General features: G+C 45.6%; 1 protein-coding gene and 3 long non-coding RNA genes across 7 annotated transcripts; 1 reads left to right on the top strand and 3 right to left on the bottom strand.

The window, feature by feature from the left end:
* Positions 1 to 13755: 13755 nt before the first annotated feature.
* On the top strand, positions 13756 to 26928 carry LOC149351954 (uncharacterized). 4 transcript variants are annotated; one of them, XR_016290662.1, is made up of 5 exons: positions 13756 to 13961; positions 15559 to 15619; positions 15680 to 15845; positions 24191 to 24269; positions 26776 to 26928. It is a non-coding gene; the product is annotated as an uncharacterized LOC149351954 (long non-coding RNA). The 4 variants fall into 4 exon arrangements; XR_016290663.1 differs by having other exon boundaries at positions 24188 to 24269; XR_016290664.1 differs by lacking the exons at positions 24191 to 24269; positions 26776 to 26928 and adding an exon at positions 19666 to 20794 and having other exon boundaries at positions 13757 to 13961.
* Positions 26929 to 35451: 8523 nt separating this feature from the next.
* Positions 35452 to 36780, bottom strand: LOC149351953 (uncharacterized). The gene is made up of 2 exons (XM_089577101.1): positions 36257 to 36780; positions 35452 to 36194 (listed from the first exon to the last, which is right to left on the bottom strand). The coding sequence occupies exons 1-2, from the start codon at positions 36457 to 36459 to the stop codon at positions 35900 to 35902; spliced, it is 498 nt and encodes a 165-aa protein (XP_089433227.1). The 5' UTR covers positions 36460 to 36780; the 3' UTR covers positions 35452 to 35899.
* A 4640-nt stretch (positions 36781 to 41420) lies between these two features.
* Positions 41421 to 56451, bottom strand: LOC149351952 (uncharacterized). Its single transcript, XR_016290660.1, has 4 exons — positions 55549 to 56451; positions 53852 to 53912; positions 53626 to 53791; positions 41421 to 42724 (listed from the first exon to the last, which is right to left on the bottom strand). It is a non-coding gene; the product is annotated as an uncharacterized LOC149351952 (long non-coding RNA).
* Positions 56452 to 58042: 1591 nt separating this feature from the next.
* On the bottom strand, positions 58043 to 64919 carry LOC149351951 (uncharacterized). Its single transcript, XR_016290659.1, has 2 exons — positions 64758 to 64919; positions 58043 to 59027 (listed from the first exon to the last, which is right to left on the bottom strand). It is a non-coding gene; the product is annotated as an uncharacterized LOC149351951 (long non-coding RNA).
* Positions 64920 to 71685: the final 6766 nt, after the last annotated feature.

Raw genomic sequence — 71685 nt, 5'->3', positions numbered from 1 at the left:
GTGATTCCGACTGGCAGGCCGATTAGGCCTAGCGTTAGTTAAACGATCGAAGGTCACGTTTAATTGTGACGCAGGTATAATTTGGTGTTATAATTCACACACGCAGATATGGCTATGTGCACGTATATGACACATCATATCTGTCAGAATACAGGGTCTGTTCTGAAAGTAGTAGGACTGTTTTTTTCCTGGGCGAACGGGCGGTCGAGAGGTGGTCTGCGCGTGCAGCATCGTTGAAGGGGGATATTGGGAATGCTGGGGAAAATCGGCAGTCGGCTCTCGGCCGTTGAAGAGAGGAGGTCGCTTGTACTGTGAACCCCTGTCGAAACGTCTCGTCACGCAGAATCATCGAGCGTTTACTGGATCAGCGATACGCGATCAAATTTTCAGTGAATCTTGGTAAAACGGGCAAAGAGACTCACAACATGATTAAGGAGGCCTACGGTGACGCTTCCATGGGTAGATCAGGTGTTTTTTGAGCGGCACAAGCTGTTCTGAGAAGGTAAGGAAAGAGTGGAGGAAGACGACCGCTCCAGACGCCCTTCGACCAGCAAGACCAACGAAAATGTGTAGCGAGTGAAACATTTACTTAACAATGATCGTAGAATGAGTATCAGAATGATTGCTGATGACTTGAGCATTCCTCAAACCAAAGTTTTTGAGATCGTGACAGAAAACTTATCCATGAGGAAAGCGTGCGCGAAGTTGGTGTCGGGAGTGTTGTCAGAGGAGGAAAAGGCCAACCGGTAGGATTTTCTTCATCATGTGAATGAGGACCCCGATTTTTTGCTGAGCACAACGCGGCAACGCTCCCTCAGCCCCCCTACAGTCTCGACTTGGCCCCGCCAGACTTTTTTCTATTCCCGAGAATAAAATCGACGCTCAAGGGAAAACATCACGGATCGGTAGAGGTGGTTCAACAGGCCGTGACGAGGGAGCTAAACAGCATTCCGGTCCAGGCGTTCCTGGAGGCGTACGAAAACTGTAAAACTCATTGGCAGCAGCGTGTAGATAAGGAACGGTGCTACCTTGAAAAATTGTAATCGTTTGTACTGTTCTCTTGAATAAATTTTGTTTAAAAAAGTGAGTCCTACTACTTTCAGAACAGACCATGTATATCGTCTTTGCTGGGTGTATGCCACTGGAGAGCACGCGCTGAAGTTACGCGCGGCGACGTGTAGACAGCGTTCCATCCTGTGCAGTCAAATTTTAAGGCGAAAGCCTTTAATGTCTCATCGTTGTAAGCAGCAGTTGTCGACAGAAATGTCGCGCTTTTCAGTTGGTCGAAACGGTCGTGACGTCACAGTGCGCGAATTTCAAACGGGGCCAATTGTACTTTGGCTAGTACCCAGGAAACCAATTGAAGGGATCGTATAGTGATGCTCCAAGTAAGTGGGACTGAGCTGAGTTAATTGCTTAATTACTCAATTAGCCTAATTATCTTTTCTAGTCAGGCCATATAAATAAATAAAACCGAGTAAGAAATTGGTCGAGCTCGGGAATCGAACCCCTGTCTTCGGAGTGTGAGACGAGCATGCTATCCACTCCGCCATGCCAGCTCGATGGTTTGGGAAGAACAAAGGTGCGTCTAGTGAATACGGTGTCTTCGCTCACTCCCATCCTCCTCCCTTCCCTTCCGGCGAGGTTTAGGTGTCCACCTAGATATGAGAGACAGATACAGTTCCTTTCCTCACAAACCAATTTACCGACGAGCGAGGCATAGAACCGAATGGGCGATGGCGTTCTATGGACTCCTGGAAGCGTTGCAAGACGCTATCGCGTTCCACTGTTAGAGGCGAAGCTTAACATCTTAACCACACATCAGTGACCGCACTTTAGGTCAAAAAAATGCCCCCCCCCCCCCCTGAATTTTGACGGGTGTCCACCGAGATATGTGAGACAGTTACTGCGTAATTTCCTTTCCTCGAATACAATTTTCATTTTCTTCACTACGGGCCATTTTTGTCTTTCTTCTTCCACTCCCACTTCCTCCCTCCTTCTACGGTATGGTTCAGGTGTCCACCGAGATGACAGAGAATTACTGCGCCCTTTCCTTTCCTCAAAAGCGTTCAAAGGGCAAGGCATCGCTCCGAACGGGTGGTGGTGTTCCGTGGACTGCCTGGCAGCGCTACAACACGCTGTCGCGTTCCACTCCTAAAGGCGAAGCTTAAGCGTCATTAATTAGCAGTTAATTAGTATTCAGGCACAAATCAGTAATTAACCATTGATTAGTGATTTGTCGTCACTTAGCAATTAGTACTCAATTACATGTGACGCCACCAGTGCCACAGAAGCCGTCAAAGTGGTGCGGAAAACGCTTTCGCCTCTACGCACTTTAGACAGTCAAAGTGCCCCCTGAATTTTTTGTACCGAGTGGATGGCAGTAACTCTAGTAATGTCCGTTGTAAAGCTGGGTGCAGGGGGGGGGGGGGGGGGGGGGGGGGGGGCAAGAAGCGTCTGGTGGCGTCGCAGTGAGCTCGAAGTTCCTGCGAGACAGGGCAATGATGGGCTCGCGTGGAGGATTTTTTTTTGCTTGCTGTCGCATACGTGTCACACCCGTTGTTCTCGCGTTGTGCGCGGAATATTTTTGAGCTCATGTGCATTCGCGATGGAGGCCGCGGCCGCGCGACGCGTTCCCGCATGTGGGCTTCTGGTGCCTGTGTTTGTTTTGCATCCGAGTACCGCGTACGGGGTCTTTCGATCTCCGACTTAGTGCTGTAGCCGTAGTGCACATTTTAACTGCTGCATCGATCCATTGGCGCCAGGCCAGTGTGCGTTAGTTGCTACGTTTGCACTTCGCCGTTCGCTTTAGTTGTGCAGCATGGTAACCCCGGCGCGAAGGCCGTCCGCAGAATTTTTTTCGGGATGGGGGGGGGGCACCCGATGGCCGGGGATGTGGGGAGGGGGCGGTAGGTTAGCACCAAAACGGCACTATTTGTGGTCTAAACTACGCACATGCAAAAAAAAAAAGATCAGCAATAGCAAATTCGTGCTGGCTTGGAGAACATACAGTAGTTTTTATTAATGAGCAAAGAATTAAGCTTAATAAGCAAAATGCGAAAAGTCACTGTCACCGAAGCGTGCTAATCAAGCTTTGTAGTTGTTTTCAAGCTTTGTGTTGTTTGTAGTGGTAGTTGTTTGTAGTCCTCTTATAGAAACCTGTTCGTAGCTAACTAGAATATATGCAGCATCCATCCAATTGTGCTAACTTGGCACCCTAAAACTTATTCAGAATAATTTAGTTGACATCAAAACGATCGGACCGCCAGCACATCACCAATGAAATGCCTGTTAAAGGGACACTGAGGAGAGCTCTATTAATATTTCTTTTATAGCAAAATCCGATAGTTCGGCATTTCATGGCTTTGTTGCCACTTGGCCGGCAGCGAAAGATGCATTTATTTCCAAGAAATTTGGATTCGAAGTTGAAATAGTTTTTTCCGCCGCTCTGATTCAAACTTGGGATTCTGCTATGACGACACAGAACTAAGTGACGTGAAACATGACATTCACATGACGTAACGCAGACTCCGTGATTTCTGGCGGCCAGCAGCGCGGCCCAGCAGCAGCCGAAAAGAAAGCTACCGCCGGCCGCACGTTGAAGGCATCTATCGGCTAGTGCGGCCGTCGCTTCGTTTACATTTGCACCGACGTTTTGCCAGCGTTACAATGGTCCCGTTCTCGAAGTCGTCAACGAAGTTCTCGCAAATAGACGCCTTTAGCATACCGTGTACCTTGTTACCGTTAGCGGAATACCGGGAGCCCCGATACCGCTGAGAGCAAGCGCTGATTGGTCCCGGCCACGGTGTACCGTGGTCCCGGCGCTGCAGGAGCGCGCGTAGCTATCAGGTACGTGGCGCCATCTGGCGACGCCAAGGAGATTTGCGCATGCATTTGCTGCGCCTCAGTGATTCGTAGCTTCTCGTGTCCTAGTGTTGCTAGAACTATTGGTTGTAGCAACACTGTTTTGTCCTATGACGCCATGAAGCGTGTACTTGCGAGTTTGGCCTGTGGCGGCGATACCTGTATTTTGGTTCTTGCTCTTTTCTATGTTACAGGAGCTTTGTTGTCAGTATGAATGGCGTTTTTGTAATCAGGAGCTGGTATTCTGTCGATGCAAGTCAACTTCAATTTCTCCTCAGTGTCCCTTTAACTGTTGAACCACTGCGCCAGAATAGTATCAGAACTCAGCGGTCAACGAATGCAGAGAATGACCAATTATATATATATTATATATACCGGGTGTTTTTTTTTAGAAGGTCCAAAATTTTTAAAAACAGGTAAATTGTTTTAGATTTATTTTAGCACTGGAGCTATACTGGAGGCTACGGCGGGCACCAGGCAAGAGGAAAACTGCTTTAATTAGTTCGCTGATTAACTAAATATGTTAATTAACTTTTTTAATTTTTGTTTTAGGGGATATGTTGTATTCGCAGAATTGGAGATCGTCCTCTAAACAGTCCAACCGAGAAAAAACAACTGTAGTTAAAAATTTTTCACCACGTTACGAGGCGCGAAAAATTCACCCTGGTAGGCATCTTCACACCGTAACGCAGCGGCGGGAGCGCCTCTGACGTAGTTCACTCCGCCCTGCGCTTTGCGTCACGCGTCCCGGACTGGCGGCCTGCGCTATCGTTGCTTATCTCGCTTCGCTCCGCGGCCTCACGGAATGCCGCGCTGGAACAAAAACGCATTGACACAAAGTGCAGGGCGGAGCGAGCTACGTCACAGGCGCTCACAGACGCTTGTTACAGTGTGAAGCTGCCTACCAGGGTGACTAATTCTCGCTTCGTTAGGCGCGCAAAAAATTTTTTCATGAAAATCTTTTTTCTTGGCTGGACTGTTTGGAAGACGATCTCCAATTCTGCTAATACAACATATCCCCTAAAATAAAAATTATAAAAGTTAATTAACGTATTCAGTTAATCAGCGAACTAATTAAAGTAGTTTGCCTCTTACCTGGTGTCCGCCGTAGCCCTCAGTATAGCCCCAGGGTTAAAATAAATCTAAAAAAATTTTGGACCTTCTAAAAGAACACTCGGTATATATATATATATATATATATATATATATATATATATATATATATATGACAGCCCACCCACCGGCGGCATGTGGTTGTTTTTTCTTCTGCTTTTCTAATCAATTTTCTTTAAGCGATAACATACTCAGTAATATTCTAAATTGATCAACACCACAAAATAAATAAAAAAAAAATCCCCTGTGCCCCTTGGTTTCTGTGGCTGTTGGCTTCTGTCATATTTATAACGAGCCCCTCATTCCCCTTCCCTTGTTTGCTTAATTGCTTAGCGAGGGCCTCGGTTCTGGCAGCCTTGATGCCATAGGAGGCATAAGAGGGTTCTCACGCAGCTTCCACCCTCTCCGTTCGATGACGTTCTACGTCACACTCTGCGGTAACTCAGGACGTTCTACGTCCGCCGCTTATGAACGTGGGTGGCGCTGATGAACACTCTCAAGGTTAGGTTACTTGTAAACATAAATACCCCCGAAAGCAGAAGATTTGACAGCCGTCGCCGTAGCTCAGAGGTAGAGCACCGGACGCGTAATTCGGAGGTCGTGGGTTCGGATCCCACCGGCGGCATGTGGTTGTTTTTTCTTCTGCTTTTCTAATCAATTTTCTTTAAGCGATAACATACTCAGTAATATTCTAAATTGATCAACACCACAAAATAAATAAAAAAAAAAAATCCCCTGTGCCCCTTGGTTTCTGTGGCTGTTGGCTTCTGTCATATTTATAACGAGCCCCTCATTCCCCTTCCCTTGTTTGCTTAATTGCTTAGCGAGGGCCTCGGTTCTGGCAGCCTTGATGCCATAGGAGGCATAAGAGGGTTCTCACGCAGCTTCCACCCTCTCCGTTCGATGACGTTCTACGTCACACTCTGCGGTAACTCAGGACGTTCTACGTCCGCCGCTTATGAACGTGGGTGGCGCTGATGAACACTCTCAAGGTTAGGTTACTTGTAAACATAAATACCCCCGAAAGCAGAAGATTTGACAGCCGTCGCCGTAGCTCAGAGGTAGAGCACCGGACGCGTAATTCGGAGGTCGTGGGTTCGGATCCCACCGGCGGCATGTGGTTGTTTTTTCTTCTGCTTTTCTAATCAATTTTCTTTAAGCGATAACATACTCAGTAATATTCTAAATTGATCAACACCACAAAATAAATAAAAAAAAAAATCCCCTGTGCCCCTTGGTTTCTGTGGCTGTTGGCTTCTGTCATATTTATAACGAGCCCCTCATTCCCCTTCCCTTGTTTGCTTAATTGCTTAGCGAGGGCCTCGGTTCTGGCAGCCTTGATGCCATAGGAGGCATAAGAGGGTTCTCACGCAGCTTCCACCCTCTCCGTTCGATGACGTTCTACGTCACACTCTGCGGTAACTCAGGACGTTCTACGTCCGCCGCTTATGAACGTGGGTGGCGCTGATGAACACTCTCAAGGTTAGGTTACTTGTAAACATAAATACCCCCGAAAGCAGAAGATTTGACAGCCGTCGCCGTAGCTCAGAGGTAGAGCACCGGACGCGTAATTCGGAGGTCGTGGGTTCGGATCCCACCGGCGGCATGTGGTTGTTTTTTCTTCTGCTTTTCTAATCAATTTTCTTTAAGCGATAACATACTCAGTAATATTCTAAATTGATCAACACCACAAAATAAATAATAAAAAAAAAATCCCCTGTGCCCCTTGGTTTCTGTGGCTGTTGGCTTCTGTCATATTTATAACGAGCCCCTCATTCCCCTTCCCTTGTTTGCTTAATTGCTTAGCGAGGGCCTCGGTTCTGGCAGCCTTGATGCCATAGGAGGCATAAGAGGGTTCTCACGCAGCTTCCACCCTCTCCGTTCGATGACGTTCTACGTCACACTCTGCGGTAACTCAGGACGTTCTACGTCCGCCGCTTATGAACGTGGGTGGCGCTGATGAACACTCTCAAGGTTAGGTTACTTGTAAACATAAATACCCCCGAAAGCAGAAGATTTGACAGCCGTCGCCGTAGCTCAGAGGTAGAGCACCGGACGCGTAATTCGGAGGTCGTGGGTTCGGATCCCACCGGCGGCATGTGGTTGTTTTTTCTTCTGCTTTTCTAATCAATTTTCTTTAAGCGATAACATACTCAGTAATATTCTAAATTGATCAACACCACAAAATAAATAAAAAAAAAAAATCCCCTGTGCCCCTTGGTTTCTGTGGCTGTTGGCTTCTGTCATATTTATAACGAGCCCCTCATTCCCCTTCCCTTGTTTGCTTAATTGCTTAGCGAGGGCCTCGGTTCTGGCAGCCTTGATGCCATAGGAGGCATAAGAGGGTTCTCACGCAGCTTCCACCCTCTCCGTTCGATGACGTTCTACGTCACACTCTGCGGTAACTCAGGACGTTCTACGTCCGCCGCTTATGAACGTGGGTGGCGCTGATGAACACTCTCAAGGTTAGGTTACTTGTAAACATAAATACCCCCGAAAGCAGAAGATTTGACAGCCGTCGCCGTAGCTCAGAGGTAGAGCACCGGACGCGTAATTCGGAGGTCGTGGGTTCGGATCCCACCGGCGGCATGTGGTTGTTTTTTCTTCTGCTTTTCTAATCAATTTTCTTTAAGCGATAACATACTCAGTAATATTCTAAATTGATCAACACCACAAAATAAATAAAAAAAAAATCCCCTGTGCCCCTTGGTTTCTGTGGCTGTTGGCTTCTGTCATATTTATAACGAGCCCCTCATTCCCCTTCCCTTGTTTGCTTAATTGCTTAGCGAGGGCCTCGGTTCTGGCAGCCTTGATGCCATAGGAGGCATAAGAGGGTTCTCACGCAGCTTCCACCCTCTCCGTTCGATGACGTTCTACGTCACACTCTGCGGTAACTCAGGACGTTCTACGTCCGCCGCTTATGAACGTGGGTGGCGCTGATGAACACTCTCAAGGTTAGGTTACTTGTAAACATAAATACCCCCGAAAGCAGAAGATTTGACAGCCGTCGCCGTAGCTCAGAGGTAGAGCACCGGACGCGTAATTCGGAGGTCGTGGGTTCGGATCCCACCGGCGGCATGTGGTTGTTTTTTCTTCTGCTTTTCTAATCAATTTTCTTTAAGCGATAACATACTCAGTAATATTCTAAATTGATCAACACCACAAAATAAATAAAAAAAAAAAGATCCCCTGTGCCCCTTGGTTTCTGTGGCTGTTGGCTTCTGTCATATTTATAACGAGCCCCTCATTCCCCTTCCCTATATATATATATATATATATATATAAACGTAATTCGGTTGACACACGGTAGAAAAACAACAACTTTATTCTAACGTTTCGACCAGGGTCTGGCCTTCGTCAGAGTGATGGGGTACACGCAAAAGACACAGGGGAATGTACGCGGGGAGGGAACATTCTGATTGGCGCATCGCAGCGGCAAACGCCTCGGTATGAATCGCCAGTGAATGATAAATGTAGTCAACGAAGCACAGTCAAAAATTACTAAATCATCGTGGTGGATAACTGCAATCACATTGTGAAAAAAATGTAAATAATGCAAAAATGTTTTGGTCCTAGCTCAAATGCACAAGAAAAGTCGAACAACAACAACAACAAAAATAAAAAATAATAAAAAATAAAATCATCACACCGAGAACACAGGTGAATACTACTTTTGATTAAACAACGCCTCTTGTGAAAGGGTATGGTACTAAGATGTGGTGCTGTTTCAGAGATAAACAATTTACTAGGACAGAAAAAAGCGGCGCTAACAGTAAAAAGAGGACGAAAATGATCAGTGTAGATGAAACACGGCATGATACTATAAAGTGTTGCGGTTATGACGATAGACAAGTCAGCTTTTCAACATTTTCATTGAGACCACAAGAAACAGTATTAAATTTGTGTATAAAAATGATTCACGAACTTCGCGTTCATGATGGGTCTTGAAGCCTGATTCCAGTAAAGTTACTTGAATTTTATCGAAAGGGTGCTTAGTGCTGTTCACATGTTTAGAGATAGGAAGGCTAGGCACTGTCTTGCAATGAGCTTTGTGATTATTAAAACGATATCTGAATGGTGTTTCTGTTTGGCCAATATACTGAATTTTGCAGACTGAGCATTCAAGCATGTAGATTACGTTGCTGGTATCACATGAGTAGCTTCCCCGAATTTTCACTTTAAAGTTCGATGCAGTGCTGGAAGCCGTTACTGATGTCATCATCTGCGCGCAGACTTTGCAACGGGATTTATTACATGGATGACAGCCGATCGACACACTTGTGCTTGTTTTAGAAGAAGTGAGAATGTCACTGAGGTTTTTGCCACGGCGATAGACGACACGGGGAGCTTGTTGAAAAATGTGTTTGAGTCGATCACTTTGCATGAGAATGACATGGTGTTTTTTTCAAAATGCCCGCGACGTTTGGAGCCGATGCTGAGTGGCTTAGTACCAGGTTGATATGCGATTGATGGGATGGTTGGTGTTTTGCTTTGAGGAGTGTCTCACGGTCAAGAGGCCTGCGCGTTCTACAGCGTCGTTTATTAATCGCGCAGGATATTTCCGTTTAGTCAGGGCGTTTCGGAGGTTAGTACAGTTTCTTTCGAAGTCGCGCTCGTCAGAACATATCCGTCTAAAGCGGACAGCTTGTCCATATGGGATGCTAGTCTTCCAGTGTTTAAGGTGGCTGCTTTCGAAATGTAAGTATTGTGGTCTGTCACTGGGTTTCCGGTATAAATCTGTGCTAAGTTTGCCATTCTGTATTGAAACTGTTACATCTAGAAAACTAATTGTGGTTGCCGAGTAAGAATGAGAGAAAGTAATGGCCTCATGCCCGTTATTAAAACTAGAGATGAATGATAAAAGTTCAGCTTCACCATGCTCCCAGATAAGAAAAATGTCGTCAATGAATCTTTTGTAGTAGAAGGGTTTTAATGGGTGCGTAGCAAGAAACTGGTCTTCCAATACACCCATAAATATGTTGGCGTAGTTGGGACCAATCCGTGTGCCCATCGATGTCCCGTTTATCTGGACATAATGTCTATTATCAAATTCGAAGTTGTTAAGTTGAAGTATTAATTTCAAAATTATGGCTAGCGTGGGACCATCAACGTTAGAACCAAAGTCTTGCTTCTCAAAAGCCTGCACAGCTGACCGGATGCCGTCGAAATGGGGAATGTTAGTATAAAGCGACGCAACATCAAGGGTTACAAGAAAAGCACCATGGGGGATGCTGATGTCGGCTATCTCGGCTAGGAAGTGTGTTGTGTCCTTTATGAAGGACTGAAATGTTGCAGGAATTTTGTTGATAAGGGTGTCAACGTAGCTTGACAGTCTTTCAGTCACGGTTCCTATTCCGGAAATGATTGGCCGGCCAGGGTTGTTTGGTTTGTGAATTTTGGGCAATAAGTAAAATCTGCCTGGTACAGGGCTCAGTGGAATTATTGAATTGACTGTACTATTATCCAGTTTGTTACTGAGAATGAGATTGGACAAGGTTTTTTCCAAATCAGCTTTAAACTGAGCAGTTGGATCGCTGTCTAGGAGACGGTAAAATGAACTATCTGCAAGCTGCATTTCGGCTTCAGCGACATAATCGGTTTTGTTCATGACCACAATGGCACCACCCTTGTCAGCCGGCTTGATGACAATGTCAGTTTGAGAAGCTAGTCTTTTTATTGCTGCGGTTTCTTTTCCGGAAAGATTGCGACGGAAATTCTTTTTAGTGTTGTATGCTTCTAGCACATCCTTTTGAACTGCCTTAATGTAGATGTCAAGGCAGTTTTCTCTCTGAGTAGGGGGGGTCCAGTGATTTTGCGACGGCAAATTTTCATCTCGTTTCGGATCTTGTGGTCGGTCATGGAAGTATTCTTTAAGTCTCATATTGCGGGCAAAATTTTCTAAGTCTTTGAAGAGTTGAAACTACGCCATGTTCCAACCCTCAGGATCGCAACACTCTGGGCTCTGGAGCCTCCACTTCTAGAGCAAAAGCTTCCAGGACCAACGCTACGTCTGTTCCAACTCCAGCCGACCATGCATCGACCGAGGACAGTTACAACCTACGAAAGAAACGCCCAAACACCGTAAGAAAACCCGCCGGTTGACTAAGAAATTCGCTTCCTGACGCCAGTTTTTGTCCCATATACTCAGACAAATTCCTACGCATTAGAAAAGTTGTTGAAAAACGTATTCGTTCGCAACTTCATGTTAACACTTTAGAAAGTTATGTAGCATCCTCAACTGCTCCGCGTGGTCTCCGCGTAAATGTCAAACCAGCAACGTCCAAACTGTCCAGCAGCAACGCTGCAAAGTGGGAAAACATTTCAGCAACGGCTGCTTTAGGATTTACGCGTGTTGTTCTGGATCACCACCGATCAACCCTAAATTCACTAACAAATACAGAGAAGCAATTGCTCAACCACTCTAATCTGTCTTCCGAAGAACTAACCGCCCTTGAAGTCTACAAAGACAAAAAGTGGGCCGAGATAAATGCCATCAAGTCAAAAAAGCTTTCGCGCGACAAAATATTTCCCCTCCACGCAGTGCCAGCCTCTGCGGCCACTGCCATCTCTCTTGCAAAACTCAGTTATCAATCTATCAAACTTCACCTTGACTCCTGACGACGAGAGTGCCCTGTCACATGGTCTAAATTTCTGCCCCGCGTCCGGTGGGTTTAATGATTTTCAACTCTTCAAAGACTTAGAAAATTTTGCCCGCAATATGAGACTTAAAGAATACTTCCATGACCGACCACAAGATCCGAAACGAGATGAAAATTTGCCGTCGCAAAATCACTGGACCCCCCCTACTCAGAGAGAAAACTGCCTTGACATCTACATTAAGGCAGTTCAAAAGGATGTGCTAGAAGCATACAACACTAAAAAGAATTTCCGTCGCAATCTTTCCGGAAAAGAAACCGCAGCAATAAAAAGACTAGCTTCTCAAACTGACATTGTCATCAAGCCGGCTGACAAGGGTGGTGCCATTGTGGTCATGCCGATTATGTCGCTGAAGCCGAAAGGCAGCTTGCAGATAGTTCATTTTACCGTCTCCTAGACAGCGATCCAACTGCTCAGTTTAAAGCTGATTTGGAAAAAACCTTGTCCAATCTCATTCTCAGTAACAAACTGGATAATAGTACAGTCAATTCAATAATTCCACTGAGCCCTGTACCAGGCAGATTTTTCTTATTGCCCAAAATTCACAAACCAAACAACCCTGGCCGGCCAATCATTTCCGGAATAGGAACCGTGACTGAAAGACTGTCAAGCTACGTTGACACCCTTATCAACAAAATTCCTGCAACATTTCAGTCCTTCATAAAGGACACAACACACTTCCTAGCCGAGATAGCCGACATCAGCATCCCCCATGGTGCTTTTCTTGTAACCCTTGATGTTGCGTCGCTTTATACTAACATTCCCCATTTCGACGGCATCCGGTCAGCTGTGCAGGCTTTTGAGAAGCAAGACTTTGGTTCTAACGTTGATGGTCCCACGCTAGCCATAATTTTGAAATTAATACTTCAACTTAACAACTTCGAATTTGATAATAGACATTATGTCCAGATAAACGGGACATCGATGGGCACACGGATTGGTCCCAACTACGCCAACATATTTATGGGTGTATTGGAAGACCAGTTTCTTGCTACGCACCCATTAAAACCCTTCTACTACAAAAGATTCATTGACGACATTTTTCTTATCTGGGAGCATGGTGAAGCTGAACTTTTATCATTCATCTCTAGTTTTAATAACGGGCATGAGGCCATTACTTTCTCTCATTCTTACTCGGCAACCACAATTAGTTTTCTAGATGTAACAGTTTCAATACAGAATGGCAAACTTAGCACAGATTTATACCGGAAACCCAGTGACAGACCACAATACTTACATTTCGAAAGCAGCCACCTTAAACACTGGAAGACTAGCATCCCATATGGACAAGCTGTCCGCTTTAGACGGATATGTTCTGACGAGCGCGACTTCGAAAGAAACTGTACTAACCTCCGAAACGCCCTGACTAAACGGAAATATCCTGCGCGATTAATAAACGACGCTGTAGAACGCGCAGGCCTCTTGACCGTGAGGCACTCCTCAAAGCAAAACACCAACCATCCCATCAATCGCATATCAACCTGGTACTAACCCACTCAGCATCGGTTCCAAACGTCGCGGGCATTTTGAAAAAACACCATGTCATTCTCATGCAAAGTGATCGACTCAAACACATTTTTCAACAAGCTCCCCGTGTCGTCTATCGCCGTGGCAAAAACCTCAGTGACATTCTCACTTCTTCTAAAACAAGCACAAGTGTGTCGATCGGCTGTCATCCATGTAATAAATCCCGTTGCAAAGTCTGCGCGCAGATGATGACATCAGTAACGGCTTCCAGCACTGCATCGAACTTTAAAGTGAAAATTCGGGGAAACTACTCATGTGATTTCAAGGAGTGTACGATGGGGGGCTAGTTGGTAATCCATGTACTAAGAACGAAAACCACGCAAAGGACGATACACAGGGAAGAAGTAGAAAAAAAAAAAGCGCTCGTCCTGTCTACACTGTAAGAAATGTGTGTGAAATGACAAGCATTTTTACGGAAATTTTCTGTTGTCATACAGAGAATATCTGTTTTGCGCCCTTAACAGAAACACGTTCACGAAAAAGAAAGTAATTTTCTGTTTTTGGAGCCTCAACACGCCCATTTCACCGAAAGTTGGTGACGTCAGCACCGCCGTTACACAAAAAAGTGATCCGAAAAACCTTTTCTACTTTTCATCAATCACGATACATATTTTAAGCGTCAAAAAGTTTCTACTCGCAATATTAGCGCGCAGAATGAGAAGCAGTACTATTTGCTGCGATTCTGCATTCATCGATTGACGGCATCATGGAGGACGGCATGGACGTGATGAGCGGGGAGCTAGGATAATACCGGCGTGCTGTGTCCGTGATTTTCACCGATCAGACCGTTCGCACACAAGGTGAGTGGTGCACATTTTTACCGGCATGAATGATACGCTTTTTGTCGTCTTTTGGGAGTATTGTTGCGGGCTTGTACTGCTGTTGAACAGGGCAGTGAAGCGTGCCCACCACAGCCGCTTTACCGCCGATGCGTCACTGCTGCTTTACTGTCTCTCACAAAAGGTGCACAGCGCGCGGAAGAGAGAGGAACACAAGCGAGAAACACGGAAGAGTGCGATAGTTTGCGGGAAAATGCACAAATTTTGCTTTGTCTGCAAATATGCACACCTAAATGAACCGAGTGAGTAAGCGCGGGAAATTTTAGGCCAGGGAAGTACGCGATTGGTTAGCGTAGGAGAACGTCAAAGAGCGCGGGATTTTCAAATTCGTTTCTCGTCTAAGAAAGGATCATAAGGGTACGTTGTGTCTTTTTATTTTTATTGACGTTTATTCATGCCGGTACAAGTAATGCAGTAATTGTGTTCATTTTGTAAGATTTAACTGATCTTATCTTTGGGCCGAAATAGCGTTGCACGGGTCAACGCAGGCTCAAAAGTTTCTATACAGGCGTTTCATATGCCGTACTTGCGCTGCCACAGGCAAGTTTTTCAATGGCACTGATGTCATTGCAGCCGACATTCGAGATTTTTTAGCGCCTTCGACACGCGAGCTCAGTCCGTATCCTCCAATGTCAATCGCCATCTCTTCGGCCAGCCCGTGGAAGAGGTCAAGGGAGGAGTAACTTTATGAAAGATGGCCAAATTATACATATTAAAATACAAATTAAAAAGGGGGGAGGGGGATCCTAGGCTGGAGGCGCGAGCCACCGCCCGATACGAAGGGTTAAGCCACTACCATCCATACAACCGTGCTGCGCTTGTCTGCTTGGGCTCTGTGGCTGTTGAATACGATATCTGCTGCTTGCGTTTTTCTGGTGCTTCTTTAGTAAATAGTTCGTGTACTCGCTAAATGGGCGCTTCGAGATAACAGTACACCATTCAGCATTCACTACGCCAGCTCGAACTTTCCGCAGCACTGCGCCGATCACGACGACTGCGCACCTTAGTACCTCGTACTATGCTACTTAAAACATAGTCATTTACAAACAATTTGCTCGGTTGCTTGAGATAAAACGCAAGCTGCGCTCTACTTATGTTAAATAATTCCCCTGTGACCTAGTAGTGTGACATTTGAGGGGGCTGGCAGGTGCAAGGTTATTCACTACCGGTCTGCCGGATCAACTGCACTGCTAGGACAGTCTCTTGGCAACACTGGATGGAGGGCCTCTTTTGCTCTTGAGAGGCATTTACACTGTGTTCTTGGGCTGCATTTGACTAAAATGGTGCAATGTTTATGTATTGTAGATAATCCAGCACTTGTAAATGCCTATGCTGATTTTTAGGGCCTTTATATGTGGTTGACGCTTATTTGTATACACTCCAATGCATTTCACCACGCATTGTTGGGAAAAATAAGAGCCTGAGCAAGTGCAGAAATGACTTATTTATGCTTATACTCTGCTGCATGTTTATTTGTAACTGGTTTAAAGTTGCAGCTTTCACATGGTGCTACTTTAGTAGACAATTCTTATACGCATTTAACTCCCTCTTATGCCAGGGATCTGCCAGTGATGACGACATCGGGGACATGCCATGTTCTCCTTTCATCATTGCAAAAGGTATAACTCTGTGGTACCGCACTCGGGCGAGCATTCCTGATTTAAAACTTGTTTGTGCAGGAGGCAGTTTCCTTACTGCGACGAGCTTCAGCATATGCATCGACACCCTGCCAGTGATGCACGCAGCCAACCCATGCCAGGCTTTCAAGCTCATGTTTTTGGTGCACTTTGCTTTCAATGTTGTGTACCCCAAGGAAACAAGCCTCTGCCTGTAGTTCACACAGCAGTAAGTACCTATCTCGCTTGTTAACTGAGTTGTGATAACCTTTCGTGTTTTTGGTTTGGCCACTTCTCAAATACTCAGTGATGATAAAAGTTATAGGTATATACCACTTTATCATAAGACCTTTTTATGAAAATGCTAACAAAGTGCACAAGCAATTTTTAAAAAAGTAAGAAAATGTTTGCTGAACCCAGGCAACGAATCAGCTATGGAATGAAATTTTGCTGCTGCTGCTGCTTGGTTAATGCAGCTGGTAAAATAGCGCTCTGAAAAAAATCTGTGGAAAGGAAAGACAGATAAAACTATTTTTTGTGGAGTTGATCTTCAACCACTTCTTCACAGATTATGGCTATACTACCTGCATTGCATGGTGCCCAGTCACTAATAAGAAAGGGTTGGAAGGGTTACATGGTACTATATTGCTTCTGAGACTATGTAGCAGTGTATGGCTATTTTGGTGGAAGTCATACATGTTGCTTGCTCATAGGGGTCATAGATACTTGCCCAGAGGAGCACAGCACCTGGGGGGGGGGGGGGGGGGGGGGGGGGGGGGTTACTGAAGAGTGCATATGTGCATGCAATGCCAGTAACCCTTTTGTGGCCATGTAACCATCCATTGTTTATGGATAGATTTGAATGTGTCGCCATGCAGATTTGATAGATTTGACGTCGTAGATGGTACTTCGCAGAAATTGTCAGCATTCTTTCGCTATTAGTAAGTACGGGGACTTGTGTTCATGTAACTGTGCGATGAACTTTGTGATGGTTTGATCGTACTTACACTACGGCTGCTGGAGCTTCTTTGATCTTGAGCTCTGGCAGCTGATGTGGTTCTGGCGTTATTTGGAGGGTATGCTATATTTTGTATTTTGTTTTTGTATTTTGTGGTGCTTAATCGGTGTTCGGATAGGATAATTGATGAGGATTTAAATATTTTTCCAATGTCTGGGGCTTTTCATTGCTGTATTATGTGGAAACACATTTGTCTTGTAATATAAGCCAATTTTTAATACTCTGCACTTTAAAATAAAAATTTGAAATATGAACACACTTAGTGGAGACAACGTATGCTCAGAAGAATAAAGGTTATGTTAACCATTTGTGTTAGAGAAATGGAACAGAAAAAGCAAAGATAGCTTCATAAGTCGCATTGACGCTGGACTTTCTTCAAGAAGAAATCAGCTGCCTCAAATAAGAGCAAATCTATTTTGATTGCAGCGTTTGAAGTTTCAGTATGTAGTTTTTTGCTGTGAATAGATTATGTATATTGTCCATTACCATTGGCCACTGTGTTTTCCCGCCTCTTCAGTATTCAGAGGATTTTGACTTAAATAGTCGGGGAAACCATGGAAAAGTCAGGGAACTGGAAGAAAGTAGCTTGCTTGACACCCTGGTTTAGTGGCGGGTCATGCATGGTGTTTGTACTTATCATGTCAGTCAACATGACTGAAATCATGGTGTAAGTGTACAAGCCTTTGCAACCACAGTGCTTCATTTTTGCAGCCAATGTTTTGTGTACACTAAGTCAATTAGGCTTCCTTGTTCACGTTAGCAGTCATTTTGTGAGTTCTGTCAAAAAAGAATCTTCTTTAGCTCCAGCATTTTTTGGAATTGCATTCACCTGCTAAGTCTTTTGTCTATATAACTCACAATGGAGTTATTAAATAGAGCAGTGAAATTTTTGTATGGTTTGCTATCACTACTGACTGCGAGAGGAGGCTGTGGCTAACGGTACGCCGGATGGACCCGGTGCATTTCCTCCCCTTAGAACTTTGGGTAGACCCGGAGCATTTTTTTTTTTCCAAATACATCGGACAAATCTGACAGTGTTTTTCAAAGTCCGGCCATTTGATTCTTGCCTGGCAGTCTGCTCGATTTACTCTCACAGTGCTCCTTTGAATTCTATCAGGATTAGTCATACCTTGGAGCTCAAGAATGTTTGCTCACTGCCCGGAATGGGCCAATTGGTGTTTGGCGCACATAATCTGAGAGCTCCATGCAATGAACTGCTTGATCACATGACAAACACCATGTTCTCCGGTTGCACCGTTCACCACATGTTGTTTGGTTAGGGTGTGTGAACTGCAAAATTATTCCTGGCTATTTCCATGCAGCATGGTGCACATGTGTGCTTTTCTGTTGTGTGCTGAAGTCCGCTATGTGAACTTGAAGGTTTGTTTACTTGCGACGATCCGCTGTCCCTCAGTCGAAGCTGAGTGCGTGTGCAGGATCAGTGCTCCAAATACACGTGTGGGGTGTGGCATTGGCTGAGAAGGGCCCATTGGCTCATGCTAAGCTCGAACCACTCAATATGGGCAAATTTCCGCCTGAAAGACCAAGCAGCGAGCTAGGCACTTTCCTTGTATTCCCCTCAGAAATGTCAATGTTGGCCCGGAAGTGGTCTGTACATGCTTCCTGCTTTGTGGTTGCTCCTCCACAATGTTCTTGTGTATTGTGGTGGAGTATCTCTTTGAGTCGCCTAGGTCAACGCTGTAAATAAATTCCCCATACTATTGCTTTTACATGGCTGTGAGGCATAATATAAATATTTTAAAGATGAATATTATACCTGGTGATAAAAAAGAGCTAGCATTATGTTTCTTATGTAATACGGATAGGTGCATCTAGGAATATGCGTGCTGTGCAGAGCATAGGCGCTCGACCTAGCAAGCATTCTGCTGCCCTTCAGTGCTGGTGATAACTTGCTTAAATTATGAGCAGAGGTGACAGATTACAAGACCAGTGCGAAAGCACCAAGCTGCTGGTGCACGCCGCGTAGCTTGCTGCTTACATATGTGAACTGGTGCGAGCGATGGTAGTGCTATATGCACGTGCAACCGGGTGTGAAGACATATATCTGAGATTTTTTGGGAGAGCTGGGCTTGTTTTACTTCATCTGAATGACAGCCGGCGATATAAGAATGGGAAAAATTCCCTTTGAAGCTCCTCGAAAGTCACAGTATGTGGCATGCAACTTGCAAATACTTCACAGAGAAGAGTGTTGCACGCAGCAGTAGTGCACTGGCTGGCAGCATCCACTATCATGTTGGATGAGATTTAGCCATGGGCCGGCAGCTACATCCTCCATACGCTCTGTGAGAATGAACAGTCTGTGAGGTGTATCTTTAGACACTGCAGGGAAAGAAAATCGGAAATTAGAAAAGGGGAGAGTTCAGCTAGGCTTGTGTTGGATACATTGTGCTGTGGCAAGGACGAAAGACGAAAAAGATGGAAAAAATTCTTTTTACACTATATGATATATGCAGATGCCTCCAGGTATGCGTCCAATGTCTCATAAACAATGGCCGAGGGCAGATCTCTGAATGACATGCAACTTTTCATTTCCAGCAGTTTGTAGCTGTCATGCCAGTGTCCTTGCATGGAGAGAAGGACCCCATATTTAACTAAGTAATCAGTGATGACAGTTACCAAACAACGCTTTGCCAGTAGCTTCCCTGTCTGTGTGCACAGGTGTATACGGTAGCAGAACAGTCCCTCAAAATACACAGTGATTCACAAGTACCACCTTAAGATGTGTCCCAGCCTCCGTACTTTCTTAATTTTCTCCTTTCAGTAAGTGTAACCCCTGCAACATTGCAACATTGCCAGGTAATTGTGGCAGTATCACGTTGCCTCAGGGACAACCTTACCGCACCTTGTGTGAGCCCTTGCTGAGGCCCATACTTGCAAAGCCTCTCATTATGTCCTTTTGTTTATATTACCTTTTTACGTTGCAATTTTTTTTTCGGTATTTTTCAGAGGGAAGCCTAATTGTAAAACAAAATTGTGCTTAACAGTACATTACCGCAAGCTGTGCCCTTAGATGGCTGCAGCCTGAAGGGATACTGCAAACCAATAGCGGCACCCGGAAGTCGCCACCACAATGCCACCGAAGGTCACGGACCACCGACTTTGCAAGCAGATAGTACGGTTTAAAATATAGAAAAGCAAAGAGGCTTGCGACTGAAAGATGAGTTTAGTTACATGAACTGAAAATGCTGACACCTTCAGCTCCTCTTCTAAAAGTGCATGCATAAGCAAAGCATAGATATTATATGTCTGATTAAAATTTCTTTAATAAATCAACCAGTCCAAGGGACATAAATAGAATGGGCATCAAAGTGACACAAGTAGTATAGTTATTCAAAGAGAAGTGGCAGCAACAAGATCCCAGTAATGAAGGGACCGATAAAGTGCTTATTTGGTAAGAAAAAGTCGCATAGAGTGAGCTCCCGACTTATCCAAGAGAGCCAGTTGTTGCTGTTGCAGTGACCCAGAAGCACTTGCACTTGCGTTACGGGGAAAAAAAAAAATACTTATTAGATGGCGCAGCATGATGCACTTTCACCAAGGTATCTTTGCCACCATGGTACACATTCCTTTTCCAGTACTCATGAAATTGCTAGCCAGAAGGGAGGCATCAGAGGCAAAAAAGCACTCACTTCAGTCATTTCATTTTCTGTGAAATGCTTGATCACATTCTTCACCATCACGTGAAATATTTTATTCTAATTTGTTTTGCTGCAGTAGTGATCTACCACATCTGGCACACACCTAAATGCTCTTTTATGACTTTGTCGTATCAACCAAGAACCTCAGGTATTCGCAGAAAGTTTTCGTTGTTTACAGTGAAAAGCTAGAGCAACACTTTCTGTTGGGCAAAGAGCTGCACAGAAGGCGGCAACATGGATGCTGAACTGCCAACTTTTATATCGGAAGAAACGGGGACAGCTATTTGTACACCTTCCTAGCTGTCAGATACACGACGAAAAAAGCTAGGCAAGGTCCATTTGATATGAAAGCTTGTATCACGGAACACCAAAATAAGACAAAAACATTCCTCAAGCAGATTTTTTTTAGGCGGAAAAGACAGGGAATCGGCCAGCAAGAATTTGCGCAGCTGTATCTATGAAGCAGCAAAAAACCAAAGGTTGCGAAGAATGGCCAACAAGAAACATGCCAAAAACCACGATGAAAACAAGTGAGAAAATAAGACATGCTCTTGAAGGTTAGAAGTGATAGAAGAGATAAAGAGCTCAGAGGGCCGCAAGTAACAGCCAAAAAGCTAAGAAGTTAAGTGATAAAAGTTGACAATGAAGGAAAAGACGAAGTGTAAAACCAGGAGCAAGTGGTGAAGGCAAAAAATAAAAAAATACTACTGAAGGCCCAGGATACACATGATGAGACAAGTGTTGTGTAGCTAAAACCAGGCATTGGATGGCAGGTAGGCTAGTTCTTTTTCTGATAATGAGTAATGCTGCCATCTTGGCATTCACTGTCGGAACTGTAAAATTTTGGAAACAGGACGTTTATCCGAATTTCAAAGAATGGAATTAATAGCGAAGAACAAGAACTCACTGGCTTGTGAAATCATAAGGCAAGATACTGGCAATGAAGGACCAGTGCATAAGGAAACCTTCAGTTTCATTATTTGAAAAAGTACCAGCCTATTTTTCATGCAATACCAGATTTTATATATGCGACACTTGACCAAATATTTAGGGGAATCCCCCAAGGTGGAGTAGATTTGTAATAAGGGAGTAATTACTCATTGGCGTCCACCCGAGCGCAGCCATACGGCCACAAAGGAAAGCTATACAGCTATCACAGACCAGGACGAATTTTTCTTTAACTACGAAGTTTCTGTGAAAGCTGTATAGCTTTCCTTTGTGGCCGTATGGCTGCGCTCGGGTGGACGCCAATGAGTAATTACTCCCTTATTATGCGACACTTGTCTCACCATGTGCACCCTCGGCCTTCAGTCGTATTTTTTATTTTTTGCCTTCACCACTTGCTTCTGGTTTTACATTTGGTCTTTGATCTCATTGTCACTTTTGTGACTTTAATCTTTTGAGCCTTTTGCCCTGTTATTCATTGACCTGTGACGTTTTTATCTCTTTTATTGGTTTTTAGCTTGCAAGACCATGTCTTGTGCACTTGTTTCCACCCTAGTTTCTTCCATGTTCCTTGTTGGCCATTCTTCACTAACTTTGCTTTTCTGCTGTGTCCTAGAAACAGCTGTGCAGATCCTTACTGGCTTATTCCCTCTGTTTTTTCAGACTAAAAAAACCACTTGTCACATTGTTTCGGGGTATCTCCTGATATGGTTTCATCTTTTTTTGCCATGTGTGCTGACAGGAAACTGTACAAAAGTTGATCATTCAGTGCTTCAGTCGATGTGGTCCTCCTTCTGTGTAGTCTGTTGTCATTTTTTTTTTGCCCTGGTTCCTCACAGATTGCAGAAAGCCAGTCTGAACAGCCATGAAATACCATATATGCTTTTTATATTGATCAGGTGCTCTAAGACATTCTTGAAGAGTTTCTTCGCTTGCGCCATGATGAGTTAATGCTCCTTGTCAATGCATTTGCTATGCTTTCTTAGACTTGCCTCTGTGCAAGCTTGATATGGTGCGAAGTGATTTGTCAAATATTCGAGGCTTCTAAGAATCTGTGCCATGTGCCTGCAGTCATTTTATCCAGTTGCCGCTGGTGATTACATGGGATCCCTGTCAAAGAGCTTGCAGCAGAAACAGAATACTCTGTCTTAATATGTTAAATATCCGGCGTCCACTGAAGACTGTTGTTTTTGAGGTGTCTTTGAGAAACCTTGTTTAGGATGTATGGTAATGCTCACCTAGGAGAAATTAGGAGAAATTGACTAAAAGGAAAGGATTCCCACTGGAAAATATTAAATAACAGCCATGTTGAACCTCAGTTCTTAGATGAAAAATGTCCAAGGAATACATGGTTCTAATGTACCCCACCCCCCTCCTTCAAATCCCCCCTCCCCCCCTTCCAGTTGCACCCATGAATCTGCCCCTGCAATAACCACTAAAATGTCTTGAATGGTTGTAATATTCGGTCACGGACGGGACCGGCCAGATTTACTTTGGTGTTATCATAGTCAACATATGTTACGTTGGTGTACATATCCGTGAAGCAGCAGAGAAGTGGTATCCAGATTTTTAAGTTATGCGTTAGTTTCCTAGAACCATGAGTACACTCCACCTGCCCCACTTTTCATGCAATCTCTCTTCTCTGGGTCGCTGTGTTTGACGATACTGGCCTTCCCAGGGCATTTTCGCTTCTTTTGAAACTATTATTTAGCTCATGAAGCTGATGTTTTAGTCTTGCCTGCTCCGCTTTTAATAGCGCCTACAAAAAAGCCAGCATAACAAAATTTTGATAGCGTTAAATTGGGTGACAGCAGAATTGAAACCTTTTTCCAGTTGGATATGTAGAAAATGGTACAAACGTTATATTTATCATCAAGGATTCCTTCTGTTCCTAATAACAGTGCCTTGGCTGCAGACTGGTGTGAAGAAGGTCTGGCGTACTTTTCTGCATACACATGGGCAAAATTTTAGTGGGGCGAAACAGCTATTGTCGACATGAGCTGAACTTACTCAGGTGAAACAGCAGGCCATGCAAAGTTAGCTAGGCTAGATCAGGTTAGTTTTAACCTTACTACGATAATTCATCTTGTTCCTGTACTTTAAAAAGGGCTTTTTCCATCGTCTCTGCTTTTTCTTGAAAACTGTCGCAATGCACCAGCAATTTTAGCACTTCGGCATTCTTTTTCTTTCATAAATTGTCTTGCTTAGAACTGCGCATAAGGCAAGACAGCTTGTTAGGAGAGTTCATTTGCACAGTCCATGGCTACAATGCAAGAGGCAGGACAGGTGATTGGGTAGAAGCAAACGAATTTCAAAATAAAAACAAACCATGCCGACATAATGCCAGGCAGAGGAAATCAAATCTCTGTTTCTAAGTTGCCAGAACCCTGCACAAAATTTTTGTCTACATCTATGCACATAGCAACAATAGTAGCACTACAACCATTCTCTACAAAATCATTCAAATTTTCTGTGCCCATTTTCTCGACATTCAGAATTAAAAACATTTTTTTGTCCAAGACAGGTATTTCTTATGAACGAGTAACTATGGGCTCACAGTCCAAAATCCTGTGAGTCTCAAAGATGATGATTAGCAAAAAGCCCAGTCTACATTTAGGTCTGTAATTAACGCCTAAAATCAAGCAGTGCTACTCTGCAGCACTGGGTGCCTAAAAGAAGTACTAGCTATAATGAAATTCTCACAGAGCAGAGCATGCAAAAGGGAGAGAAATGGTGCACACATTATTTCCTACCACCATTAAAGGCAATACAGCTTGACACAGTCAGATGTGTTCTGATTTAGATAATGCACAGGGCGTGCTGAAGGCAGTTTTAAGTTCAAAGATGGAAAGAATCTGCACAACTGAGACGGGACAAGGGCTAAGCAGTGAACTGACAAAGCTCTCTAAGCACAACTGTCCTCCCCTACCCCTTTCCCTTCTGCCGCAGCAGAGCTTACAGGTGGAAAGAATGTCATTTAGATGGTCCTGCCCGCAACAAACGACGCCTGAAACTATGCCGCGTCTGTAAGGTACATGCACCCTTTGCAACCCTCTACAGTAGCGAGTTATGCACTCATTTTGGCATGCTTCAGGCGTACATGTTGTCTCCCTCATTTTGAAGAGCTCTGGAAATGTCTCTTTTGAAGGTCAGGGACAGAGGGAGGGCGGGTAGAGGATGGGAGGATGTAGCATTACACCCACAGGGCAACTCAGCATCCCCATTTTGGTGATGTCTTGTGCGATTGCACTGGTCACCCTTCCCTAAGGCTGGCATTGCTCCCACTTGTCGGAGACAGGTTCACTGCTAATGGGATGTTTGGGTTTTTTCTCTTTTGTATTTTGATTTGCATTCATTTCAGCGTGAACTGTTAGGCAATGCTTCATGTTGTGACTATAGCTGGATACAACTGAAGAATGCATAATGATTCTGACGACTTCATGGTTAATTCCCATGCACTTGCTAATCCATCACACCAGCTGGCAAAGGGAAAGGATAAACCACAAATTAGCCAAAATAACCACACAATCGTAATGGTTGGTTGGTGCCGTTGACTGGAAGACTTCCTTTTTGCGGTATTTGAGCCTACAGTCTTGAATTGTATACTATGCAAGATAACCCATGCATACAGCATTGCATATTGTTGTGGCATATACCTCGCTATGTGTGCCTCAATAAACTGGCTCCTCAGTCAATTACTTGAGGATTGCTGATGAGAGATACAGCAGTGTTATTGGTGCATTTGACATGAAGCTTTCTTGATGGGTGCGCTGTAAGCCGCACATATTTCTTCCAAAGTGCATCTGTAGGGGGGAATTTATATGTGGAAAGAGTGAGGAGCCCAGGATGCTGTACAGACACGCTCAAACTGACAACTGTTTAACCTGAGTAAGTTCAGTTCATGTCGACAATAGCTGTTCAAACTGAGCATAAGCCAGGATACTGAAAAAGGATGTTAGTACTTGCATTATTGAGGCCTGCATGTGAGCTGTACTAGCGGCGTGTGGGGAAAATGCTACAGCACTGAAAATGTGCGACTTCCAATGCTCAACCAAAAGTTTTATTCGAAGCTATTGCTTAATTTTGTTTTGATTCTCCCTACAGAGAATATTTTGTGTGCATTCTGCATGTTTCTTTAGCTGGGTTATTGCTTGAGGTTGTGGCCAGAAAAGTTTTTTACTCAGGGCAGCAGGCACTTTGCACTATTCTGGGACAGTGGAAGCTGAGTGCAGATGTAAGAGGGTAACGTCACATTCACTTAACTGCTTGCTCTGCAGCACTAGACATCATTTTAGACTTGCGTATCACTAGTTGGGCATTAGTAATACAAACAAGCCTCTGCTCAGTTCTGTTAATTCCAGCTTCACTAAAATGTGCATATCCCTCGTCATGCATCTAAATCTCTGTAAAGACAAAGCACGTCAATATGTGCTGCAAACTTACTTATTACCTGTCAAAAGATTTTTGCTTACGGCTGTACTTTCGGGTGACACAGAATAGGCATGCTGATGATTCGACCTGTGTATACATAGACATTGCTACTCTGGTGTCAGAGAGCACTTTGAAGGAACATTGAATGGAAACTGAAGTTGGCCTTTGTCGAGAGGCTACTGTCTGATTGCAAGGAGACTGAAATGGTGCTTTTACAAGCTACATAAAATGAAGAAACAAAGTACAGGTGTTGTCATCATTGCCTCATTTTCTAAGTAGACAGCAGTCTACTGACACGTCAGCTTTCTGGGTGCAGATAACAAGGCCCTAAGCAGCCCCGCAACTAACTTCAAAATGTGGTCATGGAGTCCTTTTTGGTGTATACGTCAGAATTTGAATTTAGTGACCGGCAAATTTTTAAATTTAGTTTTCTCAGCAATAAATGCATTTTTTCGCTGCCACACTGACATCAACAAATTGGTTTGATTCGATTTATTGGGGGTTAACGTCCCAAAGCGACTTACGATATGAGGGACGCCGTAGTGAAGGGCTCCGGAAATTTCGACCACCTGGGGTTCTTTAATGTGCACTGAATTTGCACAGCACACGAGCCTCTAGAATTTCGCATTCATCGAAATTCGGCTGCCGCAGCCGGTATCAAACCCACGTCTTTCGGGCTTGCAGCCGAGCACCATAACCACTGAGCCACCGCGGCGTGCAACAAATTGAGAAAGTGCAGACAGAATGAATTTTTCCCAAGAACAACAGGTTACATGGAGTTGTTTTTGCATCCCTTTAAAAACTAGTGTTGGAGTTCAGTGAGCAGCTTTCACACAAGTAACAAAACACTATGGTTGTTAAAAACCTTATTAAAGTGAACATTTAGGAAAGGTTTATTTTGGCTTGAAGTCTGGTTTTGTACTGAGTACTAAAGACTACTATATATTCACTAGTGCCCACAATGAAACTGAAATGTGGGCTACAAAGGAATTAAAATTTGGGGTAGGAGGATGGGTGCAGTCTTCTTGCAATGTTTATTATTTTTTTGAAGACAGCATAGATATGCTCACTGTCCGAGGAGTAACAGTGCTCTGTCCTTGTTTCAGAACCATTGCAGCTGTGAATCCTATCTGGGGAACGAAGGCAGAGCACTCGAAGAAGCAACACTGCCCCTCTTCAAAAGTTGCTTCCCTCATCATGCAAGACTTTGACTTTTAACTGTTCTGAAATTTGACAACTTTTTAAATCAATATTTTGTGTACATGTTAAACCTGGAAAGCGCATAAAAACAACGGACAACAGAAAGAGACAGACACACGAGCGCTCGTGTGTCTGTCTCTTTCTGTTGTCCGTTGTTTTTATGCGCTTTCCAGGTTTAACATGTCTAACCAACTCGCCCAAACGCAGCCATTATTTTGTGTACGCTGTGATAAACCAAACAGCCTGTGGCATGCCTTATCATGCAGTTGTCACAAGAGTGGATGTACTATGTATTGAGAATCAATGTTATATGGTTACACTGATAAGTCAAACAGCTTGTGGCATGCTTTATGTCCTGTGGCTTCTATCTCACTTCATTTCGTACTAGTGTCAGGCAAGACACAATTTGTTTAAGATGCCTTATTTATGCTTATACTTGCTGTTACACTTCAGTGGCTGGTTGTATGAATTGTAGCACTACTTTCTATCTTGTCTGTGTTACTTTTTTCATTTTAAAGTTATTGTAGTCTCAAGATAAGACGTACTAACTGGAGTGAAAAAATGTTTTGCAGTTACACTGTGATGAGGCAAACAGCCCGTGGCATGCCTTATGTCCTGTTGCTTTCATCTTGCTGCTTAATGCAGCACTAGTCATGAGCAAAGCATATATTTCCAATACTCTCCTTTTGCGTATGCCTGCCATTAGTTTAGTGACTGGTTGTGTTCATTGTTCAGGTATTATTACTTTGTGTCGTATTCATTGTATTGTATTGCTATTTTAGAGTGAATCGTGCCATTCTGTATGACAGAAAGGCACAGGTTTCGTTTCTACTTTACTTGCCATTACTGCATATTTTGCATGATTTTACTGTATGCCTGTAGTGCAGGCAGGGCAACGTAAGGTTCTTTTTTTCTTCGGCCACCCTCCTACTGTTTAACTTAATTCAGTGGTGCTGAAAGATATTATTTTATAGTAAAATATCAGCCATGATTGCATTGTTTAACACTGCATATTTTCCAATATTCTTGAATACTAACTTGCCTTTGCTTGTGATTGTTTAGAAGCGGTGAAATATTTTATTGTATTGAAATGTGGCAGCAGTCCTAATATTCTGTATCTGTTTTTATGTCAGTCATTAAAAGTTGATGTGATAGAAATAGCGTATGAAATGATAGAACATGGAGCTTTGCAGAATATTTTTGTGACTCATGAAAAAAAAAGCTGTTAAATGACAGAAAATATGGTAAGAGAAAATGGAACATCACAGAAGTTTTCTGTTAGCAGCAAACCGAAAAACCTGTGAAATGACGAAAAGAAGTAAAAACAGAAAATTTCTGTCATCCTCACAGACATTTTCTGTTAATTGCAAACAAAAAACCCTGTGAAATGACAGAAAAAGTAAGAACAGAAAACATACAATAACAAAATTTCTATCCTCTTCACAGAAATTCTCTATTAGTTGAAAACAGAAAAGATGTGCAAAATGACAGAAAAAGTAAAAAACCGAAAACATAGCATAACAGAAAATTTCTGGCAGGCCAGCTGCCAGAAAATTTGTTTTTTTCAATAAATATTTTTTACAGTGTACTTCTTCCCTGTGTATCGTCCTTTGCGTGGTTTTCGTTCTTAGTTCATGTGATACCAGCAACGTAATCTACATGCTTGAATGCTCAGTCTGCAAAACTCAGTATATTGGCCAAACAGAAACACCATTCAGATATCGTTTTAATAATCACAAAGCTCATTGCAAGACAGTGCCTAGCCTTCCTATCTCTAAACATGTGAACAGCACTAAGCACCCTTTCGATAAAATTCAAGTAACTCTACTGGAATCAGGCTTCAAGGCCCATCATGAACGCGAAGTTCGTGAATCATTTTTATACACAAATTTAATACTGTTTCTTGTGGTCTCAATGAAAATGTTGGGAAGCTGACTTGTCTATCGTCATAACCGCAAAACTTTATAGTATCATGCCGTGTTTCATCTACACTGATCATTTTCGTCCTCTTTTTACTGTTAGCGCCGCTTTTTTCTGTCCTAGTAAATTGTTTATCTCTGAAACAGCACCACATCATAGTACCATACCCTTTCACAAGAGGCGTTGTTTAATCAAAAGTAGTATTCACCTGTGTTCTCGGTGTGATGATTTTATTTTTTATTATTTTTTATTTTTGTTGTTGTTGTTGTTCGCCTTTTCTTGTGCATTTGAGCTAGGACCAAAACATTTTTGCATTATTTACATTTTTTTTTTTCACAATGTGATTGCAGTTATCCACCACGATGATTTAGTAATTTTTGACTGTGCTTCGTTGACTACATTTATCATTCACTGGCGATTCATACTGAGGCGTTTGCCGCTGCGATGCGCCAATCAGAATGTTCCCTCCCCGCGTACATTCCCCTGTGTCTTTTGCGTGTACCCCATCACTCTGACGAAGGCCAGACCCTGGTCGAAACGTTAGAATAAAGTTGTTGTTTTTCTACCGTGTGTCAACCGAATTACGTTTATATTCTACCGGATCCATCCGATCTTCACCCCCTTCTTATATATATATATATATATATATATATATATATATATATATATATATATATATATATATATATATATATATATATATATGGCGTTCTACGTCACACCAGCGGTAACTCAGGACGTTCCACGTCCGCCGCTTACGAACGTGGGTGGCGCTGATGAACACTCTCAAGGTTAAGTTATTTGTAAACATAAATACCCCCGAAAGCAGAAGGTTTGACAGCCGTCGCCGTAGCTCAGAGGTAGAGCACCGGACGCGTAATTCGGAGGTCGTGGGTTCGGATCCCACTGGCGGCATGTGGTTGTTTTTTCTTCTGCTTTTCTAATCAATTAGCTTTAAGCGACAACATATTCAGTAATATTCTTACTTGATCAACACCACAAAAAAAACTAATAATTATAAAAAAAAATCCCCTGTGCTCCTTGGTTTCTGTGGCTGTTGGCTTCTCTCATATTTATAACGAGCCCCTCAATCCCCTTCCCTTGTTTGCTTAATTGCTTAGCGAGGGTCTCGGTTCTGGCAGCATTGACGCCATAGGAAGCATAAGAGGGTTCTCACGCAGCTTCCACCCTCGCCGTTCGATGGCGTTCTACGTCACACCAGCGGTAACTCAGGACGTTCCACGTCCGCCGCTTACGAACGTGGGTGGCGCTGATGAACACTCTCAAGGTTAAGTTATTTGTAAACATAAATACCCCCGAAAGCAGAAGGTTTGACAGCCGTCGCCGTAGCTCAGAGGTAGAGCACCGGACGCGTAATTCGGAGGTCGTGGGTTCGGATCCCACCGGCGGCATGTGGTTGTTTTTTCTTCTGCTTTTCTAATCAATTAGCTTTAAGCGACAACATATTCAGTAATATTCTTACTTGATCAACAGCACAAAAAAAACTAATAATTATAAAAAAAATCCCCTGTGCTCCTTGGTTTCTGTGGCTGTTGGCTTCTCTCATATATATATATATATATATATATATATATATATATATATATATATATACAGGGTGTTTTTTTAGAAGGTCCAAAATTTTTAAAGAAAGGTAAATTCCTTTAGATTTATTTTAACCCTGGGGCTATACTGAGGGCTACGGTGGACACCAGGTAAGAGGCAAACTACTTTAATTAGTTCGCTGATTAACTGAATACGTTAATTATCTTTTATAATTTTTATTTTATGGGATATGTTGCATTAGCAGAATTGGAGATCGTCTTCCAAATAGTCCAGCCAAGAAAAAAGATTTTCATGAAAAAAAATTTTTGCGCGCTTAACGAAGCGAGAAAAAGTCACCCTGGTAGGCAGCTTCACACTGTAACACAGCGTCTGTGAGCGCTCGCTCCGCCCTGCACTTTGTGTCAATGCGTTTTTGTTCCAGCGCGGCATTCCGTGAGGCCGCGGAGCGAAGCGAGATAAGCAGCGATAGCGCAGGCCGCCAGTCCGGGACGCGTGACGCAAAGCGCAGGGCGGAGTGAACTACGTCAGAGGCGCTCCCGCCGCTGCGTTACGGTGTGAAGATGCCTACCAGGGTGACTTTTTCGCGCCTCGTAACGTGCGTGAAAAATTTTTAACCAAAATTGTTTTTTCTCGGTTGGACTGTTTAGAGGACGATCTCCAATTCTGCGAATACAACATATCCCCTAAAACAAAAATTAGAAAAGTTAATTGACATATTTAGTTAATCAGCGAACTAATTAAAGCAGTTTCGCTCTTGCCTGGCGCCCGCCGTAGCCTCCAGTATAGCCCCTGTGCTAAAATAAATCTAAAGCAATTTACCTTTCTTAAAAAATTTTGGACCTTCTAAAAAAAAAACACCCGGTATATACCAGGTCTCCCCGCTAAATGTAACCAAGCTTTTAAAAAACATGGGATGTCCTAGCCGTCTGAAACCAAATGAGGGTTGTTTACAGTCGCGTGACCTAGTCTGCAGTATTTTTTTCGTTCTTCAAGGTTGACTAGTTAGTTAAGCTTAATTGACTAACTTTTTAATTATTGACTTGAGGAACAAAGTGTCAATGGAAAAGTTGTAGATCGCTTTGAGAAACAGCTTACTGGGACATTTGCAGCAAAGTAATAATACTTAAAGTAGTTTTTTTACCGGCATTTAACCATAACCCGCACAATAAGAAAAAGCTTCCACATGACAACTGTGCTACTTCAACATCCCAAGACGCGCCTTAAAGAATAAAATCCGTTTTTTCTGAAGTCCTCTCCTCGGTGAGACTTTGGGTGCACATTGGGGCAGAGAAGTGAGCTAGCAGCTGGTCACGTGACAACTTTCTTTTAAGCCCAATAAATGAAGCTACGTAAATCGTAACTTGACGGAAACAGCACTACTAGCGGGTTTTCGAGGCGATCTAAAACTTTTTCATTCACACTTTCTTCCTGAAGTCAATAATTAAAAAGTTAGGTAATTAAACTTAACTAATGAATTAACTTTCAAGAGCGAAAAAAATACTCAAGACTAGGTCACGCGACTATGAACAACCCTCAGTTGGTTTCACTGGACTAGGACACTTCACATTTTTTATAAGTTTGGTTACATTTAGCTGGGACACCCGGTATATATATGCACTTACACGCACATGGAACCCTCATATTACTGAGCATGAACACTGTATGGAATGACTGAAAATTCAATGCTGCTTCATTTCAACTTCACCTTAAGTACTTCTCAGCAAGGATGCTGCCCCGATTGGGTGCAGGTGATGTATTGCCGATCAGGATAGTCTTAATTATTCTTGTGGCTATTTATTCTGCATGCAGCACAATTAGGTTCAATAGCGATGTTCTTTTAGTTGACCTTGATTCCTCCATGAACACCAAGAAAAAAGCCAAGAGGCGTTTTTGTACGAGCGCGTATACGAATCATCTGTAAAAGGGAAGCCTGGGAGTGCAGTGTAGCATCGGTGCTCATTTCGGCGGGACAAAGCGCTACTATATATGACGTACTACGAACACAGGGCAGGAACATCTGGAATTTCTAAATTATGGTTGGACATCGATTTTGGTCCGAATCGGCCAAGGTCAAATTGGGGAGGGTGGGCTGGGCCAAATTTTTGGAAATGACCCGGGCCAAATGTGAAGGTTGCCATCATGTTGGACACGCTCGGTTATCGATGGACATCAATTTTGGTCCAAATCGGCCAATGTCAATCTGTTGTCTATGCTGTGCTTCTCAAGATTAAACCGAGGTCAAATCCCGCAATGAGTGTGTGTGTGTACCTATATATATATATATATAGAGAGAGAGAGAGAGAGAGGACTTCAGAAAAAAATCTCTGCCTCTCCCGTAACCGAGAGTAGAGTAAGCATGAAATGTTTACGGGCATAACACATATTGGTTGTAGATGGTACTAGCCAAAACCTTGAAATGGGTCTAGTGTTGAACACACCACACCACTCTCTTCTTGTTGCATCGAAGCGATCGTCTGCAATAGTGCGGGCTTAGGTAGGCAGCCGCGAACCGTGGCGGCCTTGTCGCTTTCGGGAGCGGCCGCATAATCATGGCGTTGTCGGCAGTGGCGAGCAGTCTTCTGCTGTGGCGTATCACTCGCAAAGCAATCGCTTTCCGCAAGACGTTTCCTGCCTCTCCTATCATCAGGCTCCATTGCTCGGCTCATCAGGCTCCAAGCCGCTGATAAGAGCAGCGGCCATTCACTTCGCCACGGTCAGCGGGCACGCTCCGTTTGCTCGAAGCGCCGTTGAGAGTGCTGCAATTTGGTAGCGCACGAGCGCCGTCACGTGGGATTTTTCATATTTCGCGGGCTTTCTTCAGATGCTGGAAAAAAGGACCCCGTAGGAGATACGATGCTAGAATAAACTAGATCGGTTGACTCTAAACCTGCTCTACAACCCAACGTAACGCTCTTGGCACTAAAATTCATATTTGATAATTTGCATAATTCATCTTAGTTAATTAACTAGTTAAGCGCAATGAAAAAAAACATTCTGAGGAGCGCCACATGATGGCAAACATGTTATCGGTGGTTTCAGCGAGCTGCAGCTTACCGCTTTTTTTTTTAAATCCTTGGTTCAAGTTACGTGAAACACCCTGTATACCTGTATATATGAGAGAAGCCAACAGCCACAGAAACCATGGGACACAGGGGATTTTTTCTTTAATCAATTTATTTATTTTGTGCTGTTGTTCAATTTAGAATATTGCTGAATATACTATCGCTTAAAGCTAATTGATTAGAAAATCAGAAGAAAAGACAACCACATGCCGCCGGTAGGATCCGAACCCACGACCACCGAATTACGCGTCCGGTGCTCTACCGCTGAGCTACGGCGACGGCTGTCAAATCTTCTGGGTGGGGGGGGGGGGGCTATTTATGTTTACAAATAACCTAACCTTGAGAGTGTTCATCAGCGCCACCCACGTTCTTAAGCGGCGGACGTAGCTCGTCGTGAGTTACCGCTGATATGATGTCACGTTATATATATATATATATGAGAGGAGCCAACAGCCACAGAAACCAAGGGAACACAGGGAATTTTTAAAAAATATTTATCTACTTTGTGGTGATCAATGGAGAATGTTACTGAATATGCTATCGTTTAAATGTAATTGATTAGAAAAGCAGAATAAAAAACAACCATATGCCGCGGTGGGAACCGAACCCATGACTTCCGAATATATATATATATATATATATATATATATATGTGTGTGTGTGTGTGTGTGTGTGGGTGGGTGTGGGCGTGTGTGTGTGTGTGTGTGTGTGTGTGTGTGTGTGTGTGTGTGTGTGTGTGTGTGTGTGTGTGTGTGTGTGTGTGTGTGTGTGTGTGTGTGTGTGTGTGTGTGTGTGTGTGTGTGTGTGTGTGTGTGTGTGTGTGTGTGTGTGTGTGTGTGTGTGTGTGTGTGTGTGTGGCGGCTCAGTGGTTATGGTGCTCGGCTGCTGCCCCTAAGTACGCGGGTTCGATCCCGGCCGCGGCGGTCAAATTTCTATGGATGCGAAATTCTAGAGGCCCGTGTACTGTGCGATTTCAGTGCACTTTAAAGAACCCCAGGTGGTCGAAATTTCCGGAGCCCTTCACTACGGCGTCCCTCATAGCCTGAGTCGCTTTGGGATGTTATATATATATTGTAACAGAATTTCCAAGGAACAGCCTAAGGACAGCTAGCCAAAATGGCGGTCCGAGCTCTGGTCCTCAACCCAATGATCTCGCGCCGTGCGCTGAGGGTGCCGCTGCCCATCTTCCTCTTTACGATCACCCCCGACTGAAGGCGAAGCCATCCTGGCGAGTCAGGGAGACAACACATACGGGTCATAGTACGGCTTCAGGCGTGACACATGAACAGTCTCGCGGCTACGTCGGCGTTAATCTGTCGCCGGTGTCACAGGATCGACAATGTAATTGACCGGGGAAATGCGCTCCGACGCGTTAAGGTCTGTGGTACATGGGGAGTAGTTTGGAGGAGAAGCCGGGTGTGGTCGACGGCGCGCGAAGCCAGACTATAGCCGGGTAGAAAACTGTCAGCAGTGTGGGTGGTGTCGAAGCGGAATTTTCGACGCCCTAGCTCGCCGGACGTTAACGACCGAGCGAGCTGACGGCACTCCTCGGCATGCTTTGAAGCCTCTGAAACGGTGGTGCTCTCAGAATCGTCAGGACGGTAAGGAAGTGCAGTGTCGAGCGGTGAGGAAGGTTCTCGCCCGTAGAGAAGAAAAAACGGCGAGAAGCTGGTGGTGGTCTGCGTGGCGGTGTTGTAGGCGCAGGTGATGAAGGGCAGGATCTTGTTCCAGTCGGAATGGTTGGAAGACGTGCACATCGACAGCGTGAAATGGGAGGCGCTGTGAGCAGCACTATGCGTCGTCGTAGTCAGGTGGCCAATCGGACAGGTTGTTGGCGCCCCGAAAGGTTCTTAAAGGTGCACTGAAGAGGATTCTGAACATGTCTTTTTGCCGCGGGAACTTGATGTACACGTTCCCAGCATTCTTAGGAGCTGCGACTTATTGCCCTGTGTGGCCGATTTCCTCAATTAAATCTAATTAACGTCCGGCTCCCGCCTTTTTTTTTGAATTCGGCCTCATACGATGGGCGGACAATCTCCTTTGAAATTTCGAATTGGCTCAGCAGTTGCTGCCAACTGCAATAAAGATAAATTTAAACCAGCCAAAATCCCGACGTACCTGAACCCGGACATGTATTAGACTAGCAGTTAATAAGGTCTGCCTTATTTTCAGCCGTTCCTGAAACTGTAAATAAGGTTCCTTTTTCTGAAAATGACAGCATGTAAGGTAAAAAAAGGTTCCATGCTTCTTATGCTATATAGCTCGTAATCTAATTCCTGAAAGGAGAATGAGTCTGTCTCCTGCACAGTAATGGGCTTTGTCAGTGCAAACTATCCTGATCCCATTTGTTTGCGCAGTGGACAGCTGCAGTCTTTTGCAGTGGTTATGGCCATAGCACACCGTGATTCCGCACTGTATACGAAGTTTTAGGCATTCTCTGTCGTTTTTTTTTAAATAGAACAGCACCGCATGCGTATGCGCTTTAGATCGCACTGTGGTCAATAAACGTAGTTGCAAGAGCTAGCACCGGTAGCGTTATTACGCAATCCGTGAAGCTTGCAGACTCGTTCGCGGTGTCGCCCATGCCTGGCTGCCGGTAATGCCGCATGTTTAAATATGCAAGCTGCAGCACACCCTCGTCCAGGCAAAGATACCCGAACTCGGGGTGCGCTGTGATGCAGTTGTGTCCCGGCTGCTTTTTAACGGCGGCCGGGCATTCCCGGCAGCAGACGTTCTCGATGGCTGTCGGCATGGCAGCGCAGCCGTCGCACTGGCACCTTCGCAGAAAACGGATGTCAGCGATGCGTGCCACGAGCATAATAGAGTTCATATCACTCACCAGTCCACGTTTCCCACTCGTTGCCAGCCGTCCTCGGAGCCATCGGCGTCCGAGTCTTCGTCCGTGGTACGGCCGGACGGATGGCCACTGCTGCTATCTTCGGCCGTATCGCGCAAAGGCGTACTATCGTAAGAGATGGCGCCTAAATCTGCCGTCCGCCGAAGAATCTCTCTTTCAAGCTCTGTGAGATCGTCGATGTCCATCTCATCGGCTTACAAAAACACAAATGGCTGAACGTAGTTCGGCCAACAACGTGCGCATTTTCAAAAAGTCACTCCGCGTATTACTACGTATTACTCCGCCGATGACGGAGCGGCAAGCCTCCACGGAACTGGCTGAAAGGCACTCGACGCGTTGGTAGACTCCGCCCATCGTATGAGGCCGAATTCAAAAAAAAAAAAGGCGGGAGCCGGACGTTAATTAGATTTAATTGAGGAAATCGGCCACACAGGGCAATAAGTCGCAGCTCCTAAGAATGCTGGGAACGTGTACATCAAGTTCCCGCGGCAAAAAGACATGTTCAGAATCCTCTTCAGTGCACCTTTAAGTGGCGGGATGATAGAGGCAAAATTTCGAATGAAACGTCGGAAGAACGCAGGCCGAGAACGCTGCGAAGTTCCTTCAGAGTCGACGGTTTGGGGAACTCAGCGACGGCACGAAGTTTGGCCGGGTTTGGCCTGGTTTGGCGAAGTTTGGCCCAAAATTGTCAGTTAGCGGGCGCCAAATCGACACTTTTTGAGGTTAAGTTGGAGCCCCGCTGCACTACATGTCAACACTTGCTCCAAGCGGTGAATGTGCGTCTCAAAATCAGCCGCGAAGACGACAATGTCGTCTAAGTAGCACAGACATGTCCACTTCAGGCCGCGTAAAATGGAGTCCATCATGCGCTCGAAAGTCTCTGGGGCATTACAGAGACCGAAAGGCATGACGTTAAATTCGTACAGGCCATCTGGTGTCACAAAAGTTGTCTTGGCACAGTCAGCCTCCGCCACAGGGACCTGCCAATACCCCGATCGCAGGTCTAAAGATGAAAAGAATTCCGCGCCCTGGAGGCAGTCAAGGGCGTCATCGATTCGCGGCAGCGGATAAACGTCTTTGCAGGTGATCTTGTTAAGGCGCCGATAATCGACGCGAAAAGTTATGTTGCCATCTTTTTTCTTCACTAGAACGACAGGAGTGGTCCACGGACTACTGGATCATCTGTCTGGATGGTTTAATTACGCCTCGCTGAAGCATGTCGTCCACCTGAGTGTTGGTAATCTGGCGTTCGGCTGCCGTAACGCGGTACGGGCGTTCACGAAGCGGCAAGTGGGCTCCGGTGTCGATCTCGTGGGTCACGATAGACGTGCGACCCAGTGAGCTACGTCGAAAGAAGAGCAAACATGTGCAGTAGATGAAGAAGTCGGGCGCGTTGTGGTGTGGCAAGACTGGCGTCGACGGAATCAGCAAAGGTGTCGTCTGTGGTCGAAGCGGGAGATGCGGGAAAAGAGAATGAGCAGGAGGAGAACATGATTCGGCGCAACGGTCGGGTCGACAAGCATGAATATGGCCAAGGAATTCGCCACGGAGAAATATGCAGGGGCTCAGGAAAGGGTTGGAGATCGGGATGAGGCTGCAGCCGTCTTGAACATTGAGCACACCGAATAACAGAGGCAGACCGTGACGAGAGATGAAGTCGTCGGATGGTGTAAAGACGACGGCGCCATCAGGTGCAGTGAGGCAGGACACAGGGACGGGAACAGATGAGCATGGAGGAATCTCGATGTCGTCAGCCACTGACAGTTTGCTCCACGAAGGTGATGTATCAGGCGAGGCTGCACTGCACGGAAGAAGTCAGAGCTCGGCATGCACGAGCGCAGTCGATGAGGGCTTCATGTAGGGAGAGAAAGTCCCAACCGAAAATAATGTAATGCGAGCACGATGAGAGAACGACGAACTCGACAGTATATAAAAAACCGTGAACGATGACCCTGGCTGTGCAGGCAGCCAAAGGCGAGATTCGCTTCGCATTGGCTGTATGAAGCGAAATTCCGGATAGCGGCGTCGTCACTTTGCGAAGTTTGCGGCACAGTTTCTCATTCATCACAGAAACAGCAGCGCCAGTGTTGACAGGGGCCAAGGCGGTGAGGCCTTCCACAGAAACGTGGAGCACATTCGCTGGGGACAAACGAGGCCTTAAACTTGCCGCCGAATGAGCAGTTCTTGGCTCGGGAACTGCGGCAAATTATAGTTGGTAAGGGTTCATGCTTAAGAAGCGCAGTAAACAGGACAAAAGGAAGACTGGAGACGACACAGACGCTGACTGACAACTGATTATTCCATTCTTGGAAAAGTATATGAATGCGCAGGACACAGTGAACAATCCAAAAAACAGAACAACAAAGATTAAAACTAAAAAACCATGCTGCGCATTCACATCATAGTCGAGTCATGACAACTTATCAACGAAATTCGAAGACTATATTCCATAGTAGACGGCACTCCCCTATCTCCTGGACCTCACACAGCTGCCAAGAAAGCCTGACTCCTTATCTACGAAATTTATGGATGGTGAAGCAACCTCATCTGCTTCCTTCCTGATCATAAAGACCTCCACCATCTCCCGACAAATTCGATCAGAGTGATTAAACAGGAGACTTGTCTTTCTAAGTGGGGAAGCAATGAGCATTTGTTAGAGCATCACAGATGGGTGAAAAAAGTAGCAGTGTCGTACAACTTTGCATTGCAGCGAGTGCAACGATTGCTTCCCCAGTAGATAAGACAAGTGTCCTGTTTAATAACCCTGTTTGCATTTGTAGGGAGTCGGTCGAGGCCTATGTGATCAGGAAAGAAGCAGATGAGTGTGTTGCTTCACCATCTATCAATTTGGTAGGTAAGGAGTGAGGCTTTCTTGGCAATTGTGTGAGGTCCAGGAGATAGGGGAGTGCCGTCTACTATGGAAGATGCTCTTCGAATTTCGTTGAAAAAGACGTCACGACTCGACTGTGAAGTGCATGCGCAGTATGGTTTTTAAGTTTTAACCTTTGTTCTGTTTTTTTTTTTGTTCCCTGTGTCCTGCGCCTTTATATACTTTTCCCAGAATAAAATAACCAGTTGTTAGCGCTCGTGTCATCTCCCGTCTTCCTTTTGTCGTGTTTACTGCGTTACTTAAGCATGAGAAAATTGTTTAATGCGAGATGTTCTCCCTTTGCCCATTTTATTTATTGTCCGCTGCAAAAAGACGAATTTACGGCTAGAGCCGCAAAATGAGATGAACTCGAAATTAATGAAAATCGGCTATGTATACGCTGTAATCCAGATTATGAGGTGTAAGGCGAAAAGCCGATGGATTTTGCATCTACAAGACCCTCCTGCTTGAGCAGTTTGGGAGACCCCGTCGCGCGAGTAATAGGTCTCCCTTGAAGCTTGAGTCAGTTGGGACTTTCTTCCACGAGGCGAGGCCTCGTGGGAACCTTTTTCCTGCGAGCCCATGCGGCCTCGGAGCTTCTCCCCTGCCCTAGCGTGGGCGAACGTTCGCTCGTAACCTTGCTGGCGAGTTGGACGACCTGGATTCCTTTGTGTATTTTCCTGCTAGCTGGCGTTATTGTTGTTGTAGCAATAAATGTCTTGTTTGTGTCAGCTAGAGTGTCGTTCCTTTGTTACCTCTTAGAGCAAGGCCCGCCTCGGTCGGCGTGCGCTCTGTAGCGCCCGCGTCGTGGGGTGGGGTCCGGGCTGTTTTGAACTGTGTCAGCCGCGGTTAAGCGGGGAAAACGTATTTGCCCCGTAATTCAACCCCACACAGTGCACGTGACAGATCCCCAGGTGGTCCAAATTACTGCGGAGCCCTCCGCTACGGCATCTCTCTCTCCCTCTCTTTCGTCTTTCGCTCCCACCTTCCTCCCTTCCCTCACAGCGTGGTTGAGTTGTCCACCGAGAAGTGAGAGTTACGGCGGCTGATAGCTGATCAAACAATCAATCGAGGTGTTTGATGCTGATGGCGCTCTGCCCAATGGCCCGCCAAGGTATTGCCGCACATCTTTGTAGTTCGTTCGTTCACGCTCAAAGCAGCGGCTTTATCATTTTATTTGTGACGCGAGATACGACAAGACTTATCTCGATTGATCGTTGTCACGAACAACTGCTTCCATATTTTTCTAGATTATTGCAGTTCCTTTTGGTTCCTTATCTCTAAGATTTCTTGCCAGTATTGAGCACAGCCAAGAACTGCAGGAATTCTGTTGGACGACCGCCGAGCACGCTTGTTGCTTTCCCCGCCGCCGAGTCATTCAGTTTATTCTGGGCGCAAGTCAGCCCAATGAACAGTTTTCTTTTCGAAGAATTTTTCGCTGTCTTCCTCACTGCCTCCATCTCGGTGAGACATGCGCCTCCTTTTTTTTTTCCGCCCAGATTTAATATATATTGCAAGTTCTTTTTTTATGGCACGTGCGAACGTGCAAAAAAATGCACACAGCATCCGTCATGTTTATTTGGGGCTCGAGTTAGGAAAGGATTAGTCGCTCAAATCTTTTCCGATCTGTTCGCAACGGATGATTTGGCTTGTCGAATTTGTTTGTGAGACCAATGGTGTCATGGTTATCTTTCTTACGAGTTTAAAGTGGTGGTTTCCCGCGGAAAATGTTATAGGCTAGACTGGCCAAAACTGCACCTAATTTTATTGTTACCACGAGTGAAGCTGTGAATCGGGTTGCAACTGACTATCTGCAGGAAATTGCCTCTGTAAAGGTACGTATTTGCACAATTCGGAGTAGTTTGTATTTTTTCGTTTGTCCCTGTCTTCCTTGCTCAAGTACGTACCGTTACAGAAATGGACCAGCTCGCTCAAACGAAAGCACTAATGGAATGAAATTGTGTCCAACCGCATACTGACGGCACGTTTATCTTACGAGCACTTCGGTTACAAAAAAGGTGCACAAAAATTTAGTCGACATCATGATGCTGATACTTCTGTACAGAACGTTTTACTGTACACTGTAAAAAATATTTATTGAAAAAAACAGAAATTTTCTGGCAGCTGGCCTGCCAGAAATTTTCTGTTATGCTATGTTTTCGGTTTTTTACTTTTTCTGTCATTTCAGAGATCTTTTCTGTTTTCGACTAACAGAGAATTTCTGTTAAGACGATAGAAATTTTCTGTTTTCACTTTTTCTGTCATTTCACAGGGTTTCTTGTTGGCGATTAACAGAAAATGTCCGTGAGGATGACAGAAATTTTCTGTTTTTACTTTTTTCTGTCATTTCACAGGTTTTTTTCGATTTGCTGCTAACAGAAAAATTCTGTGATGTTCCATTTTCTCTTACCATATTTTCTGTCATTTAACAGCTTTTTTTTCATTACTCACAGAAATTTTCTGTTAAGCTCCATGTTCTGTCATTTCACACACTTTATTTCTTTCACATCATCTTTTAATGACTGACATAAAAACAGATACAGAACATTAGGACTGCTGCCACATTTCAATAGAATAAAATATTTCACCGCTTTTAAACAATCACAAGCAAAGGCAAGTGAGTATTCAAGAATATTGGAAAATATGCAGTGTTAAACAATGCAATCATGGCTGATATTTTACTATACAGTAATATCTTTCAGCATCACTTAATTAAGTTAAACAGTAGGAGGGTGGCCAAAGAAAAAAAGAAACTTACGTTGCCCTGCCTGCACTACAGGCATACAGTAAAAGCATGCAAAATATGCAGTAATGGCAAGTAAAGTAGAAACGAAACCTGTGCCTTTCTGTCATACAGAATGGCATGATTCACTCTAAAATAGTAATACAATACAATGCATACAACACGAAGTAATAATACCTGAACAATGAACACAACCAGTCACTAAACTAATGGCAAGCATACGCAAAAGGAGAGTATTGGAAAAATATGCTTTGCTCATGACTAGTGCTGCATTAAGCAGCAAGATGAAAGCAACAGGACATAACGGATGCCATGGGCTGTTTGCCTTATCACAGTTTAACTGCAAAACATTTTTTCACTCCAGTTAGTACGTCTTATCTTGAGACTACAATAACTAAAATGAAAAAAGTAACACAGACAAGATAGAAAGTAGTGCTACAATTCATACAACCAGCCACTGAAGTGTAACAGCAAGTATAAGCATAAATAAGGCATCTTAAGCAAATTGTGTCTTGTCTGACACTAGTATGAAATGAAGTGAGATAGAAGCAACAGGACATAAAGCATGCCACAAGCTGTTTGACTTATCAGTGTAACTATATAACATTGATTCTCTATACATAGTACATCAACTCTTTTGACTACTGCATGATAAGTCATGCCACAGGCTGTTTGGTTTATCACAGCGTACACAAAATATTGATTTAAAAAGTTGTCAGATTTCAGAAAGTCAAAGTCTTGCATGATGAGGGAAGGAACTTTTGAAGAGGGGTAGTGTTGCTTCTTCTTCGAGTGCTCTGCCTTCGTTCCCCGGACAGGATTCACAGCTGCAATGGTCCTGAAACAAGGACAGAACATTGTTACTCCTCGAACAGTGAGCATATCTATACTGTCTTCAAAGATATAATAAACATTGTAAGAAGACTGCACCCCTCCTCCTACCCCAAAATTTAATTCCTTTGTAGCCCACATTTCAGTTTCATTTGCACTAGTGAATATATCCAGTAGTCTTTAGTACTCAGTACAAAACCAGACTTCAAGCCAAAATAAACCTTTCCTAAATGTTCACTTTAATAATGTTTTTAACAACCATAGTGTTTTGTTACTTGCGTGAAAGCTGCTCACTGAACTCCAACACTAGTTTTTAAAGGGATGCAAAAACAACTCCATGAAACCTGTTGTTATTGGGAAAAATTCATTCTGTTTGCACTTTCCCAATTTGTTGCACGCCGCGGTGGCTCAGTGGTTATGGTGCTCAGCTGCTGGCCCGAAAGACGTGGGTTTGATACCGGCCGCGGCAGCCGAATTTCGATGAATGCGAAATTCTAGAGGCCCGTGTGCTGTGCAAATTCAGTGCATGTTAAAGAACCCCAGGTGGTCGAAATTTCCGGAGCCCTTCACTACGGCGTCCTTCATGGCGTAAGCCGCTTTGGGACGTTAACCCCCAATAAATCGAATCAAACCATTTTGTTGATGTCAGTGTGGCAGCGAAAAAATGCATTTATTGCTGAGAAAACTACATTTAGAAATTTGCCGGTCACTAAATTCAAATTCTGATGTATACGCCGAAAAGGACTTCATGACCACATTTTGAAGTTAGTTGCGGGGCTGCTTAGGGCCTTGTTATCTGCACCCAGAAATCTGACGTGACAGTATATTGCAGTCTACTTAGAAAATGAGGCAATGATGACAACACCTGCCCTTTGTTTCTTCATTTTATGTAGCTTGTAAAAGCACCATTTCAGTCTCCTTGCAATCAGACAGTAGCCTCTCGACAAAGGCCAACTTCAGTTTCCATTCAATGTTCCTTCAAAGCGCTCTCTGACACCAGAGTAGCAATGTCTATGTATACACAGGCCGAATCATCACCATGCCTATTCTGTGTCACCCGAAAGCACAGCCGTAAGCAAAAATCTTTTGACAGGTAATAAGTAAGTTTGCAGCACATATTGACGTGCTTTGTCTTTACAGAGATTCAGATGCATGACGAGGGATATGCACATTTTAGTGAAGATGGAATTAACAGAACTGAGCAGAGGCTTGTTTGTAATACTAATGCCCAACTAGTGATACGCTAGTCTAAAATGAGGTCTAGTGCTGCAGAGCAAGCTGTTACGTGAATGTGATGTTACCCTCTCACATCTGCACTCAGCTTCCACTGTCCAAGAAGAGTGCAAAGTGCCTGCTGCCCTGAGTAAAAAACTTTTCTGACCACAACCTCAAGCAGTAACCCAGCTAAAGACACATGCAGAATGCACACAAAATATTGTCTGTAGGCAGAATCAAAACAAAATTAAGCAATAGCTTCGAATAAAACTTTTCGTTGAGCACTGGAAGTCGCACATATTCAGTGCTGTAGCATTTTGCCCATACGCCGCTAGTACGGCTCACATGCAGGCCTCAACAATGCAAGTACTAACAGCCTTTTTCAGTATCCTGGCTTATGCTCAGTTTGAACTGGGCTGCAAGGAAAAGGTACTTTCACTATCGCGCATAGCAGTCCTCGAGGCTAGTCAACACAGCTGAGCTTGTCTGTACAGCATCCTGGGCTCCTCACTCCTTCCACATATAAATTCCCCCCTACAGATGCACTTTGGAAGAAATATGTGCGGCTTACAGCGCACCCATCAAGAAAGCTTCATGTCAAATGCAGCAATAACAATGCTGTATCTCTCATCAGCAATCCTCACGTGATTGAATGAGGAGCCAGTTTATTGAGGCACACATAGCGAGGTATGTGCCACAACAATATGCAGTGCTGTATGCATTGGTTATCTTGCATAGTATACAATTCAAGACTGTAGGCTCAAATACCGCAAAAAGGAAGTCTTCCAGTCGACGGCACCAACCAACCATTACGATGTTGTGGTTATTTTGGCTAATTTGTGGTTTATCCTTTCCCTTTGCCAGCTGGTGTGATGGATTAGCAAGTGCATAGGAATTAACAATGAAGTCGTCAGAATCATTCAACACCATAGGGGCATTTGCTGCTGCATTCTTCAGTTGTATCCAGCTATAGTCACAATATGAAGCATTGCCTAACAGTTCACGCTCAAATGAATGCAAATCAAAATATAAAAGAGAAAAAACCCAAACTTCCCATTAGCAGTGAACCTGTCTCCGACAAGTGGGAGCAATGCCAGCCTTAGGGGAGGGTGACCGGTGCAATCGCACAAGACGTCACCAAAATGGGGATGCTGAGTTGCCCTGTGGGTGTTATGCTACATCCTCCCATCCTCTACCCGCCTTCCCTCTGTCCCTTGACCTTCAAAAGACACATTTCCAGAGCTCTTCAAAATTAGGGAGACAATATGTATGCCTGAAGCATGCCAAAATGAGTGCATAACTCGCTAATGTAGAGGGTTGCAAAGGGTGCATGCACCTTACAGACGCGGCATAGTCTCAGGTGTCGTTTGTTGCGGGCAGGACCATCTAAATGACATTTTTTCCACCTGTAAGCTCTGCTGCGGCAGAAGGGAAAGGGGTAGGGGAAGAGAGTTGTGCTTAGAGAGCTTTGTCAGTTCACTGCTTAGCCCTTGTCCTGTCTCAGTTGTGCAGATTCTTTCCATCTTTGAACGTAATACTGCCTTCAGCACGCCCTGTGCATTATCTAAATCAGAACACATCTGACTGCGTCAAGCTGTATTGCATTTAATGGTGGTAGGAAATAATGTGTGCACCATTTCTCTCCCTTTTGCATGCTCTGCTCTGTGAGAATTTCATTATAGCTAGTTCTTCTTTTAGGCACCTAGTGCTGCATAGCAGCACTGCTTGATTTTAGGAGTTAATTACAGACCTAAATGTAGACTGGGCTTTTTGCTAATCATCATCTTTGAGACTCACAGGATGTTGGACTGTGAGCCCATAGTTACTCGTTCATAAGAAATACCTGTCTTGGACAAAAAAATGTTTTTAATTCTGAATGGCGAGAAAATGGGCACAGAAAATTTGAATGATTTTGTAGAGAATGGTTGTAGTGCTACTATTGTTGCTATGTGCATAGATGTAGACAAAAATTTTGTGCAGCGTTCTGGCAACTTAGAAACAGAGATTTGATTTCCTGTGTCTGGCATTATGTCTACATGGTTTGTTTTTATTTTGAAATTCGTTTGTGCAAATGAACTCTCCTAACAAGCTGTCTTGCCTTATGCGCAGTTCTAAGCAAGACAATTTATGAAAGAAAAAGAATGCCGAAGTGCTAAAATTGCTGGTGCATTGTGACAGTTTTCAAGAAAAAGCAGAGACGATGGAAAAAGCCCTTTTAAAGTACAGGAACAAGATGAATTATCGTAGTAAGGTTAAAACTAACCTGATCTAGCCTGGCTAACTTTGCACAGCCTACTGTTTAACCTGAATAAGTTCAGCTCATGTCGACAATAGCTGTTTCGCCCCACTAAACTTTTGCCCATGTGTATGCAGAAAAGTGGTACGCCAGACCTTCTTCACACCAATCTGCAGCCAAGGCACTGTTATTAGGAACAGAAGGAATCCGTGATGATAAATATAACGCTTGTACCATTTTCTACATATCTAACTGGAAAAAGGTTTCAATTTTCCTGTCACCCAATTTAACGCTATCAAAATTTTGTTATGCTGGCTTTTTTGTAGTGACTATTAAAAGCGGAGCAGGCAACACTAAAACATCAGCTTCATGAGGTAAATAATGGTTTCAAAAGAAGCGGAAATGCCCTGGGAAGGCCAGTATCGTGAAACACAGCGACCCAGAGAAGAGAGATTGCATGAAAAGTGGGACAGGTGGAGTGTGCTCATGGTTCTAGGAAACTAACGCACTACTTAAAAATCTGGATACCACTTCTCTGCTGCTTCACGGATATGTACACCAACGTAACACATGTTGACTACGATAACACCGAAGTAAATCCGGCCGGTCCCGTCCGTGACCAAATATTACAACCATTCAAGACATTTTAGTGGTTATTGCAGGGGCAGATTCATGGTTGCAACTGGAAGGGGGGGGGGATTTGAAGGAGGGGGGTGGGGTACATTAGAACCATGTTATTCCTTGGACATTTTTCATCTAAGAAATGAGGTTCAACATGGCTGTTATTTAATATTTTCCAGTGGGAATCCTTTCCTTTTAATCAATTTCTCCTAGGTGAGCATTACCATATATCCTAAACACGGTTTCTCAAAGACACCTCAAAAAGAACAGTCTTCAGTGGACGCTGGATATTTAACTTATTAAGACAGAGTATTCTGTTTCTGCTGCAAGCTCTTTGACAGGGATCCCATGTAATCACCAGCGGCAACTGGATAAAATGACTGGAGGCACATGGCACAGATTCTTAGAAGCCTCAAATATTTGACAAATCACTTCGCACCATATCAAGCTTGCACAGAGGCAAGTCTAAAAATGAAGCATAGCAAATGCACTAACAAGGAGCATGAACTCATCATGGCACAAGCGAAGAAACTCTTCAAGAATGTCTTAGGGCACCTCATCAAGATAAAAAGCATATATGGTATTTCATGGCTGTTCAGACTGGCTTTTTGCAATCTGTGAGGAACCAGGGCAAAAAAAATGACAACAGACTACACAGAAGGAGGACCACATGGACTGAAGCACTGAATGATCAACTTTTGTACAGTTTCCTGTCAGCACACATGGCAAAAAAGGTGAAACCATATCAGGAGATACCCCGAAACAATGTGACAAGTGGTTTTTTTAGTCTGAAAAAACAGGGAATAAGCCAGTAAGCATCTGCACAGCTGTTTCTAGGACACAGCAGAAAAGAAAAGTTAGTGAAGAATGGCCAACAAGGAACATGGAAGAAACCAGGGTGGAAACAAGTGCACAAGACATGGTCTTGAAAGCTAAAACCAATAAAAGTGATAAAAACGTCACAGGCCAATGAATAACAGGGCAAAAGGCTAAAAAGATTAAAGTCGCAAAAGTGACAATGAGGTCAAAGAACAAATGTAAAACCAGAAGTGGTGAAGGCAAAAAATAAAAAATACGACTGAAGGCCGAGGATGCACATGGTGAGACAAGTGTTGCATATATAAAAACTGGTATTGCATGACAAATAGGCTGGTACTTTTTCAAATAATGAAACTGAAGGTTTCCTTATGCACTGGTCCTTCATTGCCAGTACCTTGCCTGCTTTTATGATTTCACAAGCCAGTGAGTTCTTGTTCTTCGCTATGAATTCCATTCTATGAAATTTGGATAAACGTCCTGTTTCCAAAATTTTACAGCTCCGACAGTGAATGCCAAGATGGCAGCATTACTCATTATCAGAAAAAGAACTAGCCTACCTGCCATCCAATGCCTGGTTTCAGCTACACAACACTTGTCTCATCATGTGTACCCTGGGCCTTCAGAAGTATTTTTTTAATTTTTTGCCTTCACCACTTGCTCCTGGTTTTACACTTCGTCTTTTCCTTCATTGTCAAATTTTATCACTTTTAACTTTTTAGCTTTTGGCCTGTTACTTGCTGCCCTCTGAGCTCTTTATCTCTTCTATCACTTGTAACCTTCAAGAGCACGTCTTATTTTTTCACTTGTTTTCATCGTGGTTTTTGGCATGTTTCTTGTTGGCCATTCTTCGCAACCTTTGGATTTTTGCTGCTTCATAGATACAGCTGCGCAAATTCTTGCTGGCCCATTCCCTGTCTTTTCCGCCTAAAAAAAATATCCTTGTCGAATGTTTTTGTCTTATTTTGGTGTTCCGTGATACAAGCTTTCATATCAAGTGGACCTTGCCTAGCTTTTTTCGTCGTGTATCTGACGGCTAGGAAGGTGTACAAATAGCTGTCCCCGTTTCTTCTGATATAAAAGTTGGCAGTTCAGCATCCACGTTGCCGCCTTCTGTGCAGCTCTTTGCCCAAAAGAAAGTGTTGCTCTAGCTTTTCACTGAAAACTTTCTGCGATTACCTGAGCTTCTTGGTTAATACGACAAAGTCATAAAAGAGCACTTAGGTGTGTGCCAGATGTGGTAGATCACTACTGCTGCAAAACAAATTAGAATAAAATATTTCACGTGATGGTGAAGAATGTGATCAAGCATTTCACAGAAAATGAAATGACTGAAGTCAGTGCTTTTTTGCCTCTGATGCCTCCCTTCTGGCTAGCAATTCCATGAGTACTGGAAAAGGAATGTGTACTATGGTGGCAAAGATACCTTGGTGAAAAGTGCATCATGCTGCGCCATCTAATAAGTATTGTTTTTTTTTCCCGTAACGCAAGTGCAAGTGCTTCTGGGGCACTGCAACAGCAACAACTGGCTCTCTTGGATAAGTTGGGAGCTCACTCTATGCGACTGTTTCTTACCAAATAAGCTCTTTATCGGTCCTTTCATTACTGGATCTTGTTGCTGCCACTTCTCTTTGAATAACTATACTACTTGTGTCACTTTGATGCCCATTCTATATAAGTCCCTTGGACTGGTTGATTTATTAAAGAAATTTTAATCAGACATATAATATCTATGCTTTGCTTATGCCTGCACTTTTAGAAGAGGAGCTGAAGGTGTCAGCATTTTCAGTTCATGTAACTAAACTCATCTTTCTATGGCAAGCCTCTTTGCTTTTCTATATTTTAAACCGTACTATCTGCTTGCAAAGTCGGTGGTCCGTGACCTTCGGCGGCAATGCGGTGGCGACTTCCGGGTGTCGCTATTGGTTTGCAGTATCCCTTCAGGCTACAGCCATCTAAGGGCACAGCTTGCGGTAATGTACTGTAAAGCACAATTTTGTTTTACAATTAGGCTTCCCTCTGAAAAATACCGAAAAAAAATTGCAATGTAAAAAGGTAATCTAAACAAAAGGAAATAATGAGAGGCTTTGCAAGTATGGGCCTCAGCAAGGGCTCACACAAGGTGTGGTAAGGTCGTCCCTGAGGCAACGTGATACTGCCAAAATTACCTGGCAATGCTGCAATGTTGCAGGGGTTACACTTACTGAAAGGAGAAAATTAAGAAAGTACGGAGGCTGGGACACATCTTAAGGTGGTACTTGTGAATCACTGTGTATTTTGAGGGACTGTTCTGCTACCGTATACGCCTGTGCACACAGACTGGGAAGCTACTGGCAAAGCGTTGTTTGGTAACTGTCATCACTGATTACTTAGTTAAATATGGGGTCCTTCACTCTATGCAAGGACACTGGCATGAAAGCTACAAACTGCTGGAAATGAAAAGTTGCATGTCATTCAGAGATCTGCCCTTGGCCATTGTTTATGAGACATTGGACGCATACCAAGCACACTTCCCTCTTTTCCGCCTCTCTGGAGGCATCTGCATATATCATATAGTGTAAAAAGAATTTTTTCCATCTTTTTATTCTTTCGTCCTTCCCGCAGCACAATGTATCCAACACAAGCCTAGCTAAACTCTCCGCTTTTCTAATTTCCGCTTTTCTTTCGCTGCAGTGTCTAAAGATACACCTCAAAGACTGTTCATTCTCACTGAGCGTATGGAGGATGTAGCTGCCGCCCATGGCTAAATCTCATCCAACAATGATAGTGGATGCTGCCAGCCAGTGCACTACTGCTGCGTGCAACACTCATCTCTGCGAAGCATTTGCAAGTTGCATGCCACATATTGTGACTTGTGAGGAGTTTCAAATGGAAGTTTTCCCATTCTTATATCGCCGGCTGTCATTCAGATGAAGTAAAACAAGCCCAGCTCTTCCAAAAAATCCCCGACATATGTCTTCACACCCGGTTGCACATGCATATATATATAGCACTACCATCGCTCGCACCAGTTCACATATATAAGCAGCAAGCTACGCAGCGTGCACCAGCAGCTTGGTGCTTTCGCACTGGTCTTGTAATCAGTCAGCTCTGCTCATAATTTAAGCAAGTTATCACCAGCACTGAAGCGCAGCAGAATGCTTGCTAGATCGAGCGCCTATGCTCTGCACAGCACGCATATTCCTAGATGCACCTATCCGTATTACATAAGAAACATAATGCTAGCTCTTTTTTATCACCAGATATAATATTGGTTGGTTGGGTTGGTTTATGGGGTTTAACGTCCCAAAGCGACTAAGGCTATGAGAGACGCCGTAGTGGAGGGCTCCGGAAATTTCGACCACCAGGGGTTCTTTAACGTGCACTGACATCGCACAGTACACGGGCCTCTAGAATTTCTCCTCCAAAGAAATTCCAGCCGCCGCGGCCGGGATCGAACCTGCGTCTTTTGGGTCAGCAGCCGAGCACCATAACCACTGAGCCACCGCGGTGGCCTGATATAATATTCATCTTTAAAATATTTATATTATGCCTCACAGCCAAGCAAAAGCAATAGTATGGGGAATTTATTTACAGTGTTGACCTAGCTAGGTGACTCGAAGAGATACTCCACCACAGTACACAAGAACATTGTGGAGGAGCAACCACAAAGCAGGAAGCATGTACAGACCACTTCTGGGCCAACACTGACATTTCTGAGGGGAATACAAGGAAAGTGCCTAGCTCGCTGCTTGGTCTTTCAGGCGGAAATTTGCACATATTGAGTGGTTCGAGCTTAGCATGAGCCAATGGGCCCTTCTCAGCCAATGCCACACACCACACGTGTATTTGGGGCACTGATCCTGCACACGCACTCAGCTTCGACTGAGCGACAGCGGATCGTCGCAAGTAAACAAACCTTCAAAGTTCACATAGCGGACTTCACCGCACAACAGAAAAGCACACATGTGCACCATGCTGCATGGAAATAGCCAGGAATAATTTTGCAGTTCACACACCCTAATCAAACGACATGTGGTGAACGGTGCAACCGGAGAACATGGTGTTTGTCATGCGATCAAGCAGTTCATTGCATGGAGCTCTCAGATTATGTACGCCAAACACCAATTGGCCCATTCCGGGCAGTGAGTAAACATTCTTGAGCCCAAGGTATGACTAATCCTCATAGAATTCAAAGGAGAACTATGAGAATAAATCGAGCAGACTGCCAGGCAAGAATCAAATAGCCGGACTTTGAAAAACACTGTTAGATTTGTCCGATGTATTTGGAAAAAAAATGCTCCGGGTCTACCCAACGTACTAAGGGGAGGAAATGCACCGGGTCCATCCGGCGTACCTTTAGCCACAGCCTCCTCTCGCAGTCAGTAGTGAGAGCACACCACACAAAAATTTCACTGCTCTATTTAATAACCCCATTGTGAGTTATATAAACAAAAGACTTAGCAAGATGAATGCAATTCCAAAAAGTGTTGGAGCTAAAGAAGATTATTTTTTGACAGAACTCACAAAAGACCGCTAACGTGAACAAGGAAGCCTCATTGACTTAGTGTGCTCAAAACATTGGCTGAAAAAATGAAGCACTGTGGTTGCAAAGGCTTGTACACTTACACCATGATTCCAGTCATGTTGACTGACATGGTAAGTAGAAACACCATGCATGACCCACCACTAAACCAGGGTGTCAAGCAAGCTACTTTCAGTTCCCTGACTTTTCCATGGTTTCCCCGACTATTTAAGTCAAAATCCTCTGAATACTGAACAGACGGGAAAACACAGTGGCCAATGGTAATGTACAGTATACATGATCTATTCAAAGCAAAAAACTATATACTGAAAGTTCAAAAGCTGCAATCAAAATAGATTTGCTCTTATTTGAGGCAGCTGATTTCTTCTTGAAGAAAGTCCAGCTTCAATGCGACTTATGAAGCTATCTTTGCTTTTTCTGTTCCATTTCTCTAACACAAATGGTTAACATAACCTTTATTCTTCTGAGCATAAGTTGTCTCCACTAAGTGTGTTCATATTTCAAATTTTGAAGTGCAGAGTATTAAAAATTGGCTTAGATTACAAGACAAATGTGTTTCCACATAATACAGCAATGAAAAGCACCAGACATTGGACAAATATTTAAATCCTCATCAATTATCCTATCCGAACACCGATTAAGCACCACAACATACAAAAACAAAATACAAAATATAGCATACCCTCCAAATAACGCCAGAACCACATCAGCTGCCAGAGCTCAAGATCAAAGAAGCTCCAGCAGCCGTAGTGTAAATGCGATCACACATCACAAAGTTCATAGCATAGTTACATGAACACAAGTCCTCGTATTTACTAATAGCGAAAGAATGCTGACAATTTCTGTCACGTACCATCTACGACGTCAAATCCATCAAATCTGCATGGCGACACATTCAAATCTATCCATAAACAATGGATGGTTACATGGCCACAAAAGGGTTACTGGCATTGCATGCACATATGCACTCTTCAGTAAACCCTCTCCCCCAGGTGCTGTGCTCCTCTGGACAAGTATCTATGACCCCTATGAGCAAGCAACGTGTATGACTTCCACCAAAATAGCCATATACTGCTACATAATCTCAGAAGCAATATAGTACCATGTACCCCTTCCAACCCTTTCATATTAGTGACTGGGCACCATGCAATGCAGGTAGTATAGCCATAATCTGAAGATCAACTCCACAAAAAATAGTTTTATCTGTCTTTCCTTTCCACAGATTTTTTCAGAGCGCTATTTTACCAGCTGCATTAACCAAGCAGCAGCAGCAGCAAAATTTCATTCCATAGCTGATTCGTTGCCTGGGTTCAGCAAACATTTTCTTACTTTTTTTAAAAATTGCTTTTGCACTTTGTTAGCATTTTCATAAAAAGGTCTTATGATAAAGTGGTATGTACCTATAACTTTTATTATCACTGCGTACTTGAGAAGTGGCAAAACCAAAACAAGAAAGGTTATCACAACTCAGTTAACAAGCCAGATAGGTACTTACTGCTGTGTGAACTCCAGGCAGAGGCTTGTTTCCTTGGGGTACACAACATTGAAAGCAAAGTGCACCAAAAACATGAGCTTGAAAGCCTGGCATGGGTTGGCTGCGTGCATCACTGGCAGGGTGTCGATGCGTATGGTGAAGCACCTCGCAGTAAGGAAACTGCCTCCTGCACAAACAAGTTTTAAATCAGGAATGCTTGCCCGAGTGCGGTACCACAGAGTTATACCTTTTGCAATGATGAAAGGAGAACATGGCATGTCCCTGATGTCGTCATCACTGGCAGATCCCTGGCATAAGAGGGAGTTAAATGCGTATAAGAATTGTCTACTAAAGTAGCACCATGTGAAAGCTGCAACTTTAAACCAGTTACAAATAAGCATGCAGCAGAGTATAAGCATAAATAAGTCATTTCTGCGCTTGCTCAGGCTCTTATTTTTCCCAGCAATGCGTGGTGAAATGCTTTGGAGTGTATACAAATAAGCGTCAACCACATATAAAGGCCCTAAAAATCAGCATAGGCATTTACAAGTGCTGGATTATCTACAATACATAAACATTGCACCGTTTTAGTCAAATGCAGCCCAAGAACACAGTGTAAATGCCTCTCAAGAGCAAAAGAGGCCCTCCATCGAGTGGTGTCAAGAGACTGTCCTAGCACTGCAGTTAATCCGGCCGACCGGTAGTGAATAACCTTGCACCTGCCAGCCCCCTCAAATGTCACACTACTAGGTCACAGGGGAATTATTTAACATAAGTAGGGCGCAGCTTGCGTTTTATCTCAAGCAACCGAGCAAACTGTTTGTAAATGACTATGTTTTAAGTAGCATAGTACGAGGTACTAAGGTGCGCAGTCGTCGTGATCGGCGCAGTGCTGCGCAAAGTTCGAGCTCGCGTAGTGAATGCTGAATGGTGTACTGTTATCTCAAAGCGCCCATTTAGCGAGTACACGAACTATTTACTATAGAAGCACCAGAAAAACGCAAGCAGCAGATATCGTATTCAACAGCCACAGAGTCCAAGCAGACACGCGCGGCACGGTTGTGGGCGGGCGGATGTATGGATGGTAGTGGCTTAACCCTTCGTATCGGGCGGTGGCTCGCGCCTCCAGCCTAGGATTCCACCCCCGCCCCCTTTTTAATTTGTATTTTAATATGCATAATTTGGCCATCTTTCATAAAGTTACTCCTCCCTTGACCTATTCCACGGGTTGGCCGAAGCGATGCGATTGACATTGGAGGATACGGACTGAGCTCGCGTGTCGAAGGCGCTCAAAAATCTCGAATGTCGGCTCCAATGACATCAGTGCCATTGAAAAACTTCCCTGTGACAGCGCAAGTACGGCATTTGAAACGCCTGTGTAGAAACTTTCCAGCCTGCGTTGACCAGTGCAACGCTATTTCGGCCCAAAGATAAGATCAGTTGAATCTTACAAAATGAACACAGTTACTGCATTACTTGTACCGGCATGAATAAACGTCAGTAAAAATAAAAAGACACAAAGTACACTTATGATCCTTTCTTAGACGAGAAACGAATTTGAAAATCCCGCGCTCTTTGACGTCCTCCTCCGCTAACCAATCGCGTACTTCCCTGGCCTAAAATTTCCCGCGCTTACTCACTCGGTTCTTTTAGGAGTGCATATCTCCAGACAAAGCAAAATTTGTGCATTTTCCCGCAAACTATCGCACTCTTCCGTGTTTCTCGCTTGTGTTCCTCTCTCTTCCGCGCGCTGTGCACCTTTTGTGAGAGACAGTAAAGCAGCAGTGACGCATCGGCGGTGAAGCGGCTGTGGTGGGCACGCTCAATGTCCGCCGGCGATTTATCTTCACTGCCCTGTTCAACAGGAGTACAAGCCCGCAACAATACTCCCAAAAGACGACAAAACGCGTATCATTCATGCCGGTAAAAATGCGCACCACTCACCTTGTGTGCGAACGGTCTGATCGGTGAAAATCACGGACACAGCACGCCGGTATTATCCTAGCTCCCGGCTCACGTCTATGCCGTCCTCCATGATGCCGTCAATCGATGAATGCAGGATCGCAGCAAATAGTACTGCTTCTCATTCTGCGCGCTAATATTGCGCGTAGAAACTTTTTGACGCTTAAAATATGTAACGTGATTAATGAAATGTAGCAAAGGTTTTTCGGATCATTTTTTTGTGTAACGGCGGTGCTTACGTCACCAACTTTCGGTGAAATGGGCGTGTTGCGGCTCCAAAAACAGAAAATTACTTTCTTTTGCGTGAACGTGTTTCTGTTACGGGCGCAAAACAGATATTCTCTGTGTGACAACAGAAAATTTCCGTAAAAACGCCTGTCATTTCACACACATTTCTTACAGTGTAGAGACTAGAGCTCGCTATGCTACTGCACTGTAGTAGTACAATTCTTGAGCTTGTGTTGATGACGCCATGCTTAAAGAAAAACTCATTGTAGTGTTATATACCCCCACAGCCTTCGGGATAGATAGGCGGTGGTTGCGTATGTAACATAAATGACCGTAGTGTCTCGCACAAATCGAGTTACTATTAGAACACAGGGTCAACCTACCGCGGCAGGAAAGTAAAAAAAAAAAAAGGGGCAGAGGAGAATGGCGTTAGGTTAAATGGTTCAGTTACCCCTAACATTCAGTTCACTTCAGGCAACGCGCCGATTTGCGCAACAGAGAATTGCGGGGACCCCAGAAATCTGCTCAGCGTAAATTAAGAACGGAGCATATACTCCCACACTATACCACACACTCCCTCAGTCCCCCCTCCCATCCAGTCCCTCTTGGGGGATACTCTAATTAGTCAGCAGAACATCGCGGGTGTTTTGGTTTGCGACATACTGCCCTAACAAACATGCAGCTCCAGCAATGCACTTCGAAGAAAGCTCCCCCCCCCCCCCCCCCCCCACTCTACTGCATACTGCTATAGCTGTTAAATTACTTGATTTTTACGCGCGAAAGGTGCGCGCACCCAATAGATGAAGTGCACGCAGAAATGGATGCCTCTAGATTAATGTCGGCTACCTGTGATTCTTGGGGAACGCATACCAAAACGCCACTTCTTACGACGGGATGTACTCAATTTTGTTAGCATCGCAGGAAGTTTAACACGTTCACTGTGGCAGTGATTTTAGGGGCCCTAATCCCAGCGCGTTGTGGCTCACCGGTGGGCCACCCTTAGATCTTCTTGCGTGCGGCGTGACCCAAGGGTGAGTTATCAGCGAAGTCAACTTGTTGTAACCGACGACAGATTGCAATAGCAACCTGGCATGTGTGTTTTTTTGCTCTTTGAACAATCTGAGCTACTGTATGGCTTCATAGCGTCACTCAGTATTCTTGCCGCACAGCAGGAAGGCACGGCGTGACCAGCGATGCAGTGAACGTGTTAAGAAATGCATTTGCACATTATATATTCGCATTCTCATTGTTTTCTCGCTTCAACTCTTGTACACCGCTGTTAAAATTTGGTCATAGCGAGTCCCGTTGGGCACAAGATGTCTTTGTGCTTCAATGTTGCTAGTGGGGCATTTTATTGTATTTGTCTAAACACGAGAACTGCATGACTCTTGAAGCTTACCGCAAATACTATGGACACGAAGAAAACCAAATTCGAAGCACTGCTATTTTAAGGTTGTTTAATTGCGGAGTTCTATGAATGCGTGTTTCCTTATACGAGGGATTGTCTCCATTAGTTTAGCGCGAACATTCGGGCAGAACCCACTGTTTTCAACTTCAACATCGTGGTAACTGCAGACACTCGCTTGAGCGCCTTCATGTCATTGTGTCTAGCATTTGCCAATAGTTTGGAACCCAGAGGGTTTACTTCTAAGCCGCGTAGTAGGGCTCGTGTAGTATCCTTGGAAGTCTTTACCCTCAGACGGGAGAGGACCAGAGTTCCTCTTACCTTCAAGAGATTTCGAACGCTGGAGATGCATACCAAGATACACGGCGTTGCCCAGAAGGAAACTCTCCTGGGCTGGACACTTTTGGCAAAGTGTGGACATTCTTTGTCGCGGCAAAATACTGTCGAATGTTTTCCCCGGATTAAACTATTCGCGTCCTCTTAGATATTTATGTACTTTTCATCGTTATTTTGTCAAATCTTTTGTCAAACTGCGAGGCGCCATGTATCATGGCCACTGCCCTTTCCCTCTTACACATATGCGCAAACAAACAAAAGAGAAATAGCAGTGCATTTGCAAATGACGCCATACGTGGCCGAAGAAGAGGGAATTGGGATGAGGGTGCCCCACTTGGAGAAACTGACCGCTTCTGCAGCCTGTCTTCGTACACAGGAAGCGACTGCAGAGAGAGAGAGAGAGAGAGCTCTACGCTGTCTTCAAGTTTTGAATTCGTGCTATACTGGTTTTTCGAGACCGTTGCACGAAGGCGACATATAGACACATTCAAACAGGCAAGCCGGAAGTATAATTTTTTTGTACTTTATTTACGTTTTATTCTCAGAAATGTACAGAAAGAGAAGACGGCTGACTGCCTCTATTTTCTGCTTTATCTGTTTTTTGTGATTTTTTTGTCGTTTTTATTTTTGGCGCCAGCGTGTGTACACACGAGCTGAGTGGTTTCATTACATAAATATATAGCATATGGGATAAGTCGGCGCTCCGCGCGTTTTGTTTTCACTTTTTTTTTTAGGAATCTTCAACTCTGACTCGCGTTTGCGCCGCTTCGCACCTCCTGCCAGCTGCCTTTCCCTCGTTTCCTTCTCCCCCTGGCACCGGGCGAACCCTCTTCCGGTGGACAGCGCAGAGGAAGTCAAGACCACGTGGACGAGTCCATGGGGCTCTCGGTCGACTGCTGCCAGTCCTGGCCGGGCGCCACGGTCCATTTCGGCTGAGGAAGGAGGAGACTCAGGCCGGACACTCTTCACGGACTCGTCTTTTTGTCGGGTAGTTTTTTTTTTTTTACTCTGTGTTCTGGAGAGAAGGTGCCAGTCTTGCCAGTGGTATAGCAGAGGACAGCGCTCTCACTGCCAGCATGCGGATGGAATCGCAGCCCCAGAGCAGGCCAGAGGGTTCAGATGGTCCGAAGCCATCCAGCTGCGGCTCCGAGGCTTCCGAGTTTTTGGGCAGAGCTTTGGGACGTGGGCGGGGCCGCGATGGATCGGCCCGTCCGCAGAAGAGGCTGCCGGCAGGGGCCTGCGCAGCGGCGGCGGGGAGAGGGCGAAGGCAGCGGGCGAAGAGGCAGAGGCGGCAGCGCCCGGCGGCAGCGTGGAGCTGCGCCGGCGGGCTACGAGCTAGCACCGTCCTGCAGCGCAGCGTCGGCCGGCGCGGCACTCTCTCCTCCGGCCGGGGCCGGCGCCGCCTCGGGTGCCTCGGTGGTGGCGGCCTCGGTCTTGGGCTCGGCGTCGCACTTCACGTCGCCGGTCTCGTTGCAGCACTCAGGCTTGTTATCTGCGAGGGAAAAGGAACGCACCGTGAGGACACGCGCCAAAACGCAAAACAAGAAAATCACTATGCATGCATGCGCTGCGAGCGGCGGTTAAAAGCGACACGTTGGCCACCGTTGACTTGAGTTAGAAGCAGACTTATTCAGCGCAAAAATCACACAGTATACCCCTTCTAAAGCTTACACGCCCAGACCGAGGGCTGCATGTGAGGCCTGTTACAGAGGAAGGAGGAAGAAAAAAATCTGGTTGAAATACGTGTACAGGCGGAGGGCAGTTCGAGCACAGTGTGCTTTTCTAGTTTGTTTGCTGGTGACTTCGTGTTGTTTCCTTGAAGCACGCGCCCAGTATCCCCAGCTGTGCTTCCGAGTGTGCGCCGGGCGGCAAAGGCGTGAAACCGGCCCGACTTGACTCGAACGTGACTTGCCGAACTTGTTAACGCGACTGCTGGCAGGCCCCGTGCGCGTGTACAATCAAGCGTCCTTGTCATGCAAAGACCAGACAACCTTCACCATAGAGAGACGCACGCTGCGCCGGACTGCATACGCAGGCGTACGACGAGAGACACCTGTTTCGGAGAGGCCCGAAGTTATGCCGTGGCAGCGGTGCTTGTACAGTTCAGCGTGCTGCGCCTAAATTTAGGCAAGAAATGCGAAGAGGAAGCAAGATTATGTCTCCAGTCTTAGCCTGTTCGCGTGTATTTAGGAAAATTTCCTAAATGCCAAAGAAAGCAATTCCATGAATTCTGTACATATGCCATGAATACTGCAGTAAAAATCTTCTTCCGTTGCCTTTCTAGCTGTTGAGTAGGGATCACCTCACCGATCCCGAAAGGCGCAGAATGCAGCGGCGCATGTAACCTTTTTTCTCGGCGCACAAACATCAACTACGCAAGAGCTGCGTTCAGTTCAACACCCAGAGTTAAAGCACGCAGCGCTGAGCGCGCATATAACGTCAGGCGCAACAGGATGGAGCATCGACCGCACCCAGGTGAGCGGGCACATGTTGAGCGGCTTCATGCGAATACCGGCGCAAGCAGCAGCTTATTCGTGGCGAGGAGCGCGCGCGCGCGTCCGTGACGCCGAAAGTCGCTCAGCAGCTTTCCATCGCTAGTTCCAGCGCCTGCGAGGAGTCGTTGGCAGCGCGACAATAATGGGAGGAGGGTTGACGACCCTTCCTTTCGTCTTCGGCGACGTTGCGTGCGCCGGGGAATGAAGGATCGCGTCCTTGCCTGAGCGTCCTCCTACCGTGCGAAGCCAGACGGTCGCGGAACGATTAGCGCCTCGGCGGCGTGGCCCCGCGTTGCCCAAAGCCATCTCTGCCCCGGCGGACCGCCGAGGGCGCGACGGGGAAGCGGACCAGATCGTCTGCCGCTGCCCCGCCGCGTCTTTCCGTGTCATTTGCGCAAGGCAGGGGGAGGAGGGGGGCGGCAGTGCGAAAAGGGCCCTTTTGTGCTTCGCGCAGCGTGACGGATCGTCGACCACACTCGACTAACTTTTGGGAGGACGCCTATTTCTTGTCGGCACGCCGTGATGTCTGGCACGACTGCCCCGCTCCCCCCTCCCTCTCTCCTGTGCGAGTACGCGCGCCACACACACTTTCGTGGTCCGTCTGGCAGACGCTCTTCCTTCGCTTGTCATGGTCCTTCCCCCGTTGAAGAACGCCTCTTTCTAGGTGTTCGTTGACCGTCTGGACACCCGGTCAAGCGGCAGCCTCGCGCGAGCAAGGTCGTTCCCATGTCCTCGGGAACTGCGCCGACTGGAGGCGAGTGCCGTGACCCTGAGAGTTATTGACCGAGAGAGTTCACCGCTGCGTAATGGCTGCGTTGAGCGGCTTTCAGTCTCGGTCTTCTGACAGGAGGTAGACCACAGCTATGCTGCGTCTCAGACAGCTTTGGAAGGCAGCCTTACATAACATAGCGCCGGAATTTCCTACATATTATAAAGTTGCTGGAGCTTTTGCCGTGTCGACGTCGCCCAATGGTCAACAGTGATTGCGCCTTTACCGAGCCTGTAGCGTGGATTTCTGTTACCCTCACCACTCTGCTTCAATTAAAATGATAGAGAGCGACGTAGACAGCGCTAACTGTTCTAGGAAATGATAGCAAGATAAACTTTTCGTGTGTTCTCTTTCCCTCACAAGCTCCCCACCTCAATTTTCTTCTTTTTGCTCACGGAATCTTTCTATGTAAGGTCAATTTCTTCACTGTTGTGCGCTTACTTTACCCTCCCCCCTCCCCCCCCCCATCCCCCCTCCCCCAGCCTTGCACTTCGCCTCTGCAACCGACTGCTTTCGCAAATTTCTGAGTCAACGGCAGCATCGAATCATCGTTCCACATGCGTAAACTGCAGTATGCGGCACCAGACGTTAGTGCAGTTATCGACAAATCAAATTAACGCCGCCCTTTTGTCGAGGGACCATTTAGAGCAGCGGCCGACGGTCCGGTTTCTCGCGTCGAAATGCAGCAGTCGCTGTTGATTAACTGACCGTTATAGAGTTGCTTTAATATAAAAGCATTTTTTTTCACCTCCCGTGGCAGAGTCACGAGCGTCGCTCTGCTTCAGCCACCGCCTTCCATTGTCCGCAATAAGCGGCGCCGCTGGACAAGGCGGGAGGCGAAAAGCGAGGCAGTAGCCTCAGGAGCCGTGCGTCTACAGAGCGTCCCCCAGGTGGCGCGCCCAGGCGATTCTCCCCTCGATACTGTAGGCTGTTCCTATATGCTAAAGGCAGAACTCCAGGTGGCGCGCCCATGCGATTCTTCCCTCGGTACTGGGGACTGTTCCAATAGGCGAAAGGCAGAAAGAATGCGGCTCGGGGTTTGCGTGACAACTCTTCTATAAAGCGGCTTCGTCACGGGGCGGTACTGCCGGTTATAGCGAAATGAGGCCGAGACGACGCAGCCTGCGTCGCTCTGGAGGATGAGGAGGAGTGGGGGCACGTCACCGTCCCGAGGCGGAAATGCCGGGGAACCAGAGAGAGAAGGGTCGCGCGGAGGAGAGTGACAGCGGCGCGCGCAGTTCTTGAAAGACGCAGCGAGCGTAGCGCGTCCTTGTAAGCAGTAACAAAAACCGCGGAGAGGGAAGGAGAAGCCAGTGGGCAGGGCGGCCCCACCATTAGCGGCGACGGCGGATGCGAGGCATCGCCGTAGCGCGTCTGGCATCCCGTGGCCTCCGCCCGCGTCACCTCCTCTCCCCTTTATTCCCATGTCACGCGGCGCGCCGGAACGCGGGAAACGCGCAAGGGTCACGTCAGCGCGAGGCGAACTTTCCCGCGCGCGCGAGCGGCCGCTGGAAGACGCGGCACGAGCTGCGGCCCCACTGTGGCGCGGGCAGCCACCTGCCCGGCCGCATTTGCAAGTCAACGATCTCGGACGGAAAAATACCGGCGCTGTGACGTGGCGGACACCGTCCGGTGTGAGCCGTTAGGGAGCGAGGGAGAGCAGACTCTCTGGACGAACTAACGTAGTTTCCCGCGCGGGAATGAAGGAGACGTAGTTTGATAATTGAAGTTCGATGTTGAAAACGCGCGGTGAATGATGTGGAGCGCAGCGAGAATTTGTAATTGAGCTGGGTGAGCAGGTGTCAGCAGACAGTCACTGACTGGTTGTAGCCTCTTGCCCTTATTCAGACAGTAGTCGTCAGATTTAAGCCTCTCCGTCGTTTCCGATGTGTGAAGCCAAACATGTTTTGAGTATATTAGTCCTGTCTGCGGAATGTTACTGCCGCTTGCACATTTCCTTCTAACGAATACAGAAAAAAAAAGTTGTCTGCTCTTCTGTGACGAGTTGCTGAAATTAATGTTCAGTTCTAGTTATGGATTTGCTAGAAATAGAAGTCATGACACATGCACGTTCACATTTTCTACGAGTGGCTCAAAGCAAAATAAATAACTCGTCCCTTCTGAGATCGAAACAGTTAAAACAAAGAGGATAATGATGCTTGTTTTCGCTCTCATTTAATAGGGCGCTCGGAAGTAAATTCGCTGTTATTTCGCTTGAAGCTGAAAACACGGACGTTCAGCACGCTTTGTTGAAGCAATATCAGTGAGTTACTTGGCGTTAAGCCTTGTTTTCTCCTCTCCCATCCTCATTTCCCTCTTTCGAGATTATTCTTGGACAAGAAGGCGGCTTCGCCACTTACAACGTAGGTATGCGGGAAAGCATGTTTTACGAAACCTTGAGCCTCCGCCATTTCCATTGTCTTTTCTTTTTTTTTTTGCTTTTGAGGAGGCCCAGGGGCAGCTTTTCGCACCTCATCCTTTTCTGCTTCCTTACTTATTTATCACTGCACTCATATTTGTGTTCCGAGAAAACAACACAGATGTGAAGGATTTTTTAAAAAAAATTTTGCTACTGTTTTAATTTTATTAGCGACGTTTTGTGCTATTCTGCAATTTTTCGAGGTATGAAATAGCCTTAAATTAGTATCGATGAAAATTCGGATACATATTTCTACCCGAGCTCTTACCAATGGCTAGAAAGGTGCGTTTAAAGAAGGTGCTTGGTTTGGGATGGTCTAAATTGCGCGCAGATTACAGCATTAACCTTGTATATTTAGGATCTGGAGAATTAATCTTTAAATGCCAAATTACGATTCCACCAACGACAGACTTCTCAGAGCTTTCCCTCTGCTGCCTGTATATTGAAAGGGATTCGTGCGAATTCGAATCATAGTACTTGTCGCTGGGACCATGATGTGTTTTACGGAGCGGAGTAGAAAATGATGATTTAGAAACGCCCCGGCCGTTAGCATGCGTTAATGGAGGTAAGGAAAAGGTGCAGAAAGAGGTAGAGTAGCAGGAGCTTTTCTGGGCCGCTAAAGATGGACGTTTTTAATACTTATCTTGTCACGGGCAAGCATCGCAAAAGATCAAGGGGCCTTAAATAAGAAAAACGCAGCGACGCGGGTATGCGCGGGGTTTCTTTTCAATGCGCCGCTGTGTGTAGCCTGCTTTATCCTCCCTTGTCTTTGGCGCTGCCTGACCAGAGACTTTAAGCCACTCGTACACTGGCAGTTCTAGCCTTTGTACCGTTTTACAGCGATTAGTTGCGCTCTCGCTGGGAGGGAGTAAGAAATTTGTGCGCTGGAGAGCTGACCTCCAAGGGAGCGTTTAGTGCGTTTGCAGATTTTAACCGAAAACTGCGCAGCGGCCCTAGTATTATCACATATCGAGCCAATGAAGGAACGCGTTGCGCTACTACTGAGAGCTGGGCGGTAAGTTGCGTTATAGGTCTCATCCTTATTAAAACTGATGCGTTCTGCCATTCCCGCATATGCCGGTAACTTAGGCTGTTTGTCTCACGAGGAGTAGCTGCTGGGCCATTCAGGTACTCCTTCGTGATGAAACAAGCTTGAAGTATATTCATCCCTTTAGAGAAAGAGCTGCGAGTGCGAGGACGCAACAGTTGGTTCGCTCGCAGTTCCTCTCTGGAAGGAGCGCTGATTATGGAAGCAGATCTGTTCCGTGGAGGACGAAACGCCACTTCATTTTTAGTCGAATAGCCCTGAAACTGCTTGTCTACTCGGCACGGCTAAACGCCCTGCGGAACTTGCGCTAAATAAGAATTCGCTAATGGTGGCACACGGCTGCGAACAAGGAAAGAGAAAAAGTTGAAGAGTTGCGGGTATCCAGAATTGCCCCGATACAAAATGGCAACAAGTCGCACATTTTGTACACGAGGCGGCGCTACAGGGCAGAGAGGAAGACAGGCGTAGACGAGGTGACCAGGAGCACGTACCGCAGCAGACGTCTCCGGAGCTGGACATGTTGACGGTTGGCGGGGCGGGGTCCGAAAGTCCCAAGAGAAGAAGTCTCGATCGGAGGACGAGGCACTTGCACGCAGAGAAGCGTTATTCGACGCTGTGCCGGCGGCGAGCTGGCTTTTATAACGCTCGCCAAGCGCGTAACGGGCGAGGAGAAAAGGAGCGAGAAAGAGGGAGGCGTCACGTGCTTCAAGGTCACGTGGGTTTGTCACATGCCTTACGTCACGCCGCGTACGTGGTCACGTGGGGAACGAGCCTCCGCGGCGGCCTTTCCGGTCTCGGAATGCGGGCGCGATGGCGTGTCACGTTTTGATTCACGAACGCCGGAGAGGAGGCAGACGGGCGAAAAGAAAGATAGGACGAGAAACGTGTTGCGTGTCTGTGTGCGTGCGTCGGGCCGCCAGTGCGTGTTTGTGCCTCCGCGCGCGCGCCTTGAGTGCGTGCGTGCGTGTGTGCGTGTAGTACGCAAAGGAGAGGAGCGCGCGCTCGGCGCGGACGAAAAATAACAAGTGCGGCCGAAGGAAGAAGAAAGAGAATCCAGCGGGTTGGGTAGGGGTGAAAAACGGCGTACGAGGAGGAGGGGGCGACGATAGCGGGCAAAGGGGGCGAATGGAGAACGAACAAACAACAAAGCCAGCGTAGCGTAATCAGCCAGACAAGCAATGCAGCAACGCGAAAGAGAAGACGCGCGAAAGCTATGGCGGCGTCGTCCTGAATAGGGCAGTCTCCTCAAGAGCCGCCCCTCTGTCGAAGCCGCGCCGCCATCTTAGCACCATTTCAGTTCGTGTGCTTCTGCGGAGCGACGCGTCATCGCGGTCTTCTGCTGCTGCTGCTGCCGCGCACGTTCTCACGACGGAGGCCGCCCATCGTCTTGCCCACCTGGGCACCCCTAATTCTTCTTCCTCTTCTTTCTTCGCACAAAAGTGGCCGCTGCATTTTTTTTGTTTGCTTCCTTTCTTGTTCTTCCTTCGCACTTTGCTTTTTACCAACACCGCTTTGCTCGCTTTCCGCTCAGGCCAGCGGCTCGTTTCATCGAAGAGAGCCCGATAATTTACGCCAACCAAAAAAGAATCAAAAGAAATGAAGGATAGATCGCGGTAGCGAGGCGGGGAACTTGGGTGGATCGGTGCGTAGGTTGTCTGGCCGGCTCCTCTCCCCTTGCTCCGCGCGACGGAGCATCAGCTTCTGTACGGCGCAGGCGGGGGGGGGGGGGGGGGGGGGGGGGACCCGATTTGTTTTTCGAGATAAGGAATTGATGATCGACCGATTATAGACAGCAGCTCTGAAGGGATCCACGACCCCGGCGTTGAATCAGCGAGCACGCAGATAAAGAACGGAGTCGGCCGAACTGGCTGCTTGCTCGAAGCGACTCGATCGACGCGTCTTTAGCGCGCGATTTTTTTTCTTCTCCTCTTTGCTCCCTTTATTTCTCGCCTATTTCCACCCGTCCCGATTCGCGCCCGCGTTTAGTCTCTACTCCTCCTCTTTGTATCGTCCCAGAGCCGGCACAATTTGGCACGATGCGGTGCGCTCTGATCGACGCGTTGAAACATCGGCGTGCGCGCGCGTCGAGTGAGGCACCCGATCCTTGACCCACGTCTCAAAAGAGAAGTGTGCCACACCGGCCGCCGCAGTATGCATAGCGCGTGTGTGTTTGGCGGCTTGGAAGAGCCGTCAAAGGTAAGAAAGAAAAAATAGGAAATGAACAAGTCCAGGCAGAAAGGTGTTCGCGGTGCTGTGTCGCGCTGACTGGAAGAAGGAGGCGAATGTCTGCGGAGATTCTGCGCGTCGATTTTCGATCGCGCAGTCGTTACCATCGCGTCAAACTTGTCAGCTGACCCGTCAACCAGTTCATTTGGCCGCGCGGGGCGGTGCGAAGGCGGCCGCTTTGGGCGAGAGGTAAGTACGTGGTAGACTATAGGCCATGCGCCGGCTGCCTGCTTTGATGGGCTTTTAGTGAAGCCCATCACGGCTCGCGGGAAACTGGGGTTGGCTGCGGCGCCGTCGGGGGCAAAGAGCAAGAGTTTACGAAGTCCAGGGTTTGCGAAATCGACGCGTCCGTCGCGGTCTATCGCCATCGTTTTGCCTCAGGAACGATGAAGTGGATGACGTAATTTCGTCAATAGGTTGCCCGAGGTTGAAACGGGCGCATGGTCCCGTAAGGAGGGAACCACCAGAGCACATGCTTCACGCAAAACAAGAAAAAAAAAAGAAAGTTCAATGGCGGTTGCTTGGGCGATACGATGGAAACGCGTGAGCGGTCGCCGTTACGAACTACGCTCACTGACCACACACCATTTCTTTTTAATTTCTTTTATTTTTTGTTCTTGACGCCTTCATTCTAGTCATCTTCTTTTTAACTCTGCGACATCGATAGTTTTTTGCTTTACATTCATAGATCCGTGGGAGTCCTCATACCGCTACTGGCGCAGCGGTGCAGCGGTTAAGAGATACGCCACTGCCTTGCAATGGCAGGTACTCCCATCGGTAGGACTTGTGCGACGCAAATTGTTCCCGAACAATTAACCTTTCCCGATCAATCATTAATTGAACTGCCACCTGCCACGGTGGGCAGTTTGCTCAGAATCCAGTGGGCAGGGCTTCACTCCTAGGGCTTCAGTATGTGTGTAGCGCCTGTGCACTGTCGCAGCGATCCAGATTTGAATGCCAATTTTACGTTCGCTTAATAGCCACCGAAAAAGATGTATCTGATGTTCAAACTAAACCAAACCGTTGAAAATATTCTTGAAGACCCGCCGTGGTGGCTCCGGCTGCTGGTCCCAATGGTACAAGATCGAATCCCTGTCGTGGCGTCCGCATTTCAGTGGAGCTGAACTAAAAAAAAAAAAAAAAGCCCGCGGGCTGCGCGATGTGAGTGCACGTTAAGGGTGGTCTAAATTAATATGTAGGCTTCCAGTGTGGCGTCTGTCAAAGCCCATGTGCAGATTCGAGACATTAAACCTTACATTCCGTATACCTGCTATTGAAGAGACGTACTGGAAGACAGGCATGTTGGTGTAGTATTGGATGAGAATTGAACGTGATATTCCGAAATCAACCGGACGGTAAGTGAATATAATTTAAATGGCGCATAAGTCTTTATGACAGCGCAAGACCTATATGCTCAGTTTCTATATGTTGAAAAATGGTTTTGGGGATCACGTTTATTTGACACCAGAGATTGCATAAGACGGCTTATGAAGTTGCAGAATCGCAAACTAATAATAGATTTATTCAGTTCAGTCAGAAGTATGATGAAATTTAGTCACGTTCCGCCTACTGCGTACACGTCAGCTAGAGGGACAGGGAAAAGAAAAGGCAATGACGTTAACCAAAGTCGAGTTGTAATTGGCAATATTGGGCCAGGGGAAGAAAAAGAGGGGATATAAAGGGGAAATAGAAGGACGAAGTATAGGTACTTGCCGGATGCGAGAAACACTCGGCAGGGTAGCAACCTGGCGTACAAGCACGACTCTAGTGGAAGTGGAGCAGTACCTGACAAAACATTCGGGGCTGATGATTGTCGGGACTAAGGTCGAAGGATTTGATGGTTTGGTTTATGGGAGGTTAACGTCCCAAAGCGACTCAGGCTATGAGACACGCCGTAGTGGAGGGCTCCGGATAATTTCGACCACCTGGGGTTCTTTAACGTGCACTGACATCGCGCAGTACACGGGCCTCTAGAATTTTGTCTCCATCGAAATTCGGCCGCCACGGCCAGGTCAGCAGCCGAGCGCCATAACCGCTGAGCCACCGCGGCGGCTTGTCTAAGGATTTGATCTCGGTCAGCTGGCGAGCACTTCAAGGCGGTTGGTTTCCCAGCACAGCGTTCGTCTCTCCGCATTATAGACGAGGAGTGTACAAAGTACATGCTCGATGGTTTCATTACAGCCGTACACTCTGAACAGGAAGGGGTAAAATGTGTGTAAGCTGTTTTCTAGCCCTTTTATGAAAGGGTGTGCGCTAGAGGAGAGCTTACCCCCTCTTTACTGCCATATATGTGTATTCGTGTTTAGAGTGTAGGCGCCTGTGGAGGAGCTGTCAGCCGTACCAACGAGGAATGAGGGTGGTTTGCAAATGCAACGCCGAGTCACTGTCGACGTTGCAATGTAGCTTCACGCCTCGGTTTCCTTTCTCAGCTAACTGTAAATATTTTCACATTCCAATTCTTTGAAATGTAATCGATTACTTAACGACGGGACGTCCTTAAACAAGTGGACCCTGGAAAGCTTTGCGTATTGAAACAAACCCATGCGCAAAAATGAAAGGTAAGCAAGGCATCGCACGAAGAAAAGTTCGACCGTTTCTGGACCGCTCCGTGGTCTGGCGCTCTGCTTTTGAACACGGGTTTTGTGAGCACGAGCTGCAATTATGTTAAGCGAAATACAAATGAGGAAAGAAGAAAGGAAGAACGGAAGGAAGGCGGAAAGCGAGGAAAGAAAGGAAGAAGGATGATTTTTCTCTACCGTTATTTTGATGAATGTTGCATATAACCAGGTGTTCGAGATTAATGCGGGCCCCTACTCTGCTGCGTGTATTATCGAAGGTGCAAGTTTGACACGTAAAATATAGTTATAGGAATACTGCGTGTTGCGCTGTAAGTCATTGCCCTGGTCGTTAAAGCAGGTTTTTCGCTTCGTGTACTGTACTCGAAAATCGCGCAGCACACTAATTACAGATGTACAAGGTGTAATGTCGGATTCTTGAATAACCTGTATGCAAATGCGTGCCCTTGCACTGGCTAAATTGACACAAAGCCCGATGTGAGCCTAACCTTCCCGGCAAAAAAAAGAAAGGAGGGGGGGGGGGGGGGGGGGGGGCGTGAGGCGACAGGCGTGAGCCACTCACATCTCTGGACGACCAAGGTCAAAAAGAAAGCTCGGTCATGCGCGAAAGTGCAGCGAACGTGAGCTTTTTTCTTGGCGCTTCGTGCTCGTAAGCCCGCGAGGAATTCGTGCGGCAGCTGTTACAACCAAGTACGCTTACATATATCGCGAGACACTTCAGTTTGCCCCTCCGTCATTGTCAATGCGTGAAAAACGAGGTGTGTACCTCTGGTAGTCGCTGCACGTAGAGGAATGCGTGGTATCTTTAAAGCGCGCACGTACACGCGGCTCTCCGGCGCTATCGAAATGTATTCTTACCTTTATTTTGCAGTTTGCGTCACGAGGACATGTTTACCCCGTACACACCCTGCTTTCTGCAATTATTTGCTCTTTGCCGAGATGTTTTTGTTTTGGTGTTTCGTTCAATAAATGGCATGAGCACGGCTACGAAAGGGGAAAAAAAACAAAAAAACGAATGGGCAGAACGAAGCGCTCGCAAAATAAAAGAAGGGATATCCTCAATGCGAAGCGGATTTAAGTGCAAGCGTCCGTCAACAGGACCACGTCACAAGCTCACTGTTGCGCTGACCCCAATTTTTCGCTCCTTATAAACGAGAAAGAGCGAAAGACGGCCGCAGGTATCTGCCGACTGTTGAACGATTTATGAAATCCCCAGTCGCTAGCCAAGTATTACGACACGGCCGGTCTGAACAAAAGCCAGTGTTGTGTTTGGGATCGTGTGCTTTAGGCAGAAGAATGCCAGGACACGTGCAGCGCATCGTATTATGGCCGTCATTTCTCAATTATTTTTATCAATGGCCATCGTGGAATTCTCGCAGACACACTAGTAAGTGTCAGTCTCTCCACTTCTGTTTAGTGAGTTTCGTATGTCAGGGTTTATGCACGGTTGTCTCTCCTAACGAATGACTTAATTTCTGAGCATTCCAGCTCACTGGTCCAGGCACCTGCAACTGTTTCGCGGTGCTAGTTGTTGCATGGGTGCGCATTCTGAGGTTGTTGGCTCCTGTCGACGAACCTCAGAATAAAAAGAGGGCAGGTCAGGAAAAAAGGCGTACGTACAGCAGGGCTGGACAGCTTTCAGCGGGACAGCCACACTCAAATTCGTAAGGACATCGCGCAAGAAAGCACTTTATAGAGACAGCTTAGACGTACCGTCTTTGTCAAAAGTAACCGGGCTGCATGGTTTGCTTCTATCTCGTACAGTGGAGCCCTTACAGATTCCCTGAAGCTGAAATGGTCGTTAAAGGGAAGGACTGGGGGTCGTCTTACCTTCCGACACCTTTTGATCTTTAGGAAAGCCGCAAGGGCTCTACTATACAAGCTAGAACCAAACCGTGCAGCCTGGTTACTTTTGACAAAGACTGTACGTACGTAGAAGGCGAACGTCGGCTTCCAGTACTGTAAAGATAGCGCGGCTGTCATCAAGAATGGAGGCAGGGACGAAGATGGAAGGATTAGGGCACTTGTTTTTTATTCGAGTCAAAAGAAGGCCGTGTGTGTGTATATATATATATATATATATATATATATATATATATATATATATATATATATATATATATATATATATATATATAGCCGGCGTTTGTAGCCGGCTGTTAATAATAGCCATATCAGACTTTAGAATTTCGAAAACGCGGTTTTCCTCGCCGTGTGGCTAGAGATGTAAAATTTCAGGAAAATTTGAATGGCGTGAGAAAAACCGTTTTTTTCAGGGTTTTTTTCATGAAAAATTGGAAATTTTGCAAAACATGACAAAAACAGATCTATTTGCAATAGCACAACAATAAATAATAATGCTTCGAAGTTCAGTCGAATATGCAGTTATAGACGTCATATTGTGAAACGAACTTCTGGTTCTATTGCACCGAGAAGATAAATAATGATTTGCACTTCATGCGAATATGGAGGTATAAATATCATATTTGTGGAACGAACTTCTTGTTCTATTGCACCGAGAAAGGGAGCATGAAAACTGATCTATAAGTCACTCCATATGGGACTCAGAATCACTGTCGCTGGATGTGGCACTACGCGCAGCAGCATGGATTGAAGC

This window comes from Amblyomma mixtum, chromosome 3 (genome assembly GCF_055824585.1).
Source record: "Amblyomma mixtum isolate Tamu chromosome 3, ASM5582458v1, whole genome shotgun sequence".
Taxonomy (NCBI): domain Eukaryota; kingdom Metazoa; phylum Arthropoda; class Arachnida; order Ixodida; family Ixodidae; genus Amblyomma; species Amblyomma mixtum.
The sequence above is the reverse complement of the archived record's forward strand: the minus strand, read 5'-3'. Positions and strand labels throughout refer to the sequence as shown.

Excerpts from the sequence above, each read along its gene's own strand:
- LOC149351953 (XM_089577101.1), bottom strand. The coding sequence starts at position 36,459 with ATGGACATCGACGATCTCACAGAGCTTGAAAGAGAGATTCTTCGGCGG. Across the intron at positions 36,195-36,256 it reads CGAGTGGGAAACGTGGACTG|GTGCCAGTGCGACGGCTGCG; the intron begins GTGAGTGATATG and ends TTTTCTGCGAAG.